At 36.9% G+C, this 60,948-nt stretch overlaps 1 protein-coding gene across 2 annotated transcripts; it reads right to left on the bottom strand.

Annotated features, from left to right (window-relative positions):
• Window positions 1-5,088: 5,088 nt before the first annotated feature.
• Window positions 5,089-27,697, bottom strand: ZNF658 (zinc finger protein 658). 2 transcript variants are annotated; one of them, XM_033124137.1, is made up of 5 exons: window positions 27,576-27,697; window positions 25,355-25,413; window positions 15,986-16,112; window positions 15,601-15,696; window positions 5,089-8,933 (listed from the first exon to the last, which is right to left on the bottom strand). In XM_033124137.1, exons 2-5 carry the CDS (start codon window positions 25,367-25,369, stop codon window positions 5,989-5,991), a joined length of 3,183 nt encoding a protein of 1,060 aa, XP_032980028.1. In that variant the 5' UTR covers window positions 25,370-25,413; window positions 27,576-27,697; the 3' UTR covers window positions 5,089-5,988. The 2 variants fall into 2 exon arrangements, with proteins under 2 accessions (XP_032980028.1, XP_032980029.1); XM_033124138.1 differs by lacking the exon at window positions 15,601-15,696.
• Window positions 27,698-60,948: the final 33,251 nt, after the last annotated feature.

The raw sequence follows: 60,948 nt of genomic DNA, 5'->3' as shown, positions 1-60,948 counted from the left end.
TGAGGCTAGTACCTCTTTCACTGTGGCAGCCAGATCTACACTGATACTGTTTTCCCAGGTAGCCTATAAGCTCCACATGGGTGGGCAATATTCACAATACTTTGTACAATGTCTGTTATGTATGTGTTTAATAAATACTCATTCTTATAAATATTCAAAGGTCCCACACTTCAAGTACATTCACAATGGGGAATTGGGCTTCCAAATATGAATTTTGGGGAACACATTCAGTCCATAGCATAGAGAATGAAAAAGGAACTCACAAAGAACACATCCCCACTTGGCAACAATTTTTCAATACCAGATCTGGAAGCCCCTATAATGGGGCTAAAATTAAGGTCTAAGAGTCTAGAAACATTCCAAAACCAGATACTATGTCTATTACTTTGACAAATTCCAAAGGGATTGAAGGGATGGATAATCTTCCTCTGTATTTCACCAACTTGGGCCTGACTATGCAAATGTTTTGCTGCCTAATGGATGGGATAGCCATATTTCTCTGTACTTATCCAACCCACCTCTGTGTGACTGGAAATAACTCAAGGAGGAAGCCCGGGTCGTCTCAACTTGCTACCATCATATCAATGACTTCTAGGGGAAAGTTTGATTTTAAAATTAATGGTAAATGGGGGCAATGTGAGATTGTTGTGAGTGGAGGAGAGCCAATAAATGGGTGTTACAAAAGCAAATAATATAATATTGGTGCCTTAACAGAGGCTTAGAACAAGTGAAAAATATGCACTCTTGGCTTAGACTGAGATGCCTCTTGGAACAAAAGACTGCCTAAACTTCCTCCACCTTTAACAAAATGAAGGAGCTGTACAATGGCCAATCTAATAAGCATACTTCCAAGATTGATCTATGTTCTCCTAATCAATGAACAGATCAGAGCTCAGATGATGACTGTGTGAACGATATCAATGTAGTTGTCTCTTATGGTTCTCATTTCATGGAACATTATGTTTATGGAGTAGAATGGGCCTAAAGAAGATTTACACTTAAATGATGACAGATTGCTTAGGGTTCTTAATTATTCAACAAGTATATAACATAAAGTGCTGATAGCTATAGCTAAGGGAGGCCCAGAAAAAGTGTAAAGATATAAAAACAAGACAATTTGTGCCAGCATTATAGGAGGGCTTAAATTATACAACCCCTTACTGGTTATTACAACTCTTTGAAATCTGTATTTGCATTTTGTGCATTTGATTACATACCGTTGAAAGGCAAATGACTGACTGCTGTCAAACTAAGTGATTTATTTGTTTGTTTGTTTATTTATTTTGTAAAAGGCTTTAACGAAAAATCGGGATGAACTGTGCTATCAGGGTTCAGTCCCACAGACCTGGAATAAGCCTGAGCTAAAGTATCTGTACATGACTATTCATTACTCAAGGAATGAAATACATTGACTAATAGTGTTGTTTTGTAACCATGGATCCAAGATGTATGGGGGCAGGTTTCAACAGCTTATCAGCAGTGTTTATTCATAATAAACACTGATAATTTACACCTGTTCTCACTGAGACCCTCACTGAGACCCTGTTGGGGCTGCTCACATAGCAAGCACATGCCTACATATCCCTCATGGTGTAAGAAACCTCAGCAGTGAATGCATTTTTGATTTCTGGTGAGTTCCGTGCGCATTGGTTCTCACCTGACAGTGAAATTATCTGTTCAATGGAGAAAACTGGGAGCTCCTGCCTGGCCTTTAGCCAAACCCTGTGCTGTGAGGCACCCTTTTTCCTTAATAAATTGTAGATTTGTAGTATTGCCATTTTGGGTCCTCTGAGTCTACTTTAGCAATTTCACCCTATTTAGCTGTCAATGTTAGTGCACTACATTATTTTAAATGGGACAGTTCTGTAGTTTTAAGCCTTGTGGCCATTTCTCAATGTGTAACCTTTTTCTCTCTTGTGAGTTATCTATCCATAAAGCATATATAATCTAGTTCTTTTTTCATGTTCAGTGGTCCCATTTGTTCCTTTTCTCTGCTGACTTTCTCAGTGTGCTTGTTGGTTTCTGTTTCTCTTGGATTCTCAGTGCACTCTGGCACCAATAATCTTCTCTGATTTCCTGAGCAGGCTAACCATAGTTTTATTCCAGTAGGGACATAATTACATTCTACCTGTGCTGTTGGGTTATTATCTTCTATCAGAGATGCATGCCTGTTTTGAGAGCTATGTTTTTTAAATCAATAGAACTGTTTTCCATATATACTTCAATCAATATTGTTCTCTCCTAGAGATGTTTCTTTAATAAAAGTTTCTACTAGATTTTCATCCTCATTGACGTCTGATATGCATTGGATATCTGCAATAACGTATGCCCATGTGTTCTTGCTTCACTTGCTTCTCTATAATCCTTCCATGGTTTAACTATTAAGCTATTATTTGGGAGTGACCATCTGCTTCTATTCCTTTATGTATATCATTATATCATCTGCCTATGACGTACATGTCCAAACTATTTTAATGATAAGACACCCATTTCTTTTAAATCTTACTAGTATCATACAGTTAATCAATGCTTTTTAATACCCTATGCAGGCATTTGGCTTTGATACCCATCCTGCTCTCAAGCCTGACTTATTTCTCCTCTCATCATAGATTTCTTAAGTTATGATGGTTATTCATTCGTTGTAGCGCCTGTTGTTACCTGGATTAATATAAATTCTGCATTGATTGGCTCATTAAATGCAGACAAACTCTCAGTCCTTTTATTACTCCAAGTCCAAACTCCAAGGATTCAGAGGTGTGTAAGAATTTGGCATCACTCTCATGACTACATGTAAAGATAAATAAAATCCTGAAGTTAAATCCTGGGGAACAAAGAAAAGGGCAATGATTCATTCATAGTCCAATACACACTAAAATCCAAAATTTGGACTGTGAACTGGATCTATTTAAAGTGATTTTTAAATTCTGGGTGCTCTAGTTTTTAACCTGTTTATATTATTTCGAACATTAAAATCAGAATCATATAAAAAGGGTTCAGATCTTATGTACAACTTGATGAACTAATAATTTATAAAAGAAATCTTTACCAAGTGCCAACATGGTGCTTGCTATACATACTTTTAAGTTGAGGGACACTACCTCAACCACATGATCAAGCTTAGCATTGTCAGTGATCATTTGGGTCGACAACATATACTAGTGATGTAAGGATAAGAATGTTTCTTTTTTAACCTATGTAGTCTTCCTACAAAAATAAAACAAAAAACCTAAACCTGTAATTCCAGTGCAATTGTTTAAAAAAATATATCAAAAACCCAAATTGAGAGATATTCTACAAAATACCTGACAAGTACTCATCAACTATCAAGGTAATCAAGAACATGGAAGGCATGAACAATTGTCAAAGAATAGTGGAAGCTAAGGAGACATGACAATTAAGAGTAATTGGTATCCTGGAGGAAATCTTGAAATGCAAAAACACTAGAGAAAAACTAGCAAAACTGAAGAAAATTGTGTTTAATTAATAATGTATCAATGCTAGTTATGACAAATGTACCAATGTAATAAAAAATGTTAACAAGGGGAACTGTGTGAGGAACATATAGGAATTACTGTAGTAACTTTCTTTAAACCTACAACTATTCTAAACTGAAGTGAATTTTAAAACAATTTTAAAATTGTTAGATAGGTTAATTTCCTTTCGTTTTCTGTTAATCAACAGTTTTCTGAAAAATCAAGCAAGTAGAAAGAGATTCCTTTTGACTTTCATTTCCCTTTTGGTTGTGCAATAATCTCACGTTGTATCAAGGTGTCAAAAGGCTGAGGAGAGGCAAACGTATTCTCTCAGCTGCTGGAACTGTCCTGCCAGAAGGAGTGCTGATCCAGTCTGTGGTGTGCTAGCCTTGGTGATCCCATGATACAGCCTTCATGCAGCGATGGGCTCTTATTCCTGGCTCTTTTCTTTGGCAGGGATGCCGCTAAGTTAAGTGATAATAAGCCAGTGTCAAAGAAATATCTATTCTCCAATTAGTGCTAGTTACATCATCATTTTCCCTCACACCATAACAATATAAGATGAGGAATAGAAAACTTACCAGGGAATCAACTGACCTGAGTATTTTCCACATACTCAATCTACCAGGTCATACTTGTAGAAAGCAACATGCCCAGGGTTAAGAGACGTTTTCAGTGGTTCAAGTTTTAAAAATGAGAATTTCAGTTACTTCTTTCTCTGTGCTGACCAAACCATGCAGCCTGAAATGATGACAGATTTCCCAAATGTTTCCTTAGTTAAAACTATACAGTGGTACCTCAGTTTTCGAACATAATCTGTTCTGGAAGACAGTTCGAGTTCTGAAAAGTTCGAAAACCAAGGCAGTTTCCCCATAGAAAGTAATGCAAAATGGCTTAATCCGTTTCAGGCCTTTAAAATCAACCCCTAAAACTGCAAATTTAGCATGAACTTTATTATCTAATGATACCATAGATCCATAAAATTTACTGTGTTCGTAAACCGAAATGTTCATCAATGGAGACGTTCGAAAACCAAGGCACCACTGTATTATGTTGTTTCCCCAAAATGTGAATGCTTTTTAATACCAATGTAGTGCTTCTGACATGAAAGTAGCCCTGATTTTATTCCAATTCTAAAACCTGCTATCCAAGAAGGGAGAAATTAACTGGTTTGCAATGCTGCAGTGTGAGCAAGCACCATGGGTTTGGGAAAAGATCCTACACAGGAAGCTCAGGCTACCTGCTTTTTAATTAGCACAACATAAACCACAAGATGGCATAAAATGAAGGCCAAATGAGCATGTGAGAATTACCCTACACACACGCATGCATGCATGCACGCACGCACACACAAGAATCCTTGAGAAATCTCATGGATCAACAAGCTCCTGGAAAAACAGGGCCAGACTAATATTCAGACATAAGCAGGAGACCAAAGTCTAACAGCATCAAGCTGAGGAAAGCCAACAGAAGAAGCACATAGACTGTCACTCAAAAAAAAAAAAAAAAAAAGTGAACAGGTCCAGAGCAGGTTTGGCTACTGCCTCCTACTAGTAGTAATAAAATCTGTTACATACTCATACGGATGTACCACATAGCTCAGAGACTAGTCACAAATATTTATTGGTGTTGTCCAGAGTTCACGTTATTCTTCCATCTTTAAAACTTCACATTCCAGTGTTTGTGCATAGGTAAATATTTTCTTCTATATTTTCTATACAACTTAATAGTACATATACATCACAACTTTTGGTACATCAGTTCTCAGTGAAGAATTTATCTTTAACTCTTAAACTGACACATTGCCTCAGAAAAAAATTATCTGATGCAAACTCAGTATGTGTTCAAAAATTATAGTTATCAAAATATAAAATTTTAGTCTAATCTTATTTCATGTTTAATCAAGTTCACTTGGCAGTAAAGGCTTTGTGTTTTCCCCTGAGAGTTCTCTGATTTTTAATGAAGGCTTGTGATTATTCAGCACATGGACAGAAGTTTTCTTCCTCATGCGCAGTCTCTGATGTACAGTGGTAACTTGAATTCTGATAGGTCTTTTGACATTTATTATTTTTATAGAATTTCATCCCACTCTAACAGACAGTTGCCTAAGCTATATAACTGATCCAAATCTGTAAGAGCTGAACAGAGTACAAACTTAATTCTTGCTTTAAAAACAAACTAACTCACTCCCTGGTTGAAGATGTTAGTGGGGAATCCTGTTTCACCCAATTATTCATACTCTAGCTTCTTTAACCTTGTGTTCTATGTTCACTACACAGCAACCAAGTCCGCCATGGAAATTTTTCCATTTCAGTATAACACAAACAGGAACAATATCAGGTGACCTGTAAGGCCAGACTTACCTTAAATGTAATAGCATTATATTCCATGACCATACCCACCTGGACTGGGAAATTTAGACAAGCTATGTGCCTAGCACAAAAAGAAATACTTACAGGAAACAACTTGCCAGTCTATGTGCCATGAGCTTCTCCAGTTTGTTATATGAGATCCTTTAGGACATCCCAGATTCATTACATGCAAGGGTTTTCTCTCTGCTGTGTATTCTGTTGTGATGTACTCTAAGGGCTGCCTTACGGACAAAAGTCTTCCCACATTCAGTACATTCATAGGGTTTCTCCCCTGTGTGAATTCTCTGGTGTACTCTGAGAGTAGAATTTTGGGCAAAAGCTTTCCCACATTCATTACATTCATAGGGTTTCTCTCCTGTGTGAATTCTCTGGTGTGCACTAAGGTGTGACTTTTGGGAGAAAGTTTTCCCACATTCATTACACTCATAGGATTTTACACCTGTGTGAATTCTCTGATGTACTCTGAGTGTTGAATTATGGGCAAAAGGTTTCCCACATATACTACATTCATAGGGTTTCTCCCCTGTATGAATTCTCTGATGTGCACTGACATATGACTTCTGGGAGAAAGTTTTCCCACATTCATTACATTCATAGGGTTTCTCCCCTGTGCGAGTCCTCAGATGAGCTCTAAGGTGTGATGTCTTGTAGAAAGTTTTCCCACATTCATTACATTCATAGGGTTTCTCCCCTGTGTGAATTCTCTGGTGTGCTCTGAGGGCTGAATTATCAGCGAAAGTTTTCCCACACTCACTACATTCGTAAGGTTTCTCCCCAGTGTGAATTCTCTGATGAGCACACAGGTGTGTCCTTTGGGAGAAAGTTTTCCCACATTCACTACATTCATAGGGTTTCTCTCCTGTGTGAATTCTTTGATGGACTATGAGGGCTGCTTTATAGACAAAGGTTTTCCCACATTCATTACATTCATAAGGTTTTTCCCCTTTGTGAATTCTCTCATGTCCACTGAGGTATGATTTCTGGGAGAAGGTTTTCCCACATTCACTACATTCATAGGGTTTTTCACCTGTATGAATTCTCTGATGTGTACTGAGGTGTGTCTTCTGGGAAAAAGTTTTCCCACATTCAATACATTCATAGAGTTTCTCCCCAGTGTGAGTTTTCTGATGTGCTCTGAGGGCTGAATTATGGGCAAAAGTCTTTTCACAGTCATGACATTCATATGGTTTCTCCCCTGTATGAATTCTCTGATGTACTCTGAGGGCTGAATTGTGGGCAAAGGTTTTCTCACAGCCATTACATTCATAGGGTTTCTCACCAGTGTGAATTCTTTGATGTGCTCTGAGGGCTGAATTATGGGCAAAAGACCTCCCACAGTCATTACATTCATAAGGTTTCTCCCCTGTGTGAATTCTTTGATGTGCTCTGAGAACAGATATATGGGCAAAAGACCTCCCACATTCATTACATTTATACGGTTTCTCCCCTGTGTGAATTCTGTGATGTCCTCTAAGGGTTGAATTATCAGCAAAAGTTTTCCCACATTCATTACATTCATAGGGTTTCTCCCCTGTATGGATTCTCTGATGTGCAGTGAGGTGTGTCTTGTGAGAGAAAGTTTTCCCACATTCAATACATTCATAAGGTTTTTCACCTGAATGAATTCTCTGATGTGTTCCAAGATGTGATATCTTGCAGAAAGTTTTCCCACATTCAGTACATTCATAGGGTTTCTCTACTATGTGAATTCTCTGATGTTCTTTGAGCTGTGCCATCCTGGAGAATGATTTCCTATATTTATTACTTTGATAGGATTTCATCTCTGTTTGTGTTCTCTGGTGTACTAAGAGGGTGGACTTCTTGTAAGATTTCCCACATCCATTTTTATCATAAGGTTTCTCCTTTGTGAGAACTGTCAGGTGTTCACTGAGGTTTGATGTCTGACAGACAGTTTTCCTACATTCATTACATTCATAGAGACTGACCCCCATATGAGTAGCAGGATAATGAATAGTGTGTGAATTTGAACAAAAAGATTTCATGTTTTCCTCATATTTGTAAGTTTTCTCCCCTGAGCTGGTCGTCTGATGCTGAATGAGGTGTGCTTTCTTGTGAAAGGATTTCCTGCATTCATTACTTACAAATGACTTCTCTCCTGTGTCACTTTCCTGATGCACACTGAGAAGTACATTTTGATGCAAACATTCCCCACATTTACCACATTGGTAGAATTTCTCTTCTGTCTGAGTTCTCGGGTGTATTCTAAGGTCTAACTTCTGGCAGAAGGCATTTGTACATCCATTAAAAACACAAAACTTATCTCCAGTTTGTGTCTTCTGATGTACTAGATGGGCTGAGCTCTGGCTCACATTCTCTTCACATTTACTCCTTTCAAAAGCACCCTGTCTTGTAACAGTTTGCTGAGATTGAGTGCAGGGTGAATTCCTGTTGAAGTTATTTCCACTTTCATTACATTCATAGTTTATCATAGTCCTGTGAACTTTACTGTATTCCACAGCGGTGCTTTTGTCACAGGATCTCCCACATTCATTAATATCAAAGCTTTCCTCTCTTATGCCAATTCTCATTTGGTTAAATACAGTTGCTTTATCACAGTTTTTCCTAAGTTCATTATCCTGGAAGGATTCCTCTCCTGTTAGACAATTCTGAGCTGTAACACAGACAATAGTCTCATCATGTAAAACGTTTCCAAGTTCTGTACATTCCACAGGATGCTCCAGAGTTTGAAATTTCTGATGATCTTTCTTATGACTGAGAGCTTTCACCTTTTTATTGTATTTGTAAGACTGCTCTCCAGTATGAGCTTTCTCATGTTTAATATCAAGCTGCAACTTTTCACGTACATTCATGTAATCAGCCTTCTTTCTTGAACAGTTTCTATCACTAACAAGTAATTCAGAAACAAGAGGCAAATTCATTCTACATGAGTCACATGTACAGGGCATTTTTCCTGAAAAATCTGGAGTTATATCCAGAATAATTGGTTTTCCTAAAACTTTCTGCCCTTCTTTACTCAATGTTTTTTTATCACTGAATATCACTTGCCACAGTGGTTTTTCTTCTTTTTCCTGGTTCCTCTCAATGTGGACATCCACTTCATAATATCCTAAAATGACAACAATAGAAAACAATCATAAGAATCTTATATTTCTTACTGAGAGGAGCTTATAGCCATATGTCTTGTCATGTATTGTATAGTTTCTGGTCATGTTTCCAAAATTCATGCACACATAATCTCTCTCTTTCTCTCTCTTTCGTTCCCTTTCTCCCTCCTATGCATGTTGTTTAAAAAAAAAGAAAAGAAAACATAGGTGTTATTTCCAGTGCTGGCCAAGATCAAGCAGCCCCATTCTTCCCAGGTCTTCCACCTAACAACTGGAAATCCCTGGGAAAAAAATTTGACAAGCAAATAAAGACGCTACAAAATGGAAAGAAGGTGGACTCTTGGACTTAAGAAATGACATGGAAGAGAATTCCAAGATTTTCTTTCTGTTTCCCATATATCTTACATGCAGTGCTCAAGTGCTGGAGAAGCCTGCAATCCAAAGCTAACAATAGAGACAAAAGAGCTCCAAAAAAGCCTATTTCTTCTAACCAAATATCTGAGAAAAAGGTGGTCTAACAGAATAGAAAAATTTTTTGACAATATCCACCCTACTCAAGCCTCACCCTCACCCCCCAAAAAACGAAACACTCTTCTTGGCAGTTCTACCAAAGATATAAAGGATTTTTACACACTTGTAAAATTACCCTCCATGAGCCAAACCAAGGCTCATAGGAAAGATCAAGAATCTTGAGAAATTTCCATTCATAAGACATTCTGGGAGATGGTAACAGCAGCCACTGCCAAAATTCCACCCGGAAATGTATTCTTATCTATTCTATAAAACCTGCATGGGCATGTTTTTGACAATTTTGACAATTTACATGAAATGTATACATTTTTTGAAAACAATAAACTACCAAACTCATTCATATAGAAACAAATAACCCTAATAGATCCATTTAAGAAATTGAATATATGCTCAAAAACACTATGTAGTTCAAAAAGCAGTTCCAGGACTAGGTGGCATTAACTAGTGAATTCTACCAAACATTTAAAGAAGAAATAATATCAATTTTACAAAAACTCTTCATGAAAATACAAGATAGGGAATTTTTCCTAAATCATTTTATAAGGCCTGTATCATCCTCAAAGCAAAACCAAACAAAGACAATTCAAGAAAAAAATCAAAAACCTACAGGCCAAAACAATATCCCTTGTGACATACATGTAAAAATACTGAAAAATAGTAGCTAAAAGAACACAGCAATGTATAAAAATATATAAATCAGGATCAAATGGGATTCATCCCAAGAATGCAAACTGTTGCAATATTCAAAAGTTAATCAATGTAATCCATCATCTAAACAATCTAAAAAATTAAAACCACACAATCATATAAATTAAGGTAAAAAAATATTTCACTAAATTAAAAATCCATTCATTAACCTAATAAAAGGAATCTACAAAAAGCTAACATCATACTTAAGAGTGAGAAACTAAATGCCTTAACCCTAAGATTGGGGGAAAAAACAAGGGTGTTTATCTTTGTTAAACAATATCATTTACCATAGCATGCACATGAATGCGAATGCAAACACACACACACACACACACACACACACACACACACACACACACACACGAGGTATTTCTATCCTGAAAACTACTGATGAAAGAAATCATAAGGAAAGAAACAAAGAAATGCTAAATAAATGCAGAGGTATGTGTTATTTATGGATTGGAAGGCTGTGTATAATATTAAGATGTCAATTTTCTTTAATTTGATCTATAAATTCAATGCAATCCCAGCTGAAATGCCAACATGCTTTTTGTAAATATCAAGAAGCTCATTTTAAAACTGATACAGAAGAAAGTTGGTGGACACACACTACCTGATTTCAAAAATTAATTAATAAGCTAGTATAATATATTAGGTTGGTGTAAAAGTAACTGTGGTTTTTGCAATTATTTTTAACCTTTTAAACTGCAATTACTTTTGCATCAACCTAATATTTCATGTGCTATTTGCATAAGACATGTAGATAAATAAAAAATAGGTATGCCACAGAAATATACAATTTTAGACATACAGAATATATTTAAAATGTATACATACTCGTATGCAGAAATATGTAAATATACCTATCTGTTTTCTAAGATCTTGCAAATGCTGTTCAATGGAAAAATGATCTTTTTAACATATGGTGCTAGAATAACTGGACTCGCTCTTCAAAAATTTAAACTTGACATACACCTCATACTTTCTATAAAAATTAACACCAAGTAGATCACAAAGTATAAATTGTGAAATTTAAAAATTTTTAGAAAACATAGGAATCATCTGTGTCTCTTTGAGCTCAATGTTTCTAGACAGGACAATAAAACCATGGTTCTTAGAGAAAATTAAAGAATTGGATTTTATCAAAGTTAATGTTCAGTTTTAGCCAGCCTCCTCTGAAACCATACAAAGAGAAGTGGGGTGCAGCTTCCCCACTGCCAAGTTGGGAGAGAAGTCCAGGTTCCCCACTAAACCTCTATTGACACCCTGGGAGTTGGAGAAGAAAGTTGTCACTTTAACACTGCACAGAGGTGAGATATCAGGCCCCCACAAGCCTCCTACTGGCACCCAGTATTTCATCAGGTCCCTAGCTCATCATCATTCTTCTTTCCATCTTTCAGAATCTTACCACACACACATACACACACACACACACACACACACACACACACGTATGTATGCATATATGTATGTATGTGAGTGTGTATACATATACACACATACAGAGGGTGCCAAAAAAATGTATCCACATTTTAATAAAGGAAAAAACTGTATTAAAATTGTAATAGTCAATATATACCAATAAGAAAAAATGAATACAAGTCATGTGTGACTTCTGCAATTATAAGAGGTGCTCAAAGTGGTTACCATCAGCGTCCAGACTCTTCTGATTATGGCGAACTACGGCTTGAGCAACATTGAATAAAGTGTCCACTTGTATCGCTGCGTATGCCATTTCAATTTCTTCCTGAAGTACCTTCAGTGTAGCCGGTTTTCTAGGGTACACTACATCCTTTAAGGTTCCCATAGGTAGAAGTCAAGGTGTGTTAAGTTAGGAGAATGTTCTCGAATTTCAAACACTTCAAAATGGTCTTGCGCTCCTTGAATGACAACCATGCTTCTGCCATTTTCTTTGACTGTCCTGCCTGTCTCATGGTGACACTAGCATTCATTTGATTAACTCCATATTTTGAGCAAACATCATACTACACATTGCTGCCGTAATTCAATTCAACTTTGAAAAGTAATACATAGATAACATCGCTTAAAATGTGTAGACATTTTTTTGGCACCCATGGTATACGTATGTATATTTGTACTGTATGTATAAGTCCATATTTAAACTGAACTTAACGGGTGAAGTAGGACGGAATATATTTACTCCATCTTTCCCCTAGATAAGGCTCTTTATATCCTACTAATTTCTTCCCTAAGCACGAACATGTTTTTCTTATCATCATGTAGACTATTTCTAGTTTTGCTTTGAAAATCAGGTCATTAACCCATCTGAATCCAATTTTTTTGTTTTCATCCATTAGTTTTCCTCAGAATTCTTTCCCCACTGCTCTGTGGGGATAGTGCCATCTGTCAAAGACCAATTGTCTATAAAGCATATGTTTTTTCTTGAGTTTTCTGTTTCACTAATTTATTAAACTATCCCTTCCTCAGCTGCATTATACTTCACTACTCAGAGCTTTACATAAATCCTTTATGTCTGGTAGAATAAGTTCACTCTATTTTATGAATGGGATTTAGTTTGATATTGCATTAAATCTTTACAGATATATCCTCATTTGAATTTTTTACATAAAAGTGTTTCTTCTGTTTTTTCTTTGTTAGGGTTAACTAAAGTTTCATCCATTTTATTGTGTTTTATTCTAAGAAACATTCTACAATTTCTCAGTTTTCAGGTTTATTATTAATTTCACTTTTAAATTCTTCTGCTTTTGTTAGTACATTTTTATTATACTTCTTGCTTTATTTATTAGTATAAACATGAGACTACAAATTTACCTGTGTACACTAATTTAGCTACATCCTAAGGTTTCTAATACGCACATTAATTTTTTATGTTACAAATGTCATGCAATTTTGGAATTAATTTTCGTTATATATTGTTTAAAAGATGATTTTTAAAGGTTTTCCGATCTATTTGTTTACTCATTTTATCATTAATTTCTAGAATTATCAAACTATGTTAAGAGAATATTATTTGTGGTGATTTTAATTTGTTGGATTATTTTCTCTTTAGACTAAAACTATATTTTCACAATTTTATTATTCTATGGGAATTTGAAAGACTTGTCCTTTGATTTCAGAATACAGATATACAAATATATGTTTCATTTTAATACGAGTATCATTTATATACTCTATTGGTATACTTATTTAATATCCACAGTACTTCTTATTTCATCAGATGAGATACAGCAGGACCTCAAATAACTTTGTTTCATTCAACATCGTTTCATGACAACATTGATGAGGGAAAAATCAATTCCCAGCAAGGGCCATGATCTATGTGGAGCTGGCATGTCTGTGTGGGTTTTCTCCAGGTACTCTGGTTTCCTCTCACTCCCCAAGATGTGCATGTTACGTGAACTGGCATGTCTATATTGCACCCAGTCTGAGTGTGGTGTATGTGAGTGCACCCTATGATGGAATGGCGTCCTGTCCAGCGTGGGTTCCCACTTTCAGTCCTGAGCTGCCGGGATAGGTTCTGGCCACCTGCCATGCTGAACTGGCATAAGCGGGTTGGAAAATAATGATTAATCTTTCTAAAATGTATGTATAGGTCACATTTAATTAATGTTTAATGTTAGCAGTGTTTTGGCTCTTTATGTAAAAGTTTGGTAGGAACGTAACCATTGTTTATATCAATTATGATGGTTTCATTATAGGTAATTTTGCTTAGTAAATTTTTAAGAACCTATAGACAACGTTAATGGAAGACTTACTGTATAGGATCTCCTAATTCAAATGAATTTTAAGTTCTTAGAAATCCATTATTTTGTGTTTTATGATTGTTGATATATTTTTGATGTAGTGTTTCAAATGCTTAAGGGTTTACGTTAACCTGTGCTCATTAGAGGGCCTTCTTTTAAGTTCATGAATATAATGCCAAAATTCAAAACTGAGTAATAGAATACTAAACCTTAAATTATTTTATTTTTATTGACTTAATAACATTGTCATTTTTTTATTATAATCTTTCTATTTGGTGATATCTTTTTTATCCTATCAGTATGATCCAATCATTTACATTTAGTGACCAGGAAATACACTTGATCTAAATTATATCAATCTTTATGTCACCCTGTTAAAATGGCTTCACAACAAAAACTTTCAGTGAGAATACTTACTTAAGATGATTTTACTTTTGTGCTCAAGGAATTATATTGAAAATGTAACTTTTGAAATTCCTGGAATTGTTTATTATTTTAGACAAAGACCAATAAGCATATGAAAAGATGTTTGACCTCACCAATGATCAGGAAAATTGTTATGGACTAAACTGTGTCTTACCCAAACTCTTATTTTGAAACTCTAACCCCCAACGTAACTGTAATTGTAGATAAGACCTTTAGGGAGGTGATTAAGGTTAAATGAGGTCATAAAGGTGGGGCCCTAATTGTACAGAACTGAAGTCCTTATAAAAATAGGAAGAGACGTCAGAGCTCTTTCTCTTTCCATGTGTGCACAGAGGAAAGGCCATCTGAGGACGTGGTGAGCTAGGAAGACAGGCCTCACCAGAAATCAACCATGCTGGTCCCTTGATTTTAGACCTTCAGGCCCAAGAACTGTGAGAAATAAATTTCTGTTATTTAAACCACCCAGACTACAGTATTTTGGTATGCCAACCCAGCTGACTAACACAGAAATGCAAATCAAAACCTCAATGACATAGCACTTCACATCCACAGGATGGCTACCGTCAAAATGTCAGATAATAAGTGCTGGAGAAGACATGGTGGAATCAGAGCCCTCATACGCTGTCATTACAAATGTAAAATGGCACAGAACTTTTGAAAAGAGTCTGGCAGTTCCACAGAGGTAACATGTAACCCAGCAATTCCACTCTTAGCTAGGAACTCAAGGGAAACAAAAGCATATGTCTATGCAAAAACTTGTAAATGAATGATTATAACAGCATTACTCAATAGCAGCCAAAAGGTAGAATCCCAAATGTCCAATAACTGATGAACGGACAAAGACATGTGGTATATCAGACAATAAAATATTGCTTTACAATTAAAAGGATAAAGTACTAACACATCCTACAATATAAGCCTTGTAATGCAAAGTGAAAGAAACGAATACAAAAGAACACATAATGTGTAATTATATTTACATGAAATGTTCAGAATAGCCAAATCTATAGAGACAGAAGACCAAGAGTTACTCGGATTGGAGGGGACAGGAGATAGGGAGGTGATAGCTAAAAGATACAGGGTTTCTCTCTGAGGTGAAGAAAACTGACTATAGTGATGTTTACATATATCTATGAATATGTTAAAAGCCAGTGAACTGTACACCTTAAATGGGTGAATTGTGTGATATGTGAATTACATCTCAATAAAGCTGTTTAAATAGTAAAACAACTTTCAAAAGTGTTTCCCTCTAAGGTCTGACTACCCCTGGACTTTCTTTCTGTCTGTGCTCACTCACCTGGGTACTTCTGGTTTAGAAATTCTTTCTCTAATGACCAGGGCTCTTCACCTTGCTGCAACTTGAAGATCACCTGGGGTTTGGTAATGCAATACCCTGTGAACGTAACAAATGAGGGTATATGTAGACTAGATCCACGGGCTTTACAGTTTCTGAAGGTGTTGAAAGATACAGCAGCAACAGCAAAATGAAAGCACCCACTTGCTGTTTTCAAGGGGAAACTAATGATGCAAACACCATTTCTATTTCACTAACGGTTTCAGCTACCTAGGCCTCTTAACCAAAAGCCTGTACAACATTACTCTCCATAAAGGGTGCATGTCCTTTGATAATTTTAAAAAAAGGAATTGTATTCAGAGGGAGTGAGGAGGTCAGGTCTGCTCACCCACGGAGACGAGGTGGCTGTAGATCTCCAGCATCACGTCTCTGTAGAGGGCCCGCTGAGCAGGGCCCAGGCGCTGCCACTCCTCCTGGGTGAACTCCACAGTCACATCTTCAAATGACACTGATCCCTGAGATAATACATTTTGTTCAAAAGTTCAGAATTATGTGAGAGGAGAAATACCTTTGAGAACTACTATTTTTGTATTTACGCTTAAGGTTCTAAAACAAATAAATACAAGGATGTCTATGTTTTCACCTAATTTATCTTGAATTTTGGAGTTACTCAATTAGTTAGAAATGCTTTTTAATGCACCATAACTTACATGTATTTATGAATTGTAGTTTTTTTAAGACAAGAAAATTTCAGTAAAAAGAGACTTCCTACAACTCTTCTTCTACATCTCAAGGGACTGTCCTAGAGAATTCTAGGACATTCAATCCCTCCATGGACACCATTACCATAAATGATGGGAGCCAAGGAAGAGATACATGGAAGCTGTGGTGATAACATACATGGCTGAACTATGGTCTAAATATATATATATAAACAAATATAAATCTAGAGCTTATGAAGAGCAAAGCACAATTTACCAAGGAGTTGGATTCAGAGAGACCTGTATAAGAGAAATGTATATACTGAAGTAATAGCAAAGGGTATAAGGGTAGGGATGGAATCACGGAGCAGAAGCAGCAACCAATGTGGTAACTATCTTTACATAGCTACCCAGTCTAGCAACTTGAGCAGCTTATTCAATGCTGGGGTCAAATACTGGCTTTGGGGACACAAAAGGAAAAAACTCAGAATTTTTAGTGAGATAGATCTGGTCATGTTGCTACTGAATGTCTGTGGAACATGAAGCTGGAACTGTCCCTTAAACTAGCACACACACGGTTGTATAACACAGAGGGGAAGTCCAGGATGAAGACAAGCATTAAGGAGTTAGGAGCAATTTAGGAGGTAACTGAAGGTATCAGAGGCATCAGACAGCAACTTGAGCCCATTGGGAGTGAGGAAAGAAAAGTACCAAAACCAGCATTGGAGGGACCGTCGATATTAAAGAGTGGGCAGAAAATGTACAGGTCACAAAGCCAGGAAAAAACTTTTTTAAAAAGTAATAATAGACCATGAGAGCATATAGTCTTGGAAACTGAGAAAAGGGAAAGTTTTCACAACAAAAGACTTCAAAGAGACTGAGAGAGGGGAGAAATGTGGAGTTGCTGTTCATGGGGTATAAAGTTTCACTTGACTATCTGGGTGGATCCCTGCAGGAGTAAACAGAGCCTCTGAGACACACAGGCTCTGAAACTGACACAGGAAGAGCTTTGGAACTTCAGAAGCTCTCCACATCCCCCCATGGAGGGGCTGCCCTGTGACCCAGGCGACCTGTTCACAGAGGAGAAGCCTGTCTTCCAGGGAATCCCCACATTGTGTGAGAAGCCAGAACAGTGCAGAGATAATATAACACTACAGTGTGAGAGAATATAAAAGGCTGCAGTCGGAGAGAAAATAAAACATTCTACCAACACCTACTGGAAAACAAAAGAAAGACCTCTTTCTATCAACCTGCTGCGGAACCTACCCCTGTAGATGCCCAGGAAGGGAAACAGTAATTCATTAATTGCCATGAATAATCGAGGTAACAAGGCAGCTCAGAAAGAAAGTGAAAAGTCTCCAGAAAAGGAACTTAAAGGTAGGGAAATATGTGACTTAAATGACAGAGAATTCAAGACTGCAGTTCTGAAAAAACTCAACGAGATGCAAGAAAATACAGACAGTTTAATGAACTCAGAAACATAATCAAAGAACAAAATGAACATTTTACCAAAGAGATTGAAATTTAAAAAAAAAAAATTGGAATTTATGGAGATTAAGAACTCAATAAAAGAAATGAAGAATGAAATAGCCAGGTTAGGTAGTAGAGTTGACCAGATGGACGAAAGAATCAGTGACATCAAATATAGAAATCTGGAAATGACATGGCTGGAAGAAGAAAGAGACTTGAGACTTAAAAGAAATGAAGCAATTCTAGAAGAACTTTCTGACTCCATCAGAAAGAGCAATATAAGAATAATGGACATACCAGAAGGAGAAGAAAGGAAGAAGCAAACAGAGGGTATATTCAAACAAACAGTTGATGACAACTTCCCAAACTTGTGGAAAGAACTGGATCCTTGAATCCAAGAACAAATAGGATACCTAATTACCTCAATCCCAATAGGCCTTCTCCAAGGCACACACTGTAAAAAATTAACGACAAAGAAAGAATCCTCAAGGCAGCAAGTGAAGACAGTAACCTACAAAGGAAAGCCCATTAGATTACCAACAGATTTTTCAGCAGAAACTCTACAAGCCAGGAGGGAGTGGAATCAAATATTTAAACCATTGAAAGAGAGAAATTATGAGCCCAAAATAATATATCCAGCAAAGATATCCTTTATATATGAAGAAGGCATAAAGACCTTTCCAGACATACAGAATTGAGGGAATTTTCTAACACATGACCTGCACTACAAGAAATACTGAAGGAGGCTATTCGACCTGAAACAAAAAAGCAAAATAATACAAACCATGAATAGAATTACAGACAGAACCAGGAAATGGCAACCCCTACACCAAATAGGACACTATACACTTAAACATGACATACATGGTAAAGAAGGAAGAAAAAATACTTAAAGAAAGAGGAAAACAACAACTTGCTACTGCAGCACAGAAATCAACTCATAGCATAAATAGGGATAATTTGTGACAACAAAAACATAAAAAGGGAGAGAGTAAAGGTCTGAACCGGCACAAGGGAATGGTGAAAGTAAGCATACTGAAAAGCGGAATACTCTAAATACGAAACTTTCTTTAACATAAACTTAATGGTAACCACTCAAAAAAATCCAGAACTGAAATATATAACATAAAAAAAGAAACAGAGGGAAAAATCATAGAATACAACCACACTGAACTAACAGACAACAACAAAAAGGCAAAGAAACAATGGAGACACCATCCTACCAGAAAACCAGAGATAGAATGATAGGAAATTCTCATATATCATTAACCACCCTAAATGTAAATGGACTGAGCTTACCAATAAAAAGGCACAGAGTAGCAGATTGGATCTAAAAACTAAACCCAACCACATGCTACCTCCAAGAGACACATCTCAGCTACAAGGACAAATACAGACTCAAAGTAAAAGGGTGGAAATTGACACTCCAAGCAAATGGTACCCAGAGAAAAGGAGGTGTAGCCATAATGATATCAGACTCCAGGATATCAGTTTTCAGATGAAACAGACTTCGGGATAAAAAAGGTAACAAGAGACAAAGATGGATATTTCATAATGATAAAGAGAACTATAAAACAAGAAGACAAAACCGTCATCAGTATTTATGCCCCCAATCAGGGAGCACCAAAATATACCAAGCAACTACTAACAAAACTAAAGGGAGAAATTGACCAAACACAATTATTGTAGGGGACCTAAATACATCGTTGACAAGTATGGATGGATCATCCAAACAGAAAATAAATAACGAAATAGCAGCCCTAAATGTCACATTAGATGAAATGGACATAATTGACATTTATAGAGCACTTCATCCTAAAATATCAGACTATACATTTTTTTCTAGTGTACATGGAACATTCTCAAGGATAGACCATATATTGGGACATAAAACTAGCTTCAGCAAATTTAAGAAGACTGAAATCATACGAAGCATATTCTCTGATCACAAATTGGATATCAACTGCAAAAACAAAGCAGGAAAAACCACAAATATGTGGAGATTAAACAACATACTTTTAAAGAACAACTGGGTCCAAGAAGTAAGAGATCAAAAGATACATAGAAACAAATGACAATGAAAATACATCCTACCAAAATTTTTGGGATGCAGTGAAAGCAGTTTTAAGATGGAAATTTACATTATTACAGGCCTATCTCAAGAAAGAAGAAAAATCCCAGATAAATAACCTCACATTACACCTTATAGAACTAAAAAAATAAGAACAAATGAAACCCAAAGTCAGCAGAAGGAAGAAAATAATAAAAATCAGAGCAGAACTAAATGAAATAGAGAACAAAAAGACAATAGAAAAAAAATTAAAGCAACAAAGACTGGTTCTTTGAAAAGATTAATAAAATTGACAAACCCTTGGCTAGACTTACTAACATAAAAAGAGAAAAAACACAAATAAAATCAGAAATAAAAGAGGGGAAGTTACCACGGATGCCACAGAAATACAAAGGATCATCCAAGAATACTATGAGGACTATATACCATCAAATTCAATAACCTAGAAGAAATGGACAAGTTCTTAGAAACATAGAGCCTTCCTAGGCTGAATCATGAGGAATTGGAAAACCTAAATAGACCGATCAACTATAAGGAAATTGAATCAGTCATCCAAACCGTCCCAAAAGCAAAAGTCTGGGACCAGATAGCCTCACTAGTGAATTCTACCAAACATTCAAAGAGGATCTAATACCTGTCCTACACATTCTTCCAAAAAACTGAAGAAGAGACAATACTCCCTAACTCATTTTATGAGGCCAACATTACCCTAATACCAAAACCTGGTAGGGCAACAGAAAAAAAGAAAACCACAAACCAATATCTCTGATGAATACAGATGCAAAAATCCTAAACAAAATTCTAGCAAATTCTGCAACAATGCATTAAAAAGATTATGTATCACGACAAAGTGGGGTTTATCCCAGGCACACAAGGATGGTTCAGCATACACAAATCCATCAATGTGATACATCACATAAAAAAAATAAAGGACAAAAATCATATGAATGTATCAATAGATGCAGAAAAAGCATTTGACAAGATACAACATGTATTTATGATTAAAACAATAAAATGGATATAGAAGGAAAATGGCTTAACATAATAAAGGCCATATATGACAAACCCTCAGCTAATATCATAGTTAACGGTGAAAAACTGAAGTCCTTTGATCTACGTTCAGGAACACAACAGGGCTGTCCCCTATCACCTCTGCTTTTCTACATAGTATTGGAAGTCCTAGCCAGAGCAACCAAAGAGAAAGAAACAGGCATCCAAATTGGGAATGAAGAGGTTAAATTGTCACTTTTTGCAGATGACATGATGCTATATATATGGAAAACCCTAAAGACTCCACCAAAAAGCTATTAGGAACAATAAACAAATACAGTACAGTTGCTGGCTACAAAACCAACGTACCAAAGTCCATTCCTATATACTAACAATCAAATCTCAGAAAAAGAAATTTAAAAGAAACAAAAACATTTCATTTGAGCAGAATATTAATTCTGGAGATCTGTTGTACAACATTGTACAGATAAGTTAACAATACTAAATTGTACACGCAAAAATTGTTTGAGAATAGATCTCATGTTAAGTGTTCTTATAAAATAAATAAATAATGAATGAATAAATAAATAAATAAAAATAGAGCAAGAGATAAGGGTACAAAAACAAGTAATTTTGCAGTGTTACGTATTCAATGATACATTCATTCAAGTCTTCAGTATTCCTGATTGAATATCTTCTCTGTGTGAAGCTCAGTGCTAGTAGCAGGGAACTAAACAAATGAATAAAAGAACAGGAACACCTCTGATTAAATTTATTTTGATCTAAAAAAAATAAAGAAAATTTAACTGGCAGTTTTTATTTTTCAAAACTAAAAAATTAGTCAGAAAAGTAGCACTGTTCTTTTTTCATTTTTTCCATCCTCTTTAATATCTGGTTTAATAAAAATCAGATGGATTAAAAGAAATTATGCTAACAAGTGATGGAAGTGAAAATGTTGACATTCGATATTATTCAGCTTAAGCTTCAGGTGTACAGTGCAGTGGTCAGGCATGTACACAGTCCATGAAGTGGTCTCCCTAATAAGCGCCCATCGGATACCCTACAAAATCTTTACAACATTATTGATTATAGTCCCCAAACTGTCTTTCGTATCCTCACGGCAATATTTTGACTTTCTAATTTCCACCCCCTCCCATCTAGAAACCATGAGGTTTTTCCTCTATATCTCTGAGTCTATTTTTGTTTAGTTTGCTCATTTATTCTGTTCTATTAGGTTCCACATATAAGTGAGATCATATAGTATTTGTCTTTCTCTGTCTGACCTATTTCACTTAGCATAATCTCTAGGTCCATCTGTATTGTTGCAAATGGTAAGATGTCATTATTCTTTATGGCCAAGTAGTAGTTTGGGGGAGGGGAGTTACCACTTTGTGAGGGGTGTAAATTTTTTGTACACCTGAAACAGAGAGAGAGAGAGAGAGAGAGAGAGAGAGAGAGAGAGAGAGAGAGAGAGAGAGAAAGAGAGAAAGAAAGAGAGAAAGAAAGAAAGTGTTCTTTCTAAGAAAGAAGTAGGGATCCCAGAAAATTCTCTCCTGTACAAAAACAATAAAAAAAATTGAAAAAAATTATAAAAGTTAACACAAACAATCTGTGGAAATATGCAAGAAAATCACTGAATCACAGTAAAAACAGTGATACCGTATCCTTTTAATTTACCCTGTTCCCATAACTCTCTCTAAAACTCTGCAGTAGTCTGCAGCCAGCAGGAGGGGCAGAACTGGGTTCAAGTTCTATTACAGCCTCATTCCCAGAAAACTATCATCATTTGGCCTGTTTGGTGGTTCTCTGAAAGATTCTACTTACAAAGATGTCTTTATTTGAGCTAACTTGGAACTCACATAGTATGTGTGAAAATCCTTATCCTCAGAAGCATTTGTCAACACATTTAAAGGCATTTGTTTAACTTAGTAGCTACCTGAGATGGTAGATAACAGCAGGGGCAAAAAATGGCATAATCAAGAAGCTTAAAACAAAATGCTGGGGAATGGAATGTTAATAAAGAGTTTGAAAAGCTCTTATATATTTCTGAGAGTCTAGAAGGCTACATACATGCATAGAGCTATGCATAAGCCCAGGGCTGAGACCATGCTCAGGAAACATGTGTCACCTCTAAGTGACCATGAGGTTTGGTATAAGAAGTAAAGGCCACTGCAGATTTGTAATCTACCTTACTGACTGTTGAAGGAATGTCCTGACAAACACAGAGCAAAGATGGGAGACTTACTGATTCCAGGTATTGAAGGAAATTTCTGAAGAGACTTCAACTGCTACAGATCACAAGAAACACAGGCTCTATGAAATTAGCTCAGAAAAATCACTAAACAAATAAATTTCAAGAATGACTGCTGTGGAGGAGAGAGATTCTGATTTCTAAAGTTGCCACATAATTTTATTTAAAATGTCCAATTATCAACAACAACAAAATGCTGCACAAGGAAAAAAAAAAACAAGAAAGTAAGGCTCACATGCAGGAAAAAGTGTTATCAATAGAAACTGCTCCTAAGAAAGCAGATGTTGGACTTCCTAGGCAATGACTTTATATAAGCTGTTTCAAATATGGTCAAAGAAGTTGATCTCGAGGAAAGGATATCTAAGGAATAAAGGAAAGTACAAGAAAAATATTTCACTAAATAGAGAATCAATAAAGAGATATACATTAAAATGGAACCAAATAGAAACTCAAGAGTTGAAAAGTACAATAACTGAAACAAAACTTTCATTAAAGGAGTTCAACATCAGATTTGAGCAGGTGAAAGAATGAACAAACTGTACGATGTCCACTGAAAGTATGCAGTGTGAGAAACAGAAAGAAAAATTAGTGATAAAAGATAATTATGGGATAGCATCAAGTTTACAAATATATACATAATGAGAGTCCCAGACAGAGAAAAGAAAGAGATTGAAGGACTATTTAAAGAAATAATGGCCAAGAAGTCTCCAAATTTGATGAAAAGCATTAATCTACACATCCAAAAAACTCAACACTTCAAGCGGGATAAACTTGAAGTAAGACAGCCACACGTGGCAACATGATAATCAAACTGTCAAAAAGACAAACAGACAATCTTGAAAGCAGCAAGAAAGAAGTGACATCATGTACAATATTAGCAACAGCTGATTACTAATCAGAAACTATGAAGGACAGGAGGCAGTGGGATGACATAGTCTAAGTGCTGAAAGGAAAAGGTTGTCAACCAAGAATGCGATACCCAGCAAAAATGTGAAAATTAAAACCTTCATAAATAAATAAAAACATAATGCGTCAAAGGCAAAACTTCCCTACATGAAATAATATAAAAAGTAGTTCAGCAAATCTACAGACAGAAAGTAGATTAGTGGTTGCTTGAGGTTTGGGAGGGGGAAGTGGCATAATGGGACAGTATAGTTAAGTTTACAGAGTTGCTTTTTAAGGTGATGAAAAATGCTATAAATTGACTGTGGTGACGTTTGTACATATTTGTGAATACACTTTACAAAAATCATTGAATTTTACACTTCACATGGGTGAATGGCATTACATGAAGTGAATCTCAATAGAGCTGTTTTTAAAAAAATGAGAGAGGATGAAATCAGTACAGGAAAATAGAGAAGATTAAGGGGCCAAGGATGGAAACTGGGGATCAGCCATGTGAAAGGACAACAGAGAGAAAATGACTCCATGAAGATAGTAGCAGGGGAAGGACAGGGCCAGTGGAGGGTGTCACAGACACTAACAGAAATGTTCCAGAAGAAAAAGAGAAGTAGAGGCAAGTGATACAGAAAAGTCAAGTAAGGAAAGGATTAGACAACACCCAATGCATTTGATTATAATCAAGTCTCTGATAATAAGATCACAGGCAAATGGGAGAGAAACCAAGGCATCATGCAGATGTTGCAAGTATGAATGAGAAGTGTTGAAATATTTGAAAAAGAATAGAATTTTTAAATGTCTGCTGAGCAACCTGAATATCATAGGTACTTAAAATATTTATGCAGGGTAATTTTAAGGATATTCAGTTGATTCATCAAAAAATGTCTTAATTCAACTGGGATGGGATTCCTGAAAAATACTATTGATATTTAGCATTAAGTCTTCTATTTTTATTGCAGTACAAGTAAAGGCAAAGTTTTATATTATTTTAGGGTTATTAATGGAAAGTTGTTAACTAAAGCACCTACTTGAAATTAACAAAGATATTTTTTATCTTCAATTGTCTTTACATTCTATAAGGAAAAGTTTGCTTTATCTTCTCACCAATGTCAGCCTTTAAAGAAGTATTTTCTGACACTGAAGGACATCAAAAATCTCAGAAGTAAATTTGGAGCGCCAATTGGTAAATTTGTAGGATCACAGAATCCGCACATACCGTCATGCCACCTTTGCTCTGCTGTTCATCTCTATTTCTACAAATTCTCTGAATGCATCTGATCCTTTTCTGTTTCTACTTTTCCATGTTAACACAGAGACACTTAAGCCTTTATGAAATTCATTGCAAAATAAACAGGTATTAAAAACTGAACTCACCCGAACTATGTTCATTTTCTGCTGGTCCTGGAAGAAGGTAAGGAACTGCAAAGGTTCCACTAGGGAAGAGGAAACAGAAATGGAGTCATGAGAAAGCTAGTCTTCCTTACAACTCTTACATTCACCTGCCTACAAATCTCATAACACCAACTGGAGGAAAAGCTTCCCTGTGGGAGCACGTTCCTTTGACATTCTTGAACAGGAAGGAACAGGAAGAAGCACACAGAGGGAGCACCACCTGATCATGTGTATCTCTGGTATGATCATGTGGGCTACACCTTGCATTTTCACCGAGTGAGGTTAACTGCTTTTTGTCAAGGAATTCACAATTGATGCCCCCTTCTGACTAATTAAAAAAAAAAAAAATTAAAAATGTAAGTAAAACAGGGGATTGGTCAAACAAAATTCAGGTCCGCCAGAGGTCCCCTTACCTTCATTAATACTAATGGCAAAAACAACTCTGGCTGGATTGTTAATCAACTTTTTATTGTCTTTACACCTTGAGTTAGAGTTTCCCCAGAAAACTGAAATAAAGATGGGATATTGATGCAAGAAATATATTTTTTAAGTTTTTGTTCTAAATTGGTTGCAGTTTCTAAGACATCTTTTGATAATATGTTTATAGTACTTACCTGGGTGAGTAAACAACCCTGTGCTGCTCCTTTGGTTCTGCCCTTGGGTGACTCTACAAAAATCATTCATTTCGGACCCAATATTTTTGGGCTTCCAAGTGTCCGATACAGAAAACCCTTCTTCTACGCTCATTCTATTAACTCTATGTTCAGGAAAGAGGGAGCATGAGCGTAACTCTAGATACCACATGAGGTGATGGACATAGTGTGAGAGCAGCTCAGAAGCAGGAAAGAGTGAGGGCAGAACACAGGAAACAGTGCTCTTTAGGATCTCGTCAGCTCTGGCTGCTTACACCTTCCCTGGACATCAGTCCTCACCAGCCATCCAGTCAGGTGCCTTTTCTTGTGCAGCCTGACAGGCACCCATCCCATCAACGCCAGGTTACTACCTTTTGCAAGTTTGTCCACAGTATCCATTGTCACACAGTCTGTGATGGCTTCTGGGTGTGGTGACATCCCCAAGTCTGACTCAGGCTACCCAGGGAGCAAATCAGGACCTGCTCCTTTCTAGACACTTCTGCCTCTACTCTAAAGGTCTGGTGAGGAGTCTGTCAGAAGAGCTGTTTCTCCAAGTGGCAGCTATTCCTGGGGCTCCTCCCTCTTTCCTGACTTAAAAGAGTTACTTTGCTCCAGAGGGGCTGGGACCTGAGCCTGAGAAACAAATTCAGTTCATTTGAAACCTTCATCTAACACTCAAAACCTGACCCTTTTGGAATTCACGAAAACTGGACTCTGCAGCACTGTACCCCTTACCTGCATGCAGCTGCTCCACCAGAAGTGTGGCTAGTGCCACGAGTTAAAACAGGATTTTGAATGTACTGAATTAAATACACCAGTAAAATTAAATTCATCTCCTTTCTTTTTACTGTAGACTGGGCCTCGGGATGGAGACAGCCTGGACAGTGCAGGAAGGTGCAAGAGCCTCACAGTCCCACCCAGGGGCACTGGAGAAAACCCACAAATCCCAGGATGTGTTTACCACGTGGTAAGATTCTGTCTGCATTTACTTCACAATCATCTCTGGGAATTTGGGGACAGGCTACCTTCCTAAGTGCTCCAAAGTTTGCTACTCTGGGTTTGGGGCAGGGAGGACATTGGGAAGAACAAGAGATGGGGAGGGAACTCTGTATTTGCGTCCTACTCTCTCACCCACCAGCTTGTGCCCTTGGGGTATGTCAGTCCACCCCACGAAAGTCTTTTCACTTTGGGAAATGGCATGTGTATACAGACCAACAAGCTTGTTGTGAGAGTTAAATAAAATAAACGAAGGGAACAGAGTGTCTTTTGCTAGCAGCTTACACAGTGATTACAAGCGTTTGACAAAATGTTTTGCAGACGACACCTTATCTAAGTCTCAGAATAACTATGCTAACTACGATGAGTAGCCTGATAGTAAAGGTACATTCCACTCCCGCCGCCTGCACCCCCGCACCCGGCCTCACTGAGCACCTTCTCCTGACCAGGGCTCAGGCCCAGTGCGCCGCGGGGGCCGGCAGGGCCAACCCCGCACGAACAGGGGCTGGGGGAGGGGTGGGCCCGCCTGGTGGTCCCCGGGACGTGCCCCTCCCGTGACCCAGACACCAGCCTACCTGACCCGCAGGGGTCCAGTGCTCTCACTCCGGGTTTGCAGCCTCTGCTCCTGCACAGACCCAGCGACGCCGACACCGCATCTCCACAGGGAGTGAACTGACGGGAGGAGGCGATACTCGTGTGCACATGCGCAGAGCGAGCGCCGAAGACCCGTTCCCAGAGGGCTGTGCTGTAGGCCCACACTTTGAAAACTACATTTCCCATGAAATGTTGAGACCGCAGGAAGTAATTTTTGAAGCGATTCCACTTCGTTAGCTAGTTGGAAGACTTGACAATTGGACCTGACCCCTGGAAACTTTCCTGGATCCCCAGAGGTTTGCGGTTAAACTTTAATTTTGGAACTAACAACGCATTGCAAAGCGTGCTTCTCAATGGGATCCTGGTTGGAAAAACAACAGCTGCAAGAGACAACAATTGGGGAAACATAAATATGAACTAGATATTGGAAATATTATGGAAAATTAACCATTACCTTGGAAAGTGCGATAATATTTGGATGATGTAGGAAATTGTTATTTTTTAAAGATATATACTAATATGTACAATTGTGAAATCATGTGTTTGTGATTTACTTTTTAAAAATTAAGCAAAACAATTAGGGAAAACAAATATGGCAACAAGTTAAGAATCATTAAATCTATTTAACATGTGTATAAGATACTTATTTTACTATTTCTACTATTCAGAGTGTTTGAATTTCTTTTTAATACATAGTAAAGGACTTGGGATGTGGAGGGATGGAGAGAGGTTAGGGAGTTTATTGCCCCCTACTGCCTATGAAAGAGTAGTAAAGGTACAACTATCTCTTTCACAGCTGTGAAATAGAACAGGTACTACAAAATGGTGCCACCATTAACATAAAAGAGTAACTGACATCTGTGACCGGCAGGCTGCTGGTGAGGAGGCAATAATCTAGATGTTCAAATTACACATGTGAAAACACATACAACCCCAAATAAGAAAATTATCGTTGTATCAATTTTGCATTTCCATAGGTAAACTTTCCTTGAAACTTAATGTGTGCACACTTCAAATTAGAGACATGTGGACACAATAACATAGGTTTTCTTTCTAGGAAACTTTTTTAGAGCAATTTTAAGCATAAATGAGCAGAAAGTACAGAGTCCCCATATATACCTCCTTTTGTCACCCCATGCATAGTGTCTCCTGTTATTATCATCTTACTTTAGTGTGGTACATTTTATACAATTAAGGAATGATATATTATAACTAGCTAAAGTCCAAACTAGTTTACATTGGTAGTCACTCTGTGTTGTACAGTTTTATTGGTTTTACCTAATGCATAATATCATCTGGTGTAATGTCCAGCAGTCCATTATCATACAAATAGTTTCACTGCCCTAAAAATCTCCATTGCTCTGTCTATTCGACATCTGCCCTCTTGCTCTCCCATACTGAACTCCTGGCAGCCACTCATCTTTTTACTGTCTCAATAATTTTACCTTTTCCAGAATGTCATATAGTTAGAACGATATAGTAAGGAGCCTTTTTAGACTAGCTTCTTTCACTTAAAATATGCATTTAAGTTTTCTTCATGTCTTTTTGTGGCTTGATAGATCATTTTTTGTCGTTGGATAACATTCTGTTGTATGGATGTACACAGTTTGTTTATTCACTCATCTATTGAAGGACATCTTGATTGCTTCCATGTGTTTGCAACTGTGAATAAAGCTATAAACATTTTCTGCAGGCTTTTGTATGAACATAATTTTTCAAATCAATTGAGTAAATATCAAGGATTGCATTGCTAGATTGTATAGTAGAGACTAGGTTTAATTTTATAAGAAACCGCCACACTGTCTTCCAAAAGTGAATGTATCATTTTGTATTCTCACCAGCAATGACAGAGAGTTTTTCTGCTCCATATTCTCTCCAGCGTTAAGTGTTGCCAATGTTTTGGATTTGGGCCATTCTAACAGGTGTGTACTGGTATCTCATAATCTGCAATTCTGAAATGATATCCAATGCTGGGCTTCTTTTCACGTGCTATTTGCCATAAGTATATCTTCTGTAAGGTGTCTGTTCAACTCTTTCACCCATTTTTTATTTGGTTATTCATTTCCTTTTTGTTGAGTTTAAGAGTTATTTGTATATTTTAGATAAAAAAATTTTATCAGATATGTCTTTTGCCAGTATTTTCTCTCAGTCTGCGACTTCTCTTTTCATTCTCCTGACATTCTTCCACAGAGCAAAAGTTTTTAATTTTAATGAAGTCAAACTGATCAGTTTGTTCATTCATGCATTACACATTTTTAAAAAATTATAGTTCTTTTATTTCCAATCTTACCAAGGACGAACCTTGTGTATATAATTCTTCTTCCCGGATATATTGTGCATTATAATTTTGATGTTATCCAAAACCTCATTGCCAAACACAAGGTAACCTAGGTTTTCTTTTATGTGATCTTCCAGAAGTTTTATACTTTTGTATCATTTCTAAGATTATTATGATGCATTTCGAGTTAATATTTGTGAAAGTCTGTATCTCTGTTTATTGGTTTTGCTGTAATATTTTTAATTTAAGAAAATGCCTTCAACTACCGTCAAATATTCCCATGTCACAGCAAAATATAAACGCTACGTCTATTTTGCAATTATTTCACGACAATTTCATGATATTTCCTTGCCATATATTTCTATTCCTATTGGAATTGCAACAAAATATCCAAAATAGCCACACTCTTCACTTACTATGTCATATTGAAATATTTTTGTATGTCTTTTTCTTCATAAATGTGGTAATTTATTATTGAACAGGGATGTAATCTTATTGCAATTAATGGTATTCTCTGGAAATAATATATAAAAAGTACTTAGCATAGTCCCTGTTATTAAATATTAACTATATATATATAAACAGATAAATATATTTCCCCTTGCATTTCATCTTACCACACAGCACAATATATAGAATAATTTCCTCAATTTATCTATCGAAAAAATTACATATGAATTGAAGGAAGGTATCTGAGTGCAGCACAGACAGAAAGTTTGTAGTTCTGGCCTGTGTCAGTGAACATGGGAAAGTTATTTAATTTTTCTCAGCCTCATTTTCCATATTTGGTCAGCGAAGAAACTGGTCTAGGTGATATGTAGAGGCATATAAATATTAATGCAAAATAAGAATTACTTAATTATTTAAGTTTTTAATATTTGGAAAAATACATTATGTAAACATTTATCACAAGTTATAAAAAAGCAGTTTTCCAATGCTAATATAAATAAAACATGTGAGATCTGAAAAATGAAAGAATTAAAGTTTCACGGTGTAAAATTTATTTCAGGATTTTCGGCTTAAAAAAATTACAAATGATTACAATACATATGGATGAAAATAACTCATTTAAATAAATGTCTACTAATTTAGTATTTGATTAAATAAATACACCGTGTGATTTGATTTTTTTGTTAATATCACTCTTTCCCTCAAATATTTTCTTTATACACAAAGGCATTTTATAATTTTTAAGTATCCTTTCTTATATTTTCATCTTTTATATTGTTCATTTTGAAGGATACAACCCTAAGGTTCTGCAATTAAGTTTTATACTGTAGTTCACAGAAGAATGAGAGAAAATTCCACTTTTGACTGATACACTTTTGGAACTAATGTTTTCTGATTTGGGTCAAAGTAATATAGTTGTTAAAATTCTGATATCATCATTGACCATCCTAAGAAGCTCAGGTTAATAAAGGGAAAGCACTTCATATTTTATGTTAAGTTAATTTTATGGCTGCAATGGAAACTTTAAAATTTAACTTTCTTTATTTAACTGTAAATTATTTTGTACAGGTTTATTGAGATATAATCAGCATATAATACTATGTAAGTGTAATGTGTACAATGTGATAATTTGGTATACATATATATTGGGATATTATTACCACAATAAGGTTGGTTACCACATCCGTGACCTCACATAGTTACCATTTTATGTTTGTGTGGTGAGAACATTTACTATCTACTAAATTTCAATATTGAAAATAATCAAAAGTCCATTTCTTTTCAGTCAAAAAAAATTAGACATCTCAGTGTGAATTTCCCTTAGAGGGCTCAGTCTAATCTTTATAACAACCTATTTGGAAATATGCCCAAATGTACACATACACACTGAAGGAGATTTAACATGCTTTTAAGAGCAATGAGAATATCTGGTATATTTTCAGTTTATACATATACATTCTAACTTCTTTCACTTTAAAACTTTCTATATTCTTGACTCCAGATGTTATTTTATGTCTACGAATACTAACTGTTGTTCATATCGTTCCCAGTGAATGGTGGGTTCTTCTCACATTGTTTGTTTTGAAAGACCAATCATCAGGTTTCTGTAGACACAGGAAAGCAGCTTTCTGTCATGCCTTGAAAAATTTTGTAAAGTCTGTGTCTATTCATTTGGGCTGTCATGACAATAGCTCTGGCTCTTAAAGTAAAATTCCCCTGGGGGGCTTTCAATGTAGGCTCATCTCCATTGGCAACAAGGCAGTTCATTTCATTTTAGTACAGCAGAAGGCTTGGGGAGTATCAATGACCCCCAAATACACTCCTTGGGCATCACAGACAGGTAAGTCCTATCACATGTTTTTATCATGGCAAGCTTGTTTTCAAACTTTTGATACTAGACAAAAATGAAAAATACACAACATATCCTCTCTCTCTCTCTCTCTCTCTCTCTCTCTCTCTCTCTCTCTCTCTCTCCCTCTTTCTCTCTCTCTTTCTTTCTCTCCTCTGTCTACCATAGACAACAAATATTTATGAAATACTTATATTTACATTAAATCCAGAAAATTGCTTCTCTAAATTCTTGTCAGCTTTTCCCCAATGGTTATATTTTACATAGCTTTAGTACAATATTAATGCTAAAAAATTGGGGTCAGTACATGTGTGTGTAATCCTGTCTGCCGTTTGATCCTGTAACCACTACCACAGTTTCAATACACAACCATTCCATCACCACAAAGGTCTCCCTCATGCTGCCCTCTCTTTTCCCCACTACCCCTAGCTCCTAATAACCACTAACTTGTTTTCCATCACTATAATTTTCTCATGTCAAGAATTTAATATAAATGGACTCATGCAATGTGTGGTCTTTAGACACTGGCTCTTTACTGAGCATTCAATTTTCAAGATTCATCCAAGATGTTGCACCTACCAAAAGTTTGCTTGTTTAAGGCTGAGTAGTATCCCTTGGTATGCATAAACCATAGTATGCTTAACCATTCACCTGTTAAAGGATATTTTGGTTCTTTCCAGTTTCAGGAAAATGAAACTAAAGTTGTTATATACAGGTTTTTGTGTGAATACAAATTTTAATTTCTCCAGGATAAATGCCTGGAGTGCAATTACTGAATCATATGATAAAAGTATGTCAAACCATTTTTTAGAATGGGTGCACCATTTTACACTCTCATCGAGAGCATATGAGAGACCAGATTCTGTGTATCTCCTCCGTTATTTGTGTGTCAGTCTTATTTATATTAATTGTTCTTGTAGGTGTGTAATGACATCTCACTGTAGTCTAATTTGCATTTTCTTAATGGCCACTGATATGAAATCTCTTTTTATGTGTTTATTTATTTGCCTTCCAAATATTTTCCTTAGTGAAATGTGTTTTCATGTTCATTGTCCATTTTCTAATTGGGTTGTATGTTTTTCTATTGTTGAGTTAGAGTTTCCTTATATGTTCTAGAAACAAGTCCTTTGTTAAATATGTGGTTTGCAAATATGTTTTCTAGGTGAGAGCTTATATTTTTCATCCTTTTAAACAAGGTATTTGCAGGGCAAAGTTTTATAATTTTGCTGAAGTCCAATTTGTCATTTTTTTCTCATCTACAAAGCTCGTAAGACTTGCACATTTACCAGAATGCCATATTGAGTGATGTACAAAATAATAAAAATAACAAATATTTATAGGCTCATTGTGTGTGCCACATAATATTGTAAACATCTATTTATCTAATTTAACTCTTACAACGCTACTACAAGTTAAAAAAAATCATACCATCCCATGTTATAAATGAGGCACAGAGAGATTAAGAAAATTGCCCAACGATCACACAGCTAGTAAGTGCCATAGTTAGGATTTAAACCCAGGGAGTCTGACACCCAACTTAGAGTATCAGAAAAAAAAAAAAACTTTTATTTATTGCAATGAAAAATATATGATCCAGAGTGTTAGAGAGATGACACTGTGGCCTATTCATTCTCTCTTTGTGAAGATAGCAACATTGAGAAAAATCCTTTTGAGAGTAAAGATGTGACATATTTGCCCAATATTTAAAATGTTTAGCTGGCACCTGAGGGATGCTGGGCCAGGGTGCACACCACCCTAGTCACAGATTCAATGGGCACTAACAACTTTAGTTTGAGACCAACATTGTTTGAATGGTGCTCCTTTGCCTCATGTACAATGCCATCACTAGGGTTACAGCCAGGCCACACTGGCCTAGGATTAATTTCTCTAAATTTTCTAATCACTGGGAAAATTTCAGAGGGAAATGATATTTCTGTGATTTTCAAATACCTATGGTCACTGATGACCATCTCAATACAAGGTTCATATGTTATCCAACAAAGGAAAGGCATATTCTGAAGATCAAAATGATATTTTAATGTATTGGGTGGCACTCCCTAGTTATTAAAGCAGAAAGTGTGAAAATGTGAAGATATTTTTAGTGTGTTTGATTTTATTTTTTTATACAAGCATAATTTTACATACCTATTAAAGTGTTATCATTTACACTTTTTCTAATATATTTTTTTTCTATTTGACTGCTTTCTTTTCCCATATCACTGCTTCCACAAGAAAGCAGTATTGGAAAACTAGGTTTGGGGGGATTTCTGTTCACATGGCAGAGTAGGTGAATGCTGTGCTTGCCTCCTCTCCCTAACACATCAATATTAGAACTAAAATACAGAGCAACCATAATTGAAAATTGTCTGTTGTCTTACTGAACTGCAGTCCCACCTCTAAGGACATACAGAAGAAGCCACTTCGAGACTGGTAGGATGGGTAGAACACAGAACAGTCCAGGCCCACACCCACTTGTGATCATTAAAAATTGGAAGGAATATCTCAGCTGTGGATGTGCCCTGGAGGAGGAGGTGTCCCAGCCCCAAACTAGGTTGCCCAGACCAGGGTTCCTCTGCCAGGGAGCAAAGTCCCCATTACTTCTGGCTGTGAAAACCAGCATAGATTGTGACTGGTTGAGACAAGGACAGCTAGAGTCCCAGGGAAGCCTCTTAAAAAGCCCACGCACAGACTTACTTGCTGAGGGACTCACTCTCTCTGAGCTCCAGCACTGGAGCTGGCACAGCACTGGCAGCAGCTTGAAAGGTGCCATAAACATATGAAGAGGAATTCATTTGTCTGGCTTTAAAACAAGGTTTAGAGGGGCATCTTCCAGGCAGAACTGGAGGTAGAATCCATTGTTTCTTTTTTGAGCCCTCTCCACTCCCAGCCTACAGACATGGGAGGCTGTCATATCTGAGTCTCTATCAATCTGGCTAACACTGTTCCTCTTCCCCACCCTGGTGATTCCCTGACATCCCACCCCAAATTTGGACCCACCCAAACCACTTCCAGGGCAGGGCACAAGCTGTGGCTGAACTTGGCCTGTGGGAAGGCAGCTTCCAAGAAGCACCAGGGCTTACATTCTCAGTGGCTGGCTTCAGACAAAACCAGAGCATCACCCAGTCTCTTCCAAGGATGACACACCCAAAGGGAAGGCTGGGCAGGCACTAGAGCCTTACTGACATGCATCCTTCTCCACAGAGTCAGCCCCTGCACAGTAGCCCCTCCACAATAGTCATGGCCAGTCCTCACAACCAATCAGCCTGAGAGTCAATCATTTCCACTGAAGTGCAAGAGGCAACCAAAGTTCAACTACAACAGGCACACACAACCCATACAAGTGACACCTGGAACACCCAGCTCAGGTGACTAGGGTGACTGTACCACTGGGCCCAACAGCACACCTACTACCTAAGACCACTCAACTAAGACCAAAAGGCATAGCAGCCCTACCTAATACATAGAAAGAAACACAGGGAGGCTGTCTAAATGGGGAGACAAGAAACATGTCCAAAATAAAAGAATAGAACAAAGCTCCAGAAAAAGAACCAAACAAAATGGAGACAAGCAATCTACCAGACACAGAGTTCCAAACACTGATTATAAGGATGTTCAATGATTTCAATGAGAACTTCAACAAAAAGATAGGAAACATACAAATGGAGATAGAAAACAAACAAAAAAGAACCAGTCAGAAATAAAGAATACAATAATGGAAATGAAGAATACATTAGAGGGAATCAACAGTAGACTAGATGAAGCAGAGGACTGAATCAGTGATTTAGAAAATAAGGTAGCAGAAAATACCCAATAAGAACAGCAAAAAAAAAAAAAAAAAAAAAAAAAATCCAATAAAATGAGGATAATTTAAGGGCCTCTGGGACAACATCTCAAGCATACCAACATTTGCATCATATGGGTTCTAGAAGGAGGAGAGAGAGAGCAAGGAATTGAAAATCTATCTGAGGAAATTATGACTGAAAATTTCTTTAACCTGGTGAAGGAAATAAACATACAAGCCCAGGAAGTGCAGAGAGTCCCAAACAAGTGAACTCAAAGAGGCCCACACCAAGACACATCATAATTCAAATGCCAAATGCCAAATGTTAAAGACAAAGAAAGAATCTTAATAGTAGCAAGAGAAAGACAATTAGTTACCTATAAGGAGCACTCATAAGACTATGAGCTGATTTCTCAACAGAAACTCCAGGCCAGAAGGGATTGGCACAAAATACTCAAAGTGATGAAAAGCTAGGACCCACAACCAAGATTACTCTACCCAACAAAATTATCATTTAGAATTGAAGGAGAGATAGAGCTTCCCAGAGAAGGAAAAGCTAAAGGAGTTCTCCCCACCAAGCCAGTATTACAAGGAATGTTAGAGGGACTTCTTTGAGATAGTTCTGTGGGTCCCTGTGAAACTATAAGACCATTGAGTGCCTTTTCCATCATTACCTGGGAAGACATCATCCTCAAAGAAGCTTTTGTCCTTCATTATTACCACTATACTGGTCAACATTACTCAGAATTGCTCTCTACAGGTTTCATTTGACCATTTGGGAATAGGCTCTTTCGGACCAGGGATGATTCAAAAACTTTTTAAGTGCTAAAAAATAGGGAAATCTACCCATCACACAGGACACGTACTACATAATGCCACCTGGCAAAGACTGAGAGACATAGGAGATCTACCTAATACATAGAAAGAAACACAGAGAGGCAGCCAAAATGAGGAAACAAAGAAACATGTCTCAAATAAAAGAACAGGAGAAACTTCCAGAAATGGAACTAAATGAAATGGAGGCATCCAACTTACCAGAGAGTGTTTAAAACATGTGTTATAAGACTGCTTAAGGAACTTAGTGAGAATTTGGACAGAGATGGCAAGCATAAAGAAGGACATAGAAGCCATTAAAAAACAACCATTCAGAAACAAAGAATATAATAGCTGAAATGAAACATACACTAGAAGAAATCAACATCAGATTAGATGAAGCAAAGGATCAAATCAATGATTTAGATGACAAGGTAGCAGAAACTATCCAATCAGAATAACAAAAAGAGAAAAGAATTTTAAAAATGAAGATACTATCTGCGGCTGTGGAAATGCGGGCCGGCATCTGCAGCTGCAGAGACACAGGGGATCCCAGGACGGAACAGAGATCACAAAAGCCAGGAGGTTGGCTCTTTCCCTGCATCCCACAGCTGATCTCTCCCACCAAGGGGGCAGCATATCCAGCATTTGAGGCAATAACCTCAGCTGAGAGCTCCAGTTGGGCCCGAGGCCAGACAAAGGACACAAACTCTGTACCTGGGCCCCTCCCCCCGCTCTTCCAATCCTACCCCGGCCCTTCCAGAGACTTAAACTGGCCCCTGAACTGAGGAGTAGTGTAAGACACAGAGGATCCTTAGTGCTCAGGCTCTGGGAAGACTGGCGTGCAGCTCTGACCCAGGGAAGAGGCTGAGAAGAGTGTGATTTTGCTGGGCTAAGAGAGATGAGACTCCTCCACCCCCAGCCACCACCTTTTCTGGCCTGCGGGAAGAGTGTGATACGGCTGGGCTGAGAGAGAGAAGACCCCTCCATCCCCAGCCCCCAACCTTTCTGGCCTTCCTAGGGCAGGGCAATTACAACTGCAGAGGCACTCCCAGGGATCAGCAGCAAGCAGCAGACACAGCTCTGGGCTTTCAGCAGCTCAGAAATCTCCCACCCGCTACACACACACACACACACACACACACACACACACACACACACGGAACAAGTGCCCTAAGACTCAGAAGAACTGGACACTGGGCTGGCGGTGCTACTCTCAGTGCGCATATGTGCAGGCAAGGGCAGAAACTGCACTGACTTTGTAGAAACTAACATCCAGACCCCTCAGCCCCACGCATCTAAATCTGCAGTCCCAACGTCACTCGGGGCACCAGGTGACCGGCTCTGCCTGCACAATATGCAGAGGACTCTTTGGTACAGTAGAGGAAAACCTGGAGATTACTTGATGGGCTTAAGCCAAGACTGGCACTGCTTTTTGTTTTGTTTTGTCTTTATAGCTTTGATATCTTTGCCTGTGTTGAATGGGGGTTGTCGGTTGTTTTTACATGTGAATGTATTTGATTTTTTCTTTGTTGTTGTTGTTCTTGTGCTTGGTGATTTGCTTTGTTCTGAAATTGCCCTACCAGGGCCCAGCTTAAGAGGAACAAGATTCAACATACACAGAGGCCAACTCCAGACCAAACCAGAGTACTACCGGGTTTGACCTACAAGTGACACACTCAGAGGAAATTCTCTACAGGCACAAGAGCCTATAGAGGCCAAACCACATTTAAGTGGTCAACCCTCACTCAGCAGAACACCCTGTGGTGGACAAAGCCAAGTCTCACAACTAGTCAGCCTAGGAGTTAACCCCATCTACTCACAAGTGAAAAGCAATTAAAGGTCTTCTTTAACAGGACAATATACACAACACAAGAGTCACCTTTGGAGCACATGCAGAAGAGAAGAACAAAGAAGTGTAAGTCAAATATAAAGGACACATACTACACAAGATAACCCAGCAAGAACTAAGAATTCTAGGGGATCTACCCAATACATTGAAGCAAACACAGAGAGTCAGCCAAAATGGGGAAACAAAGAAACATGTCCCAAATAAAAGAACAAAAGAAAACTCCAGAAATGGAACCAAATGAAACAGAGGTAACCAACCTATCAGAGATAGAGTTCAGAACACTGATGATAAGAATGTTTAAGGAGTTTAGAGATGACATGAAGAAGGATGTAGAAATCATAATGAACAACCAGTTAGAACTAAAGAACACAATTACCGAAATAAAGAACTCACTTGAAGGAATTAACAGCAGGTTAGATGAAGCAGAGGATCGAATCAGCGACTTAGAAGACAAGTTAGCAGAGATCACCTAAACAGAACAACAGAAAGAAAAAAGAATAAAAAACAATGAAGATGATTTAAGAGAGCTCTGGATTAACATCAAGCGCAACAGCATCGCATCATAGGAATACCAGAAGGTGAAGAGAGGAAGCAAGGGATTGAGAACATATTTGAAGTAATAATGTCCAAAAACTTCCCTAACCTGATGAAGGAAACCAACATACAAGTCCAGGGAGTACAGAGAGTTCCAACCAGGATAAACCCAAACAGGTCCACACCAAGACACATTATAGTTAAAATGGCAAAGCTTAAAGACAAAGAGAGAATCCTAAAAGCAGCAAGAGAAAGACAGAGGGTTACATACAAGGGAACTCCCATAAGACTATCAAATGACTTTTCTACAGAAACATTGAAGGCCAGGAGGGAGTGGCAGGAGATACTCAAAGTGATGGAAAACAAAGGCCTACAACCTAGATTGCTTTATCCAGCAAGGCTATCATTTAAAGTTGATGGAGAGATGAAGAGCTTCCCAGAAAAGAATAAGCTAAAGGAATTTATTACCACCAAGCCAGTATTGCAAGAAATACTAAAAGGACTTCTGTAAATAGAAGAAAGATGAAAACAATCTAACTACAAATTTAAAAATGGCAATAACTATGTACCTATCATTAATCACTTTAAATGTAAATGGATTAAATGCTCCAATCAAGAGACATAGGGTGGCTGACTGGATAAGAAAGCAAGACCCTTGTATATGCTGTATACAAGAGACTCACCTCAGAACAAAAGACACACACAGGCTGAAAGTGAAGGGTTGGAGTAAGATATTTCATGCAAATGGAAATGAGAAAAAAGCTGGAGTTGCAATACTTATATCTGACAAAATAGACTTTAAAATGAAGAACATATTAAAAGAAAAAGATGGGTACTATATAATAATAAAGGGATCGATCCAACAGGAGGACAGAACCCTAGTAAACATCTACGCACCCAACATAGGAGCACCTAAATATATAAAACAGATATTGACTGACATAAAGACCAGAGATCAACAGTAACACTATCATAGTAGGTGTGACTTCAACACACCTCTGACAACAAGGGACAAGTCTTCCAGACAGAAAATCAATATGGAAACAACAGCTTTAAATGACACATTGGACTACTTGGATTTAATCGATATTTTCAGAGCATTTCACCCCAAAGCTGCAGAATACACGTTCTTCTCAAGCGCACATGAAACATTTTCCAAGATAGACCATATGTTAGGCCACAAAACAAGTCTTGATAAATTTAAGAAAATTGGAATCATACCAATTGTCTTCTCTGATCACAATGCTATGAAATTAGAAATGAACTACAGGAAAAAACCTGGAAGACACACCAATTCATGGAGGCTGAATAACATGTTATTAAATAATGAATGGGTCAACCAGGAGATCAAGGAAGAAATCGAAAGATATCTCGAGACAAACGAATATGAAAACACGACGACCCAAAATCTATGGGATGCTGCGAAAACAGTCCTAAGAGGGAAATTCATAGCATTGCAGGCCTACCTAAAGAAACAAGAAAAATCACTAACCAACAGTTTATCTTCACACTTAAGGGATCTGGAAAAAGAACAGCAAAATAAGCCCAAAGGGAGTACACGGAAGAAGATAATAAAGATCAGAGTGGAAATAAATGAAATAGAAACCAGAAAAACAATACAAAAGTTCAACGAATCCAAGAGTTGGTTCTTAGGGAAGATAAACAAAACCGACAAAAATTTAGCCAGACTCATTAAAAAAAAGAGAGAGAGGACCCAGATTAATAAAATCAGAAATGAAAGAGGAAAAGTGACAACAGACACTGCAGAAATACAAAAAATTTTAAGATATTACTATGAGCAACTATATGCCAACAAATTTGACAATCTGGAAGAAATGGACAATTTTCTAGAGGCGTACAACCTTCCAAGGCTAACTCAAGAAGAAACAGAAAACCTGAATAGACTGATTACCACCAGGGAAATTGAATCAGTAATCAACAATCTCACAACAAACAAAAGCCCTGGACGAGATGGCTTTACAGGTGAATTTTACAAAACGTTCAAAAAAGAATTATCACCTATTCTCCTCAAGCTCTTCTAAAAAATCCAGAAGGAGGGAAGACTCCCAAACACTTTATATGAAGCCACTATCATCCTGATCCCAAAATCAGACACAGACACCACAAAAAAAGAAAACTACAGGCTGATATCGCTAATGAACATAGATGCAAAAATCCTCAACAAAATATTAGCAAACAGACTTCAGCAATTCATTAAAAAGATCATACACCATGATCAAGTGGGATTCATCCCTGGTATGCAAGGGTGGTTCAACATCCACAAATCAATTAATGTGATACACCACATTAATAAAATGAAAAATAAAAATCACATGATCATATCAATAGATGCAGAAAAAGCATTTGATAAAATCCAGCAGCCATTTATGATAAAAAAAAACCTTAAGAAAGTGGGAATAGAGGGATCATGTCTCAATATAATAAAGGCCATATATGATAAACCCACAGCTAACATCATACTCAATGGGGAAAAGCTAAAACCATTCCCCTTAAGATCAGGAACAAGGCAAGGTTGCCCACTTTCTCCGCTTCTATTCAACATAGTGCTGGAAGTTCTAGCCACAGAAATCAGACAAGAAAAAGAAAAAAAAGGCATCCAAATCGGTAAGGTGGAAGTAAAATTGTCATTATATGCAGATGATATGATACTATATAGAGAGAACCCTAAAGACTCCACCAAGAAACTATTAGAGGTGATAGATGAATTTAGTAAAGTAGCAGGATACAAAATTAATATTCAGAAATCAGTTGCATTTGTGTACACCAATAATAAAACATCAGAAGGAGAAATTTAAAAAGCAATCCCATTTACAATTGCTCCAAAGACTATAAAATACCTGGGAATAAATTTAACCAAAGATAAATTTAATAAATCTAACCATCTGTACTCAGAAAATTATAAGACTCTGGAGAAAGAAATGAAAGAAGATACAAATAGATGGAAACACATACCATGTTCATGGATAGGAAGAATTAATATAGTTAAAATGTCCATACTGCCTAAGGCAATATACATATTCAACACAATTCCTATCAAACCACCAACGACGTTTTTCACAGAAATAGAACATATAATCCTAAAATTTATATGGGACCATAAAAGACCCCAGATAGCCTCAGCAATCTTGAGAAATAAGAACAAAGTGGGAGATATAACAATACCTGACATCAAATTATACTACAAGGCTACAGTAATCAAAACAGCATGGTACTGGCATAAAAACAGACACATAGATCAATGCAACAGAATAGAGAGTCCAGAAAAAAATCCATGCCTATATGGCCATTTAATCTACGACAATGGAAGCAAGAATGTACGATGGGGTAAAGACAGTCTATTCAATAAATGGTGCTGGGAAACCTGGACAGACACATGCAAAAAAAGGAAGCTGGACCAACTCCTTACACCATATACAAAAATAGATTCAAAATGGCTTAAAGACTTAAATGTAATATCTGAAACCATAAAATAAATACCTAGAAGAAAATATAGGAAGAAACTTCTCAGACATTACCCGGAGTAAGATTTTTTACTGATATATCCCCTCGCACGAGGGAAGTAAGAGAAAAAATAAACATGTGGGATTACATCAAACTAAAAAGTTTTTTCACAGCAAAGGAAACGATCAATAAAACAAAAAGGTATCCTACTGAATGGGAAAAGATATTTGCCAATGATATATCTGATAAGGGGTTAATATCACAAATTTATAAAAAAACTCACTCAACTCAACTCCAAATAAACAAACAACCCAATTACAAAATGGGCAGAGGACATGAAGAGACATTTTTCTAAAAAGGACATACAGATGGCAAACAGTCTTATGAAGAAATGCTCAATCTCAGTAACCATCAGAGAAATGCAAATAAAAACCACAATGAGATACTACCTCACCCTAGTCGAAATGGCTATCATCAATAAATCAACAAACAACAAGTGTTGGCACGGATGTGGAGAAAAGGGAACGCTTGTGCACTGTTGGTGGGATTGCAGGTTGGTGCAGCCACTATGGAAATCAGTATGGAGGTATCTCAAAAATCTGAAAATGGAACTACCTTATGATTCAGCAATTCCACTCCTAGGTATCTATCTGGAGAAATCCAAAACTCCAATTCAAAATCTGTATGCACTCCTATGTTTATTGTAGCACTATATACAATAGCCAAGACATGGAAACAATCAAAATGCCCATCGGTAGATGACTGGATTAAGAAACTGTGGTACATTTATACAATGGAGTATTACGCAGCCATAAAGAAGAAAGACATCTTACCATTTGCAACAACATGGATGGACCTAGAGAACATTATGTTAAGTGAAGTAAGTCAGACAGAGAAAGACAAATACCATATGATCTCACTTATATGCGGAATCTAAAGAAAAGAATAAGTGAATGAACTAATCAGAAACAGTTTTGGAGACAAAGAGGAAAAACTGAGGGTTGCTAGACGGGCGGGGGTATGGTGATAAAGGGGAAGGTGAGGGGATTAGAAAACAGTCGTTAACCACAAGATGGCCACAGGGTTTTGAAAATTAATTTGGGGAACGTAATCAATAATGTTGTAAAGATTTTGTAGGGTACCCGATGGACACGTGTCCCATTTGGGAGACCCCCTCAGGGATGATGTAGATGCCTGATCACTGCACTGTACACCTGAAGCTGAACAATAATGAATGCCAACTAAAATTTTATACATATATGTATATATATATATGTATGTATATACTTACAAGAAGCAGAGTACAGCATTAGGAATAGAGACAGTGGAAATGTAATGGCTCTGTGCCATGTCAGAGGGATAGTGGATGGGGGGAGGGGTGTTCACACAGTGTGAGGGATATAAATGATAAACGTCTAAGTATTACTTTGTCTTGTGCACCTGAAACTAATATAAATAAATAAATAAATAAATAATAGGGAAATTCATAGCAATGCAGGTGTACTTAAAGAAACAAGAAAAATCTCAAAACAGTATATCTTTATACCTAAGGAGCTGGAAAAAGAACAGCAAACAAAGCCCAATGTGAGTACAAGGAAGGAAATAATAAATATCAGTGTGGAAATAAATAAAATAGAGACATAAAAAACAATACAAGAGATCAATGAACCCACGAGCTGGTTTTGTGAAAAGATAAACAAAATAGACAAACCTTTAACAAGACTCATCAAGAAAAAAAGAGAGAGGAACCAAACAAATAAAATCAGAAATGAAAGAGGAGAAGTGACAACCGACACCAGAGAAATACAAAATATTTTAAGAAAATACTACAAGCAACCATACACCAACAAACTGGATAATCTGGAAGAAATGGATCAAATCCTGGAAGCATACAATCTTTCAAGGCTAAATAAAGAAGAAACAGAAAACCTGAACAAACCGATTATTGCCAATAAAATTGAATCAATAATCAACAAGTTTCCAACAAACAAAAGTCCAGAAGCAATGTGTGACACAGAGCCTTTCCATTGTAATAAAAAAAATATGGTGAATGCTGCTGCCAAATGCCATCCAATGGAAAGGCAGTGATCTTCAATATGGGAAGTGGTGCGTCAAACCTTACTAATAGTGTGTAATAAGTTTTAACTTGTTTAGTCCAGTCAGTCGGGTGTGAGCTACAGTTAAGAGAAGGTGTGCTTTAAAGTGTGCCATAAATCATCCTCCATCATAACAATGCTCTGTGTCACACATCGCTTCTGGTATATGGCAATTTCTGTCAAATAAAAACATTATGGTGTGTCCTCATCCCCCTATTCACCGATCTGGTAACATGCAACTTCTGGCTCTTCCCCAAAGTCAAAATGATTCAAGACATTGAGGCAGCCACGACAGCACAACTAATGACACTCACGAAAGAGGACTTCCAGAACTACTTCAGAAAGTGGCAAGAACGATGGGATTAGTGTGTTCAAAGCAAGGGGGAGTATTTTGAGGGAGATTAATGACAGTGTGTCTTTTATTGTAATACATTTTTTAAAATTTAAACACTCACCATATTGTTTAATCATACCTTGTATATATATAAAAACCATACAACTCAACACCAAAAAGACAAACAATTCAATTAAAAATTGGGTAGAATACATGAATAGACATTTCTCCAAAGAGGCCATACAGATGGCCAATAGACATGAAAAGATACTCAATGTCACTAATCATCAGAGATATGCAAATAAAAACCCCAATGAGATACAACCTCACTCCTGTCAGAATAGCTGTCATCAATAAATCAACAAACAAGTGCTGGCAAGGATCTGGAGAAAAAGGAAACTTTGTGCACTGTTAGTGGGATTGCAAATTGATGCAGTCACTATGGAAAACAGTATGGAGGTTCCTCAAAACATTAAAAATAGAACTACCTTATGACCCAGCAACTCCACTGCTGGGTATTTATCCAAAGAAATCCAAAACACTAATTTGAAATAATATATACACCCCTATGTTCATTGTAGCACTATTCACAATAGCTAAAATATAGAAACAACAAAAGCACCCATCAATAGACAATTGGATAAAGAAAGTGTGGTACATTAATACAATGGAGTATTACTCTGCCATAAAAAGAGTGAAAATATCTATATCTATATCTATATCTATATATTTATAGGACGTAAAGTATAACATAGGGAATATAGTCAATGGTGTTATAATAGCTATGTACGATGTCAGAAGGGTAGTAGACTTGGTGGGGTTATCGCTTTGTGAGGGCTGTAACTGCCTAATCATTATGTTGTTTTATACAACTGAAACTAATTTTAAAAAAGTAAATAAAGCATGGAGGAAAGAGCTGTTCAGGAATGGACTGCACAGGGAATGAAAAAGGCTAGATTTTCAAATTTGAGTCTGCGTAAGAATCATTTGGGGCTATTAATGGAGATTCCTAGGCTTTAGCTGCAGGAATTGAGATTCAGTAGGTCTCAGGCCCAAAAAACTGCTGCTTGCTACATATATATATTTTTAACTGATCACTTTTATTTTAATACATTTACAGGCCCTTGGTCAAGCATTAAATGTTAATGATTTATACAGCAGATTAGTAAGTCATTCAAATACATGCTGGTTTGCAGCCCACCCCCACCCCCCATGTTTTAGGGAAGGAAGGGCTGAATAACACTAACAACAACGATGTGCATTTAGGTGGGAGTGCAACTGGTGGGAATTTTAATACAGTTCTGGCCATCAAACACCATTGCCAACATGAACGCAGAGTGAATATATAGATGATGTATTACCGTGTTTCCCCGAAAATAAAACCTAACCAGAAAATAAACCCTAGCATGATTTTTCTACATGACTTCCCCTGAAAATAAGCCTTAATGTGTCTTTTGGAGCAAAACTTAATATAAGACCCGGTCTTATTTTCAGGGAAGCACAGTACAGAATTGTACACCTAAAATCTATGTAACTTTACTAACAATTGTCACCCCAATGAACTTTAATTAAAAAAAAAAAAAAGAAATGCAAATTCTCAGACCCCATCTCAAATCTACTGAGTCAGAAACTCTGGGGTGGGACCCAACGATCTGTTTTAACAAGCCCTCCGGTGATTCTGATGCCTGCTCAAATCTGAAGTGCTATATTTTAATTTTAGGTTTATAGAAAAGTTGCAAAGATAATTCAGAGTTCCTGTATACCCCTTTCTTACCCATTTTGTCCTAATGTTAACATATTGTCATAGTACATTTGTTAAAACTAGCAAGTCAACATTGGTACATTTACTATTAACTCCAGACTTTATTCGGATGTCATCAGATTTTCCACTACGGTTCTTCACCTGTTCCAGGATCCAAGCCAGGATTCTACATTACATGTAGAGAAGCTTCATTTTTCATAGGCACTTCCAGCTGATGAGAGGCAGGTGGTCTGGGGACATCTTGAGAAAGACTAGGACAGGTAAAGGACTGGGCAAAATCAAACTGTGCCATCCCCACGTTAGGGAGATGAATGCAGATCTGATTCAGAAGGGAGTAAGTTGGTGGAGAGGTTGGATATCGGTATGACTTTAGTGTTGGGATGGAATCTCCTCCATGAGATGAGAGGGGTTACCTCAAGAAGAAAGACATCTATTCCTAATGCTAGATGGAATGAGTCTGGGGTTTGCAATGTGTGGGTGCTGCCTAGACTAAGAAGATACGTCTAGGATTGTGGACAGGTTAGGGCCGTCAGCAAGTGCAGTAAGCTGGAAACAGCTGTTTTGGGCAACACCAGAGGGCTCAGTTAACCTGTGAACCATATGACCCATTTCCAAAAGATTATCACAGGAGTCAAGGAAGAGTCAAGAGTGTCTTCCTTGACTCCTGTGATAATCTTTTGGAAATGGGTCATAATAGTCACAACACCAAGCGCTGCCCCAATGCACACCAGCAGAAGGTCAAAGGGTGAGGGCTGAGGTGATCTTGTTGAGGGAGAGCCCTAAACGAACGGCAGTGGGAGGTGGACAACACACTGAAGTTCTCTGCCTTTGGAAGACTCATTTCCCACACTGAGGAGATAAAACAGCCACCATTTGGGGGCTTAAAAGTAAAGGTTAGTAGAACTGAGAAGGTAAAATGAAGTCACAGATGTTTTAAGAAAATGCTATCAGAATCATTTGAGGTCTTGAAGTAAATACTATTGATATCTTCCTCGGGACTTTAGGTTCTGATGCTAATCACTGAATTTCTCTAATCATTCCAATGATTTAACTCACTTCACAGCAGTTACAATAATCACCTAATCTGTTCATTTTTTTAAAAAAGTTTGTTAACCTTTTGTCATTTGACTCAGGATTCCTCTTAATTTTGAAACTATTTCACTTTTCTAGTTCTTTCTGCACCTTAGAGATCCTAAACCACAAACTGGTATTCTTAAAATCATTTCACATTACATGTCCTCTTATCTGCCAGAACCATTTGAAATAGTTGAGTGGAAATTGCCTCAGAAAGCAGAGATTGTGCTTGTGCATGAGGGGAACAGGCTTTGCTGAAGGGCTCCGACACCTTTGTGTTGCTTGCTGGCACAGCGTCAGGACCAGGTCGGTAAGTGGCTAAGTTAAGAATTCAGGTGATCTGATCCTTAACTTGTTGAGAGATGCTGGCTAGAAGCTACAGATTCTGCATTGAAACTAACACTTACCCCAGGAGATTTCTCTACCAGCTGTCAAGTGCTTTTCCATGTCGCTCTGTGCTCAAGAATGCAGCTTCTGGGGGAGGGAACAGTTTAGTCTAGTCATTGTAGACGTGGTTAGGGAGAAACCTTAGGTGATGAAAGATTTCAGCTAACCTACATGCTGTAGCTAAACATTTCCCCAAACACTGCATAACCTGAGTACAGAGTGAATTCTTTTCCGGTAAATACTGGCTTCTGCATTTTCTTAAATCAAGGAATAGTGTATTTATAGACATAGGGAAATTAAACCAAGAAATGAACCATAAGCTATTATAAAGCCAGGATTCAGCGCTGCTAGATTTCAAGAATGTGTGGGGACACGGGGAACATTAAGGGTAAATGTGAAAGAAAGGGCTTGGCTGGAGTCTGATACAGCATGGAAGACATTTCTCTCTCTCTGTTTTTTTTTTTTTTTTTTTTATTGGGGAATAGTGTGTTTCTCCAGGGTCCATCAGCTCCAAGTCGTTGTCCTTCAATCTAGTTGTGGAGGGTGCAGCTCAGCTCCAAGTCCAGTTGCCATTTTCAATCTTTAGTTTCAAGGGGTTGCAGCCCACCATCCCTTGTGGGAATTGATCCGGCAACCCTGTTGTTCAGAGCTCGCACTCTAACCAACTGAACCGGAAGACATTTCTCTTTAACTGGAAATACTGGGTTGTTGGCTTAGGATACGAGTACGAAATTGATGATAGGTAACCATTTTTGACATGCAAAAATCATTTCATTTGGGTAAAACATTATCTCAGAGTTTTGTCTTTTCCTTGGAATGAAGACTTTTAAAAAGTTCAGTTCACAATAGACCAGTTAAAATTTCACTGAGGTGCTTCAATAGATATATTAATTAATTAATTAAGTCCAGGTAGTCAGATAGTCTTGTATATTGTCTCATTACTTTTTTATAGTCTTGTTATTTTACTTCCCAGGTGTAAAACCCTGAGAAAACTATGACATTGACCAGTTTCCATGCCCCATAACATATCAGAGAACCTACTTGCTCTCAGTGATGTTTATATTCTTACCCTGAGTTGACTCAATTTCCCATTTATCAAAATGGTTGTAGTGCCTTCTATAATTAAAGCCAAAGGGGAAAGAGCAATTTTTCATGATTTTACTTATTCCACCAACTTGTTCTTGGAACCAGAGTCATGTTCAATGTCCTTTCTCCAAACTTTTCTTTTTAAACTTTGACTACTCATAAATGTCAGCATTCTGCTTAGTAAGCAGCATATTACTATGGGGTGCAAACAATCTTTCTTACAGTGATTTGTGATTTTTTTTCCTTCTGAACTAAATCAGATCATTTATCGTAATCAGTGATTTATCAAGTACAAATGATAAGTTTTGACCTTAGATAGTGAAATAGGTACATGAAAATACAGCAAAACTGTCAGGATTTACTGAATATTGCTCAAGTTGAGTGGTTGGGGTCTTAGTTGTAAAGAAATCTTTGAGGATTTGGTGAATTTCTAACTGAAATGTAAGTCTGAAAATAGCATTTTGAAGTCAAATTATGTGGCTTGTTTAAAGTCATCCTCTTTACAGCAACCACAATTTTAGTTCCTGTTCTTCCATTTCCTGACCTGTTTAGCTGCTTGAAATCCTCAAATAACTCACATTCTGATCTGCAAAATTCCTGTAACTCCTTTCTCTCTGTTATGTTTCACCTAATTTTATTTTCCAATGTGCTTTTCCCTCCTGGCACAATAATTGAATGCACCATGCCACAGAGTACTGTGGCCATTGGTTTTAAGTGTAATAAATTATCTTTAGGTTGAAAAGAGCAGAAGCTAAAGATATGACTACATCCTAACTAGAGGCAAGGGTCAAACCAACTTATGGTCAGTTTAAAAATGCTTTAAGACTATCAGAGCTGATTAAAACATAAGTTAGGCAGAGACATAATGCTATGTGAATAGAGAGAAGTGTTACAAACACAGTAGCCATATTTTCATTAAAATGGAGTTTATTAGCTTTTCTTTTAATATAAACATAAGGAGGAAAAAAACCACATAAGTTGTAGCATTCTTTTCAAAATAAAACTGCAATCAATACTTGAAACACCAAACTCCAAAATTCCGTAAAAAATGTGTTTTGTTTTTTTTTAGGTGGTAGACTGTAATATTTTATATACAATTCTTTATCATTTATGTTTCTGTCCTTTAAAAATGATGGAAACTGCAGCACTCAATACAATGTGGAGGCTTGCTATATTGAAAGTATTTCTTGGCCCAGAAATGCTTTGTGTATAGGCAAAATTTCCAGGAATACATTTGCATAGGTAGGAGAAAGATTTCACATAGTTGAGAAAATTCATTTAAAAAAATATATTTCAAGTTAAGGTGACATTTTACCAATCTCCCAAAAGATTGATTACTTAATTCCCTGCCCGTCAAAGCCTGAGGTAAGCGTTCCTAAGGTCTCTATGTTTCCTCTTAAATGGCAAGACTTCAATGGGACACCCACAGCCCAGTTAGCATGTAGGAGAGAAAAGCTGTTTCATGTCACCCACTTTCATATCACCACTATTAGGGCCCAATTCCTTTCAATTTATTACATGTGAATTAACACTGTTCTTCATAATCTTCCTTTACCAAATCTAGAAAAAAGAAACTTAGGTGATCAAAGCAGGTATATGGCACAGCCCTGCTGCAAAAAAAATCTTTTTTTTTTTTTTCTTTTAATGAGGGCGCAGCTCACAGTGGCCCATGCAGGGATCAAACCCACAACCTTGGTGTTATTAGCACCATGCTCTAACCAACTGAGCTAACCAGCCACCCCTTAAAAAAAAAAATCTGTTTTTAAAAGAGGGCATTTCTATGAAGATACAGGTATAAACCTTAAGTTTCAGTGCAATTTTAAACTTTGATACTTGTAGAAATATAGATGCTACAAACTCACAAAACATCATTTGAAAATTTGAAGTTCTCTTAAATGTATTTAGTTTTGTAATTTTAAATATTAAGCTTTTAATCTTACATTAGCTGAAACAAAAAAATTTAAATATATGTAAATTCTGGATACCAAACCCAGGTGAGATGTGATGCAAATATCTCTGCCAAGTTTTGGGGTTGTTTTCTCATACTACAGTATCTTTTAATGAACACAAATCTTTAATTTTTATATGCTAGAGTTAATTTTTCCCCTATACCAAGATCAAAGATTCTCCTCATTCTTCTAAAAATTTTAAAAAGCTGCCTTTATCAATTACAACATTAAATCAATTAAAATAGATTTTTGTGTGCAGTATATGGGAAAAGGGTCAATTTCTTCCCCCTTCTCCCCATATGGAGATCAATTCTCCCAGTACTGTTTTTTGAAAAATACACTATTTCTGCACTTATCTGCAATGAAACATGTCATAAACCAAGTTTCCAAATATGTGTGGGTCTGTCCATGGCTTCCCTTCTCAATTAGCTCCCAGGACTACAGGGAGCTGATTTCCCACCCTGATGTTTTTCAGGCTACACAGTATGAATTCAAACCCAAAATCCATATGGCTATTGTCTTGCATTTAGAAATGATCACAAAAACTTTTTTTTCTTGCCTTACGGGGGCCAAGAAAAAGGTAGGCATGTATTTTCACTGTCTCCATGTGGGATTTTCCTAGTCCAGGTACTTAAAATGCCACCCTTTAGAAATCCTGGGCCTATGGGAGAGGTGTTTCTCCCTGTATGGGCATCAGCCTCTCTCCCAAATTAGGGGCTCGTGGCCCTTTAAAACCCAGGGTCTGGGAGAAACTACCAAGCAAAGGACAGACTAGACACACATGTTCTTGCTTTTCCAGGTCTCTGAAGAATTCCCTTATTTTGACTCAGCCATACGTTAACACAGATGCTAAAATACCTTACTAGGCATTTTTTAGGAAAGGGTTTCTCTGAATATTTAGTTTTCCAAGTTTTGACTTTCCTTTGATTCTTCTTTCGCACTATCCTCAGCATTAATCAACTCCTACCATACATTCCAGTTACTACAGAATTTCACTATCCTATTCATTATCGTTATTTCATTTTGTTTTACATGTCTCAGACCATCTATTTAAATTTTTTTTCTAAAAATCCAAGCTCTAAAAGATTCATTCTCAAGTATTTTACTGTTTCTATGAGAAATGCTCATTTATTCCAAGATTTTATTTTAACAGTGTTTGCTCATCTTCTCAAGAGACCCTGGTCCTTCCTTCTTGGGCCGCATTTCATGACAGCTGTGACTTTGTAATGGGTGACACGAGAGTCCCTGATGAATCAGCACAGTTGCTCTCGTAAGAGAGGCTACACTGGAGCAAAGGTAACTGTTTGTACCCTTGGATTTCATTTTCTTAGTGTTCTCAAAATACCAAAATCAATAACATATTCAGAATGTGTGTCCTACTTAAAAGTACATCTCTCTAGCTAGAAATTTTTGTTTCAAAGCTTCTTTGATACCCTAGTGCTTAGGTAAATATTCACTGAGGAAGGGATTTGAAAGTAATAGCAGAACATATACTGGACTTTAGTGAAAGATGTCTATCTCTTAAAACTTAAAGCAAGCAATCAAAATTAACTTTTGTTTCAGATTGGACATTCCTGAGACCAATTTTGGACTGCCATTTCTTGCCAGAACATTATATTTTTCACTTTTTTTGTGGACTAAACAGTTATTTAAACATGTATTTCAAAGATAATTACTGACTACTTAGTCATTTACTATGTATTCCCACATTAATCTGTATTGCCTAAACCTTTTGATGCAAATGTATTAAATAATGAAACAGCAAAATTGGTTGTGGTTTTCAAATGTTTGTTCTTTTTTTTTTTAAGATTTTATTGGAGAAGGGGAACAGGACTTTATTGGGGAACCGTGTGTACTTCCAGTCAAGTTGTTCCAAGTCAAGTTGTTGTCCTTCCAATCTTGTGCAGGGCGCAGCTCAGCTCCAACTCCAGTTGCCGTTGCTAGTTGCAGGGGGCACAACCCACCATCCCTTGTGTTAGTTGAACCAGCAACCTTGTGATTGAGAGGACTTGCTCCAACCAACTGAGCCATCCAGGAGCTCAGTGGTAGCTCAGCTCAAGGTGCCATGTTCAATCTTAGTTGCAGGGGGCGGAGCCCACCATCCCTTGCGGGACTCGAGGAGTTGAACTGGCAACCTTGTGGTTGAGAGCCCACTGGCCCATGTGGGAATAGAACCGGCAGCCTTCGGCGTTAGGAGCACGGAGCTTCCAATCACCTGAGCCACCGGGCCAGCCCTCAAATGTTTATTCTTACCAAAACTTCTTATGCATCACTCAGATTTGAAGAATTACAGCCTTTAAATCTTTTCCTGCTAATCTGTCGTATTTCTCTATATTAAGAGACAATGGTGCTCTTTGAATCTAATGGTTCTATTGGCCCTGTTCACTGTCATCCAGTTACATATGAACAATAGGGTCAAATCACAAACAAAATTTCTCCCCTGATGTACATTCAAGAACTTCAAGTATAGTTCTTTGATAAGATGCCCGACCGGGACTGATGCTGCCAATCACTGAAAGAAATGAGACGCTATTAATAAGCAAACAGCTACTTTACAAATTCTGTACTTAAATATTTTGATAGAAATATTTGAGTCACAATATAAATTTGAAAATATAAATTTTAGCCATGATTGACTTTGTTCTACCATTGATTACAAGTGAAAAACTAGCATTTTATTAAAAATGCTCCTTAAAAGTATGAAACTCATCGTTATATTTTTTATAAGAGTTGTACTTCCTAGATGAGCAGAACATAGAGTTAAATGTCATGTCCTAGTTGTTTTATGGGTATATTTATGTTCTTTCCAAAAATCATAATTTAATATCTAACTTTAAGTATTATAAGATATCTGATGAATTGATTACTTTTCATACACCTTTGGCTAAAGAAAACCTAATTTTACACTCATATGCCATTTTGGACTACTCCATTTTTAAAATGGAAGCAATACATGTGCATGGAGAAGTCATTCAAACACTTTGAAGGGCAAAAAATGAAAACACAAACCATATTTTTCCCCCCTACAGGCCCTGGTCCTGCTGTTCAGAGGTAAGCAATTTTTACTATCTTGTTTTTTACTAAGTACTATTCCTTTGAACTCTAAATAATGCTATTTAATCACCTAATTTGCTATATCAACTTTAAGTAAAATCTATTGACTTATGAATAATAGAGAATATAGCTCATTTTTCCCACTTTTTCACCTAAAAGCACATTTTCCATTTGTTCTTTAACCTAAAATGCTAAGGTTTTTTTTTTTATTTTTTACTTTCTCTAAATAATACATTACTGTACTCAATATTATACTTAAATGACACATTGTCTTTCCATTTTGAGCTACATTGACTGACTCTGTAAGATGTAGAGATTCCCTTCCTTGCAACATTCCCCATGATGGCTTTCAACTTTCAGCAAATATAGGCTGATATTTATATGGTCAAGCTTATGTAATTTACATTCTCTTTGTAATTATAGTAAAGTCTCCCACATTTTGTCCGTAGGTTGATTTTGACCATGAAATCTCAAATGAATGACACTACCATGATTATGGGTTTGTTGTTGTTTTCACCACAGGTGTGTGTGGCATGATTTGATTTGCAAGAAGGCAGTGAAATATTTGAACATTTAAGCCTCCAAAAAAACCCAGGTTCCAGGAATCAAGAAAAAAAGCTAATTATCTTTTTCCTCTCCATTAACTGTTTGAAACCATGTCATTTTTTAAAAGTTACATGCTATCAAGTCTGAAATACATTGCTGAAAATGGATACAACCTATAAGACATGACATTTTAAATACATAAAAACATGGTAGTTTTTTTTCAAATGTTGTATATTTATGGTACATTATTTCTTATTTTCCAGGAGTTTAACTTACCTTTATTTTGAATGTTTAAAAAGAAACATAACACCTCTTCAGCACATCACCAAGATAACTTAATTCTTATTATACTCTTTGATAAATCAATAATTTTGGACAGACAGCTTGCTAGGCCTGCTGCCAGCTGTCGGTATCAATTCCTTGGGTGCTCATTTCAAGCACATCCAACCGTACCTGGATCTAATGACTGTCTCTTTCATCAAGTTTCTTTTTCATTTTTGTTTCCGAATGAGTGCATGATAGTTAATTTTCCTGTGTACTAGAATGCCTCAAGAAGGTTTTAATTTCTTTCATATTGCATGAACATTCTATTTAAGTTTCTAGTTGCAACGTGATTTACACTCTTTGTTTTGTAACATCCTGTCAAAATGATGAAAACTCAGCTCATTCATTAAAGAAAAATTTATTTCGATTGACTTTAGGCTTTTCAACAGAAATGTTGGGGACAAAAATACAGTGGACTAATATTCTAAAGAATTGAAAAGAAACAAATTTTAAGCATTGGATTGTGTACAACAAAGCTCTTTTAAATACGAGGGCACAAAAAAGGGGTCATCAGAAAATAAGGCCTCAAGGTTAAGAGCCTGCACTCCAACCAACTGAGCCTTCTGGGAGCTCAGCAGCAGCTCAGCTCAAGGTGCTGTGTTCAATCTTAGCTACAGGGGGCGGAGCCCACTATCCCTACAGGCAACTGGACCTGGAGCTGAGCTGCGCCCTCCATAACCAAAATTGAAAGGACAACAACTTGACTTGGAAAAAGTCCTGGAAGTACACACTGTTCCCCAATAAAGTCCTGTTCCCTTCCCCAATAAAATCTCAAAAAAAAAAAAAAAAAAGAAAGAAAGAAGAAAAGAAAGAAGAAAGAAAGAAGAAAGAAAGAAAAGAAAAGAAGAAAGAAGAGAAAGAAAGAAAAAAGAAAGAAAGAAAACGAAAGAAAGAAAAGAAAAGAAAAGGAAAAAAAAAAGAAAGAAAGAAAGAAAAGAAAGAAAGAAAGAAAGAAAATAAGGCCTCAAAAGTTTTATTTCACATAAATCCGTTTGAAAACATTTCTAGGAGAAATGCTCAAGTAGGTGGAAAAATAAACTAGGAAAATAGTATTAGGTTTGTGAGAAAAGGGATTGATGTTAACGACATTTATTATATCCTAAAATGTAAATGAAAGTGTAACTTATCCGAAATAACACAAAAGTAAAGCTCCAGAAAATATCCCCTTGAAATAGGGCTATTGTGATGGAGAAGGCAAAATCAGAGTCAGAGAATGCTTGGATTGCTGAGATGATATTAATATTGACACACATAGAAACTGAAGAGGAAATTGACATAATTGATGATAAAAACGATTACAGTATTAAAAATTTCCAAATTTCTAACAAACAGAACATTTGATCTATAAAGTGAAAGATGCAAAGTGTGGGGGGGAAGAAACAATAAAGAAAGTATAGAAAATAAAGGATAGGGGGGCCGGCCCAGTGGCTCAGGCAGTTGGAGCTCCATGCTCCTAACTCCGAAGGCTGCAGGTTCGATTCCCACATGGGCCAGTGGGCTCTCAACCACAAGGTTGCCAGTTCAACTCCTCGAGTCCCGCAACGGATGGTGAGCTCCGCCCCCTACAACTAAGATTGAACACGGCACCTTGAGCTGAGCTGCAGCTGAGCTCCCGGATGGCTCAGTTGTTTGGAGCGCATCCTCTCAACCACAAGGTTGCCGGTTCGATTCCCACAAGGGATGGTGGGCTGTGCCCCCAGCAACTAGCAACGGCAATGGCAACTGGACCTGGAGCTGAGCTGCGCCCTCCATAACCAAAATTGAAAGGACAACAACTTGACTTGGAAAAAAGTCCTGGAAGTACACACTGTTCCCCAATAAAGTCCTGTTCCCCTTCCCCAATAAAATCTTTAAAAAAAAAAAAAAAGAAAGAAAGAAAATAAAGGATAAAATAAGGTGGCAGAAACAAATTATAATAGAACAGTAATTAAATAAACCAAGGTAAAGATTATCAGATAAGATTTTTTTAATGTCAAAAAAACCCCAAGAAACACAACAATTCATCAAACAAAACATATTGAAAATAATGGAGAAAATGTAGAGGGCAAATATGAATACAAGAAAGACCTAAGCCCAATTTTTGATATGGTTGAATTCCAAGTATGAATTTTTTTATTAGTTTCAGGCATACAAAACAATGTAATAGTTAGACATTTATACCCCTCACAAAGTGATAACCCTTCCCCAATCTATTACCCGTCTAACATCGTATATAGCTGTTACAATTCCATTGACTTTATTTCCTATGCTGTACTCCACATCCTGTGACTATATATATATATTAAATTACAGTTTACATTCGGTATTACTCAGCTTCAGCTTCAGGTGTACAGCGCAGTGGTCAGGTATCTACACAGTCCATGAAGTGGTCTCCCTAATAAGACAAGTGCCCATCTGACACCCTACAAAATCTCCTTGATTATATTCCCCAAACTATCCTTCGTATCCCCGTGGCCATATTGTGACGACCAATTTGTGCTTTCTAATCCGCTCACGTTCTCCCTCATCCCCACCCTCCTCCCAACTAACAACCCTCAGTTTTTCCTCTATATCTCTGAGACTATTTCTGTTTAGTTTGTTCATTTATTCAGTTCTTTAGTTTCCACATATAAGTGAGATCATGTGGTATTTGTCTTTCTGCGTCTGACTTATTTCACTTAGCATAATGTTCTCTAGGTCCATCCATATCATTGCAAATGGTAAGATTTCATTCGTCTTTATGGACAAGTAATATTCCATTGTATAAATGTACCACAGTTTCTTTCTCTCTTTCTTTTTTATTAGTTTCAGGTGTACAAAACAATGTAATACCTAGACATTTATCATTTATTTATACCCTTCACAAAGTGATAACTCCCCTCCCCCAATCTATTACCCCTCTGACATCACATATAGTCATTACATTTCCAGTCTCTCTATTCCTAATGCTGTACTCCACTTCTTGTGAATATATATGTAAATATATGTATACATATATATAATTATACTTGACATTCATTATTGTTCAGCTTCAGCTTCAGGTGTACAGAGCGGTGATCAGGCATCTACACCATCCCTGAAGTGGTCTTCCTAATAAGACAAGTGTCCATTGGATACCCTACAAAATCTTTACAATATTATTGATTATATTCCTCAAATTGACTTTTGTATCCCTGTTACAATCTTGTGGTTACCGATTGTGCTTTCTAATCCCTTCACCTCCCTTATCCCCACCCCCTCCTATCTAGCAACTTTCAGTTTTTCCTCTATATCTCTGAGACTGTTTCTGATTAGTTCATTTGTTTATTCTTCTCTTTAGATTCCACATATAAGTGAGATCATACGGTATTTGTCTTTCTCTGTCTGACTTATTTCCCTTAGCGTAATGTTCTCTAGGTCCATCCATATTGTTGCAAATGGTAAGATTTCATTCTTCTTTATGGTTGCATAATGCTCCATTGTATAAATGTACCACAGTTTCTTAATCCAGTCATCTACCAATGGGCATTTCGGTTGTTTCCATGTCTTGGCTATTGTGTATAGTGCTGCAATAAACATAGGGGTGCATAAATTTTTCGAATTAGAGTTTTGGATACCTAGGAGTGGAATTGCTAGGTCATAATGTAGTTCTATTTTCAGTTTTTTGAGAAACCTCCATACTAATTTCCACAGTGGCTGCACCAATCTGCAATCTCACCAATAGTGCACAAAGCTTCCCTTTTCTCCACAACCTCACTAGCACTTGTTTGTTGATTTATTGATGATAGCCATTCTGACCGGAGTGAAGTGGTATCTCACTGTGGTATTTATTTGCATTTTTCTAATGATTAGTGAGGTTGAGCATTTTTTCATGTCTGTTGGCCATCTGTATGTCCTCTTTAGAGAAATGTCTCTTCATGTCATCTGCCCATTTTTTAATTTGGTTGTTTGGTTTTTTGGTGTTGATTTGAATGAGTGTTTTATAAATTTTGAATATTAACCCCTGATCAGATGTATTGTTGACAAATATCTTCTCCCATTCAGTAGGGTCTTTTTGTTTTATTGATGGTTTCTTTTGCTGTGAAAAAGCTTTTTAGTTTGATGTAATCCCATATGTTATTTTTTTCTTTTACTTCCCTTGCCCAAGAGGATACATCAGTAAAAATATTATTACTCAGGGTAATGTCTGCAAATTTACTTCCTATATTTTCTTCTAGGAATTTTATGGTTTCAGATCTTACATTTAAGTGTTTAATCCATTTTGAATTTGTTCTCATATATGGGGTAAGGAGATGGTCCAGCTTCATTATTTTGCATGCGTCAGTCCAGTTTTCCCAGCACCATTTATTGATTATACTGTCATTACCCCAATGTAAATTCTTGCTTCCACTGTCATAGAGTAAATGACCATATAGCAATGGATTTATTTCTGGGCTCTCTGTCCTGTTCTATTGATCTATGTGTCTGTTTTTATGCCAATACCATGCTGTTTTGATTACTATAGCCTTGAAATATGATTTGATGTCAGGTAGTGTGATACCTCCCACTTCGTTCTTTGTTATTTCTCAAGATTGCTGTGGCTATTTGGGGTCTTTTATGGTTCCACATAAATTTTAGGATTATATCACATTGTGGAATTGCATACCTGAAACCTATGTAACTTTACTAACAATTGTCACATCAATAAATTTTAATAAAAAAATTAAGATTATATGTTTTACTTCTGTGAAAAATGTCATTGGTAGTTTGATAGGAATTGCACTGAATCTATATATTGCCTTAGCTAGTATTGACATTTTAACTATATTAATTCTTCCTATCCATGAGCATGGTATGTGTTTCCATTTATTTGTATCTTCTTTGATTTCTCTCTTCAGTGTCTTATAATTTTCTGAGTACAGGTTTTTAGTTCTTTGGTTAAATTTATTTCTAAGTATTCTATTGTTTTTGAAGCAATTGCAAATGGAATTATTTTCTTGATTTCTCCTTCTAATAGTTTATTATTGGTGTACACAAATGCAACTGTTTTCTGAATATTAATTTTGTATCCTGCTACTTTACTAAATTTATCAGTTCTAATAGCTTTGGGTGGTGTCTTTGGAGTTTTTTCTATATAGCATCATGTCGTCTGTATATAATGACAATTTTACTTCCTCCTTTCCAATTTGGATGCCTTTTATTTCTTTTTCTTGTCTGACTGCTGTCGCTAGAACTTCCAGAACTATGGTGAATAAAAGTGGTGAAAGTGAGCAATCATGTTCATGATGTTAAAGGGAAAGTTTTAGCTTTTCCCCATTGAGTATGATGTTAGCTGTGGGTTTATCACATATGGCTTTTATTATGTAGAGATATGATCCCTCTATTCTCACTTTGCTAAGAGTTTTTATCATAAATTGTTGCTGGATTTTGTCAAATGCCTTTTCTGCATCTATTAATATGACCATATGATTTTTATTTTCATTTTGTTAATGTGGTGTATCACATTAATTGATTTGTAGATATTGAACCAACCTTGCATACCAGGAATGAATCCCACTTGATCATGGTGTATGATCTTTTTAATGTATTGTTGAGTCCAGTTTGCTAATATTTGGTTAAGGATTTTTGAATCTGTGTTCATTAGGAATATTGGTCTGTAGTTTTCTCTTTTTTCTAATGTCTTTGTCTGATTTTAGAACCAGAGTAATAGTGGCCTTGTAAAGTATTCTTGGGAGCCTTCCCTCATTCTGGATTTTTTGAATAGCTTAAGAATAGGTGTTACTTCT

The sequence above is a fragment of the Rhinolophus ferrumequinum genome, chromosome 12, assembly GCF_004115265.2.
Source record: "Rhinolophus ferrumequinum isolate MPI-CBG mRhiFer1 chromosome 12, mRhiFer1_v1.p, whole genome shotgun sequence".
NCBI lineage: Eukaryota > Metazoa > Chordata > Mammalia > Chiroptera > Rhinolophidae > Rhinolophus > Rhinolophus ferrumequinum.
Note: the sequence above shows the minus strand (reverse complement) of the source record. Positions and strands in the feature narration are given on the sequence as shown.

Bases quoted from the DNA above. Each gene is read 5' to 3' on its own strand.
- ZNF658 (XM_033124137.1), bottom strand. The intron at 15,697-15,985 runs GTGAGCAGACCT...TTACGTTCACAG, and splicing joins CAGCCACCTCGTCTCCGTGG to GGTATTGCATTACCAAACCC. The intron at 8,934-15,600 runs GTGAGTGAGCAC...TTGTCATTTTAG, and splicing joins TCTAAACCAGAAGTACCCAG to GATATTATGAAGTGGATGTC.